At 39.1% G+C, this 72,089-nt stretch overlaps 1 protein-coding gene across 1 annotated transcript; it reads left to right on the top strand.

Moving 5' to 3' along the window:
* Positions 1–46,479: 46,479 nt before the first annotated feature.
* RTL3 (retrotransposon Gag like 3) lies at positions 46,480–48,858 on the top strand. Its single transcript, XM_055338048.1, is given in 4 exon segments — positions 46,480–46,519; positions 48,012–48,297; positions 48,299–48,367; positions 48,369–48,858. Coding segments are annotated over 4 exon segments (885 nt in total).
* The last annotated feature ends 23,231 nt before the right edge of the window (positions 48,859–72,089 follow it).

The raw sequence follows: 72,089 nt of genomic DNA, 5'->3' as shown, positions 1-72,089 counted from the left end.
TGACCACAGCTTTGTAGTACAACCTGAAATCTGGCATTGTGATGCCCCCAGCTATGGTTTTCTTTTTTAAAATTCCCCTGGCTATTCGGGGTCTTTTCTGATTCCACACAAATCTTAAAATAATTTGTTCTAAGTCTCTGAAAAAAGTCCATGGTATTTTGATAGGGATTGCATTGAACGTGTAAATTGCCCTGGGTAGCATTGACATTTTCACAATATTAATTCTGCCAATCCATGAGCATGGAATATTTTTCCATCTCTTTGTGTCTTCCTCAATTTCTTTCAGAAGTGTTCTATAGTTTTTAGGGTATAGATCCTTTACCTCTTTGGTTAGGTTTATTCCTAGGTATCTTATGCTTTTGGGTGCAATTGTAAATGGGATTGACTCCTTAATTTCTCTTTCTTCAGTCTCATTGTTAGTGTATAGGAATGCCATTGATTTCTGGGCATTGATTTTGTATCCTGCCACGCTACCAAATTGCTGTATGAGTTCTAGCAATCTTGGGGTGGAGGCTTTTGGGTTTTCTATGTAGAGTATCATGTCATCGGCGAAGAGGGAGAGTTTGACTTCTTCTTTGCCAATTTGAATGCCTTTAATGTCTTTTTGTTGTCTGATTGCTGAGGCTAGGACTTCCAATACTATGTTGAATAGCAGTGGTGAGAGTGGACATCCCTGTCTGGTTCCTGATCTTAGGGGAAAGGCTCCCAGTGCTTCCCCATTGAGAATGATATTTGCTGTGGGCTTTTCGTAGATGGCTTTTAAGATATCGAGGAAAGTTCCCTCTATCCCTACACTCTGAAGAGTTTTAATCAGGAATGGATGCTGTATTTTGTCAAATGCTTTCTCTGCATCTAATGAGAGGATCATATGGTTCTTGGTTTTTCTCTTGCTGATATGATGAATCACATTGATTGTTTTACGAGTGTTGAACCAGCCTTGCATCCCGGGGATAAATCCTACTTGGTCATGGTGAATAATTTTCTTAATGTGTTGTTGGATCCTATTGGCTAGTATCTTGTTGAGAATTTTTGCATCCATGTTCATCAGGGATATTGGTCTGTAATTCTCCTTTTTGGTGGGGTCTTTGTCTGGTTTTGGAATTAAGGTGATGCTGGCCTCATAGAATGAGTTTGGAAGTACTCCATCTCTTTCTATCTTTCCAAACAGCTTTAGTAGAATAGGTATGATTTCTTCTTTAAACGTTTGATAGAATTCCCCTGGGAAGCCATCTGGCCCTGGACTCTTGTGTCTTGGGAGGTTTTTGATGACTGCTTCAATTTCCTCCCTGGTTATTGGCCTGTTCAGGTTTTCTATTTCTTCCTGCTCCTTTTCATGATTTTCTTAATTTGAGGTTTTTCTCTCTCCTTTTTAATAAGGCTGGCTAATGGTTTATCTATCTTATTAATTCTCTCAAAGAACAAACTCCTGGTTTTGTTGATCTGTTCCACAGTTCTTCTGGTCTCTATTTCATTGAGTTCTGCTCAAATCTTTATTAATTCTCTTCTTCTACTGGGTGTAGGTTCTATTTGCTGTTTTTTCTCCAGCTCCTTTAGGTGCAAGGTTAGCTTTTGTATTTGAGTTCTTTCCAGTTTTTTGATGGATGCTTGTATTGCGATGTATTTCCCCCTCAGGATTGCTTTTGCTGTATCAAAGATTTTGAATGTTTGTGTCTTCATTTTCATTAGTTTCCATGAATGTTTTTAATTCTTCTCTAATTTCCTGGTTGTTCCTTTCATCTTTTAGCCAGATGGTCCTTAACTTCCACGTGTTTGAAATCCTTCCAAACTTCTTCTTGTGATTTAGTTCTAATTTCAAAGCATTATGGTCTGAAAATATACAGGGGACGATCCCAATCTTTTGGTATTTATTAAGACCTGATTTTTGACCCAGTATGTGGTCTATTCTAGAGAAATGTCCATGTGCGCTTGAGAAGAATGTATATTCAGTTGCATTTGGATGTAAAGTTCTGTAAATATCTGTGAAATCCATCTGGTCCAGTGTATCATTTAAAGCTCTGGTTTCGTTGGAGATGTTGTGCTTAGAATACCTGTCCATTGTGGAAAGCACTATATTCAAGTCACCAAGTGTAAGTGTATTATTATCTAAGTATGTCCTAACTTTGGTTATTAGTTAGTTGATATACTAGGCAGCTCCCACATTCGGGGCATAAACATTCATGATTGTTAGGTCCTCTTGTTGGATAGGTCCTTGAAGTATTATAAAGTGTCCCTCTTCATCTCTTACTCTAGTCTTCGAGATAAACTTTAATTTATCTGATATATGAATGTCTGCTTTCTTTTGAGGACCATTTGAATGGTAAATGGTTCTCCACATTTTTATTTTCAGGCTGTAGGTGTCCTTAGGTCTGAAATGAGTCTCTTGTAAACGGCAAATAGATGGGTCTTGCTTTTTTATCCCGTCTGAAACCCTGCGTCTATTGATGGGGGTCATTAAGCCTATTCACGTTCAGTTACTATTAATAGACATGAATTTAGTGTCATCATGATACCTATTCACTCCCTGTTTTTGTGGATTGCTTCCTTGGACTTCCTCTTTCTTTTACAGAGTCCCCCCTTAATATTTCTTGGAGAGCTGGTTTTGTGGTCACATCTTCTTTCAGTTTCTGCCTATCTTGGTATCTCTTTATCTCTCCTTCTATTCTGAATGAGAGCCTTGCTGGATAAAGTATTCGTGACTGCAGGTTCTTCTCATTTAGGACCTTGAATATATCCTTCCAGCCCTTTGTGGCTTGCCAGGTCTTTGTCGAGAGGTCTGCTATTACCCTAATATTTCTCCCCATAAAGTTTAGAGATTTCTTGTCCCTTGCTGCTTTAAGGATCTTCTCTTTATCTTTGAAATTTGCAAGTTTCACTATTAAATATAGAGGTGTTGAGTGGTTTTTATTGATTTTACGGGGGGATCTCTCTATCTCCTGGATCTGAATGCCTGTTTCTCTCCCCAAGTGAGGGATGTTCTCAGCTATGATTTGTTCAAATATACTTTCTGATCCTCTGTCTCTTTCGGCGCCTTCGGGAACCCCAATTAAATGTAGATTTTTTTCCTTCTGAGGCTGTCATTTCTTTCCCTTTACCTATCCTCATGATCTTTTAATTGTTTTTCTCTTTTTTCCTCGGCTTCCTTCTTTGCCATCAACTTGTCTTCTATGTCACTCACTTGTTCTTCCTCATTAACCCTCGTCCTTAGGACCTCCATTAGGTTTGCATCTCATTTAATTGATTTTTAATTTTGGCCTGATTAGATCTAAATTCTGCAGTCATGATGTCTCTTGAGTCCTTTATGCTTTTTTCTAGAGCCACCAGTAGCTTTATAATTGTGCTTCTGAATTGGCTTTTTGACATTGAATTGTAATCCATTTTGTAACTCTGTGGGAGAGAGTACTGTTTCCTATTCTTTCTTTTGTGGTGAGATTTTACTTCTAGTTATTTTGCTCAGTGCAGAGTGGCCAAAACCAAGTTGTACTGGAAAAAAGGAGAAAAAGGGAGAAAAGGAATTCGGGGTGGGAACAAACATAAAACAAAAAACAAGGAGGAGTATCCTCTGATTCTATATACTATAAATCCCTCAACTTCCCTGGGAACTTTCCAGCACTGCTTGGTTAATAACTTGCTTTTCCCCTGTCCTTCCAGCTGGTCTTCTGGGGGAGGGGTCTACTGTGCTGATTCTCAGGTGTGTGCACCTGGGGGAGCTGCTCAGCCCCCTGCCCGGTGCATGGTTCAGTGAGAGCTGTTTATCATGTGAGGCCCCTGCTCAGTCCCAGGTACAAGGTGACACCAGAAGTAACAACAACAGTGGTAGCAGCCAGCTCTCCAGCTCTGGCGTCAGCTCCTGCAGTAACTGCTGCAGCTCCCAGTCTGCAGGGACCTGGATGCTCCAGGGGCGAGGGGCGCTGATCTGCATAGCCCAGGTCCGCTGGGCGACAGGTGCGTCCTTGTTACCCTGTGTCTTCCCAGCCTCTGCCTGTCCCGGAGGGAGTATCAGATATTGGGCTGTGTCCCCCAGTGCCCTGGGCTCCCAGGCCTGCACCACTGGATTCGTGCTCCCGGGGCTGCGCAGCCCCCTCTCGTGGGGAGCTGCTGCCTGAGCTGCTGCCTGAGCTGCTCCCGGGCCTGCCTCGTGCACTCCAGCCCCTTAGGGAGCTTGGCCTGCTGTGTGTGGTGTGCTCTCCCCTGGGGGCACAGTTCCTCTGTTAGTGCCCTTGGGAGCCTGAGGGTATCCCTGCCCCTCCTGGGATCTTGCCCGAGCTCCCTGCGAGCGCCTTTCCATCTGGGAAGATTGGTAAAGTTTCTGCTTCTCCGGGCTTGGGCTTTCCTCTCCTGGGGGGCACTCGCCCACGTCCTTAGTCTGGCTCCTCGTGGAGGCTCCCCCCTCCCATGCTTTTTTATTTCTTTATTTTTTTCCATCTTCCTACCTTGATAGAAGCGGGAACTCTTCTCACTGTAGCATTCCAGATGTTCTCTCTTTAAATCTTAGGCCGAATTCTGTTTATCACTTGTACTTTGTCAACTCTACTATTTGAAAGTGGAGCAATGACCATGAATTAGATTTAGTTTTAACAAGGCACACAGACTATCATCAGAGTGGGAATACTTCAAAATATAGTCATTGCTCCTACCTCTAATTATGAAGTAATTTTTCAGAAATAACTACTTGATTTTCTCTGCCTGCCAAATACTGTCATTGCTTTAAACAAGTTATTTTCTCCCATATGTTGATGACTTTTTAAATATACCCATGTCTATATACTTGAAGAGAAATGGTGAAATTATTGCCAAAACAGCAGTTTATGTATTTAAAATCCTATGATGGAAATATTGACACCAATAAAATTAAAGTCATTATGATATAAAGGAAGCAATGGATAACATGAAGCAGGGAGAATTTTAAGAATACATTATATGAGAGAATTATGATAAAAAGGTCTTCACAGACAGAAAGGGGCTTTGAATAAATAATTCAACAGGATCTACCTAAAAAATGAGTGGGATCTTAGTCTGCATTGAGAAGAGTTTCCATAAGTGGAACTGTTCAATTCTGGAATCTAGTTTGACACACACATACAAAAAGGTGAGGGAACTTGAAAGCTCACTGTGATCTGGTTCTGCCTAGTTGTACAATGTTATCTTTTATTTATGTATCCTCATAACACATTACAACAAAGACCCTTCTTTCCAATAATGTTGACCAAGTAACAATTGCCCCAAATGTTCCTAGTTTCACACACTTCTAACTCTGATTTTGTTTCTCAGGTGAAACACATTGTCAGCTTTTGTAAACATTTTCTAACATTCCTCACCCCATCTTAGGTTGTGGCTTGTTTCCATCAGCACCCTATGTTTACCTTCATCACAGCACTTACTATACAGATATTCACTTTTTTCTTTGTCTCCCTACCTAGAGCTCTTTGAGGGAAAGTATTAAATCTTATTTATCTTAATATCCTTAGCATCCAGCACAGTGCCTGATACATAGCAATTGCTGAGCAAACTACTCTTTTAAAAATAAAAATTATAAATGTATATCTAAAGAAAATTTAATATTATGCCTGAGAAATAGAAGAGGTTGGACAAAGTAGTTATCTTTAAATATTTAAAGGTTGTCACGGGAAAAGGAACTGAACTTATCTTCTTCAGGCTTGGAGAGCAGAACGAGAACTAGTATGTAGAACCTAAAAAAAGATATGGAGCTGGGACACCTGGTCAGCAGTTAAGCATCTGCCTTCGACCCAGGACATGATCCTGGAGTCCTGGGATTGAGCCCCATGTCGGTCTCCCAGCATGGAGCCTGCTTCTCTTTCTGCCTGTGTCTCTGCCTCTGTGTGTCTCCCATGAATAAATAATATCTTTAAAAAAAAAAGATATGGAGCTTTCACTTCTACATAAGTATTTTCCAACAAAAATGGAGAGTTTCCTTTATTATACTGATCAAACAAAGATTAAACTATTCAAGGACAAGGGAGAGTGTGCTAAATAAAGCATATGTAGAGTTAAAAGTTTAAGTTTCTAGAACTCTAAGATCTTAGAGTTCTATAGTAACAATTGAATCAATTGGTGTCTAGTTCTGGCTCTGTGACTTACTAGCTGGACAATCTTGTTAAGCATCTTTTCATGTGTCTGTTGGCTATCTGCATGCTTCTGTGGAAAAATACCTATTCATGTCTTCTGTCCATTTCTTAATTAGTTTATTCATTTTGGGGGAATTGAGTTTTATGAATTTTTTATATATTTTGGATACTAACCCTTTATTAGATGTCATTTTCAAAAAACTTCTCCCATTCTGTAGGTTATCTATTAGTTTTATTATTTCCTGGGCTATGCTGTGCACAAGTTTTTATCTTCAAGAAGTCCCAATAGTTCATTTTTGCTTTGTTTTCCCTTGCCTCTGGTGACATATTTAGTAAGAGGTTGCTACAGAGAGGTTGCTGCCTGTGTTCTCCTCTAAGATTTTAATGGCTTCCCGTCCCACATTTAGGTCGTTAATGCATTTTGAATTTATTTTTGTGTAGGGTGTAAGAAAGTGGTCCAATTTCATTCTTTTGCATGTTACTGTCCAATTTTCCCAACACCATTTATTGAAGAGACTGTAATTTTTCCATTAGATATTCTTTTCTACTTCATGAAGATTAATTGATCAAATAATTGTGGGTTCATTTCTGGGTTTTCTATTCCATTGATATGTGTCCAATTTTGTGGCAGTACCATACTGTTCTGATCATTATAGCTTTATAATATAACTTGAAGTATGGAATTGTGATGCCTCCAGCTTTGTTCTTCTTGTTCTAAGTTACTTCGGCTAGTCAGAGTTTTTGGTAATTCCATACAAATTTTAGGATTGTTTGTTCTAGTGCTGTGGAAAATGCTGTTGGTATTTTGATATGGATTGCATTCAATGTATAGGTTGCTTTGCATAGTGTAGACATTTAATAATATTTGTTCTTTTTTCCCATTTCTTTGTGTCTTCAATTTCTTTCATCAGAGTCTTGCAGTTTTCAGAGTACAAGTCTTTTACCCCTTTGTTAAGGTTTATTCCTTATTATCTCACCTTTCCTGGTACAATTGTAATGGGATTGATTCCTTGATTTCTCTTTCTTCTGCTTTGTTATTGGTGTATAGAAATGCAACAGATTTCTGTACATTGACTTTTGTATCTGGTGACTTTACTCTATTTGAGTATCATTCTAGCAATTTTTGGTACAGTCTTACAGGATTTCTATGTAGTGTTATGCCATCTGCAAGTAATTCCTTACCTATTTGGGTAACTTTTATTTTGTCGTCTGGTTGTGTGGCTAGCACTTCCAGCAGTATGTTAAATAACAGTAGTGAGAGTGGACATCCCTGTCTTATTCCTGGCCATAAAGGAAAAGCTCTCAGGTTTTTTGCCATTGAAGATTATGTTAGCTATGGGTTTTTCATATATGGTCTTTATTATGTTGGAGTACGTTCCCTCTATCACTGCTTTGTTGATAGTTTTTATCATGAATGAATGTTGTACTTTGTAAACCTTTTTCTGCATGTATTGAGAGAGGATCATATGGTTTTTATCCTTTCTTTTATTAATGTGGTGTATCACATTGATTGATTTGAAAATATTTAATAACACTTGGACACTTGATCAAATCCCACTTGATCACAGTGAATGATTCTTTTAATGTACTACTGGACTTGGTTTGCTATTATTTTATTGAGAATTTTTTTGCATCCAGGTTTATCAGGAATATTGGCCCGTAATTCTCTTTTCTGTCTGGTTTTGGTATCAGTAATGCTGGCCTAATAGAGTTAATGTAGAAGTTCTCCTTTCTTTCCTTTTTTTTTTTTTTTTTGGAATAGATTGAGAAGAATAGGTATTTACTCTTTAAATATTTGGTAGAATTTCCCTGGAAAGCCCTCTGTCCCTGGACTTTTGTTTTTTTTTTTTGTTTTGTTTTGTTTTTTTTGTTTTTTTGGTAGACTTTTTTTTTTGTTATTGATCCAATTTTTTTGTTGGTGTGTTGAAATTTTCTGTCTCTCCCTGTGCCAGTTTTGGTAGTTTATATATTTCTAGCAATCTATCCACTTCATAGAAGCTGTCCAATTTGGTGGCACATAGTTTTTCATAATATTCTCTTATATTGTTTGTATTTTTGTGGTGTTGTTTGCTATTTCTTCTCTCTCATTTGTGATTTTATTTATTTATATCCTTTCTCTTTTCTTTTGGATAGGTCTGGCTATGGGTTTATCAATTTTATTAATTCTTCGAATAATCAGCTCCTGGTTTCATTAATCTGTTTTATTGTTGTTTTAGTTTCTATATCATTTATTTCTGCTCCAATCTTTATTATTTCTTTCCTTCTGCTGGTTTTAGGTCCTGTTCTTTTGTGCCTTTTTCAGCTCCTTTAATTGTAAAGTTAGGTTGTTTATTTGAGATTTTTCTTGTTTCCTAAGGGAGGCCTGTCCTGCTATCTACTTCCCTCTTAGATCCACTTTTGCTTCATCCCAGAGGTTTTGGACCTTTGTGTTTTCATTTTTGTTAGATTCCATTCATTTTTGTATTTATTCTTTGATTTCCTGGCTGACCCATTCATTGTTTAGTAGCATATTGTTTAACCTCCATGTATGTGTGGTCTTTCCAATTTTTTTCTTGTGGTTGACTTCAAGTTTCAGGGTGTTGTGTTTAAAAAAAATACATGGTATGATTTCAATCCTTTTGTACTTATTGAGGCATGATTTGTGATTAGCATGTGATCTATTCTGGAGAATGTCCCATGTGCACTTGAAAAGAATGTGTATTTTGCTGCTTTGAGGATAAAATGTTTTGAATATATCTGTGAAGTCCATCTGATCCAGTGTGTCATTTAAAAGCCACTGTTTCCTTGTTGATTTTCTGGATGATCTGTCCATTAGTGCAAGCTGAGTGTTGAAGTCCTCTACTATTATTGCATTATTATCAATTAGTTCCTTAATTAATTAATTGTTTTAAATATTTAGGTACTCCCATGTTGGGTTCATAAATATTTACAATTAGACCTTGTTAGATTGCCCCATTTATTATAATATTATACTGCTCTTCATATCTTGTTACAGTCTTTGGTTTTAAGTCTAGTTTGTCTATTCTAAGTATTGCCACTCCAGCTTTTATTTTAAGATTTTTAATTTATTTGTTAATGAGAGACACAGAGAGAGAGAGAGAGAGAGAAAGAGGGAGAGAGGCAGAGACACAGGCAGAGGGAGAAGCAGGCTCCATGCAGGGAGCCCGACATGGGACTCAATCCCGGGACTCCAGGATCATGCCCTGGGCCACAGGCGGTGCTAAACAGCTGAGCCACCCAGACTGCCCTCCAGCTTTTTTTAAAAAATATCCATTTGCATAATAATAAATGTTTCTCCATTTCCTCACTTTCAATTTGTAGGTATATTTAAGTCTAAAATGAGTCTTTTGTAGGCAGCATATAGATGGGTCTTGTTTTGTTATCTATTCTGGCACCTTATGCCTTTTGTTTGCAGTGTTTAGTCCATTTACATTCACAGTAATTTTTGATAAATATGTACTATTGCCATTTCATTAGTTGTTTTGTCATTTTCTTTGATCCTTTCTTGTCTTTGTCACTTTTGGTTTTTCTAACTCACGGAGTCCACTTTATTATTTCTTATAAGGCTCTTTTGGGGTCATGAACTCCTTTAGTTTTTTGTTTGTCTGTGAAACTCTTTATCTCTTCTTCTATTCTGAATGATAGCCTTGCTGGATAGAGTATTCTTGGCTGCACATTTTTCCCATTCAGCATGTTGAATATATCATGCCACTCCCTTCTGATTTAACAAATTCCTCTTGAGAAATATGTAGCCAAACTTAGGGGTTTTCTCTTGTAAGTATAGGAATTCTTTTGTCTTGCTGTCTTTCAGATTTTTTTCTTTATCATGATATTTTGCAAATTTAATTAAAATGTATCTTGGTGTTCATATGCTTTTGTTGATTTTGATGGGAGTTCTCTGTCTCTTGGATCTTGATGTTTGTTTCCTTCCCCCAGAATAGGGATGTTTTCTGCTATTATCTGTTGAAATAAATTCCCTCAACCTTTCCTTTCTCTTCTTCTGGGTCTCCTATAATACATATGTTATTACCTTTGATGAAGTCACTGAGTCCCTAAGTCTGTTCTTGTGTTCCATAATTCTTCTCACTTTTTTTCAGTTTCATTATTTTTCATTATCCTGTCTTCTATATCACTTGCTCACTCCTCTGCTACCCCCAGCCTTGTGTTCATTGCCTTAAGCCTGTTTCTAAACTCAGTTATCATATCCTTTATTTCTGATTCGTTTTTAACTCTTTTATCTCTATGGGAAGGGCCTCCCTAAAGTCTTCCATTCCTTGCTCAAGCTGTGTGTATCTTTATGATTTTTGCTTCAAATTTTTCATCAAGCATGTTACTTGTATCTGTTTTGATTACATCCCTGGCTGCGACCTTTTTTTCTTTCTTTCTTTTCTTCCATCTTGAAATTTAATCTAAGTCTCTGTCTTCTTCTCCATGTTAGAAAAGCCCATTATATTTCCTGCTCTTGAGAGTAGTGGCTTTATGAAGAAGTCCTGTAGTGTCCAGGGGCTGGCACTTCGGGAAATGTCTCTAATGTGTGCTGTGTGTATTTTGCTTTTGTATTTTAGCTGCTCTATCCTTTAGGCCAGTGGTTTGCAAAGGCTCTCCTTGCCTGCAGTGGGTAGTGTTTAGTCCTTGGCCAGAGTGTGGTGAGTTTTAACTAGGTGTGCTCTAGTGTGCCTATTAAATGAGACCTGATACTACTTCCACTAGAATTGAAGCCTGCTGAACTCTCCAGTCAGGAGATGTGGTGTGGACAAGGGCTTCTGCTGGTCATCTGGGGCAGGGGCCCAGCACGCTGAGATCGAGGCAAATTTGACAGAGAAGGGCAGTCCCACCAGAGCACAGGGGTGTGGGGCTTGGTGCAAGCAGTTATTCTTCAAGTGTCTAATCTCTGTTGCTTCCCAAAGTGCCTCTGTGTTTATGTTGAGGGTCTGTGGAGGAAAATAATGCCAGCCAGTTCTTTTGTTCCTGGAAATGTGTCTATGCACAGTGCCTCTCAGGAAGCACTCTGAGAAGAGCAAATAATCTCCCCACTGTATGTCCCAGGTATTTCTCAGATCAGCATTTCCATACTGTCTGCCTCTGAGTTGTTTGCCTGACTTGTCTTCATGAGCAGTGCAGTGCCCTGCAGGCTCTATCCCAACCAATCATACTGGCTTACAACTACAGGGTTTAGGGATGTGGTGTGGTCAGGGACTTGCGCTGATATTATGGAGGAGGAGCCCACCACATTGGGAATAAAACAAGCTTAACTGAGGAGGGAAGTCCTTTCAGAGCGCAGGGACATGGGACTTGGTGTAAGCAATTTAGGCAACCAGTTCAGTGCAATACTGCTTCCTGCATTTGGCTCTGTGTTTATGCTGAGGGGCAGGAGAGGGAAATGGTGCCAGCCAGTTCCTTTGTCCCCAAAGAGGCATCTCCCTGAACTCTGCCTGTCAGAGATGTGCTTCAAGAAGAGCAAATAATATCCCCCCTGTGTTCTTAGATCAAGCATTCTTTAGATCACTGTTTCCGTGCCATCTGCCCCAGGGCTGTTTGCCTGACTTCTCTCCAGGAGTAAGGCAATGCCCTCAGGGCTCTATCCCTGCCAAGCCTGCTGACCTTTAAAATTCCATGCTTTAAGCCAGCTGGTTGCAAAAACAAAAATCAGCCCCTCTAATTTTCCCAACCAATGGCTTTGGGGAAATGTTCTCCTTGTGTGTTTCTTTCTGTGTGCTCCTCTTTCTCTTGCCTTTCTCCCCTCCCCTTCATAACATCTACAGGCCTTCCTTCCTTCTTCAAAGCAGATTTTCTCCATTTAGTTGTGGTCTGTTCTCCTAGTTTTCAGGTTGATGTCCAGAGTATTTAGAATTATTCTATAGTTATCTAGTTGTGTTTGTGGGACAAGACAAACCTAGGGTCTTTCTATTTTGCTGCCATCTTCTCAAACTCGTAAATCCTACATATTTTTTAAATATTGTATTTATTTATTTATTTTTAAATATTTTATTTATTTATTCATAACAGACACACACAGAGAGAGAGAGAAGCAGAGACACAGGCAGAGGGAAAAGCAGGCTCCATCTCAGGTCTCCGGGATCAGGCCCTGGGCCAAAGGCGGCACTAAACTGCTGAGCCACCCGGGCTGCCCAATCCTACATATTTTGAAGAAAGTCCTCCAATTAATTCCCTACCTTATGTGTCAAAAATATTTTTATGTCAAAGCAGTTAGCTAGAGGGAGTGTTTTCAGTTTTGTAATTATAGTAACTTTTAACCAGGATGACAAATTAAAATATAATGAAATCCATAGGTATGGAAAATCCATTTGTTTTCATTATATAGAAAACTGAGGATATAGTGATATAGTGAGTACTGAGCAAAAAAAGCACTACCTTAAGTCATCCATTGTTCATTGAACAGCTGAATTTTTCTCCATAATCAGCAGAGCATTTCTGGTATCCCATAAATAATGAAAGCCATGGATGCCATCAAAACTCAGCTGATAGAAGGACATTCAGTTTCTCCAACTGTTTTATTTTCAAAGGAGTATTTAATGTGCTGCCAACTTTTCTTTTTGATTGTCAGGACAAATGTTTTCTTTTGCTTACTCTAAATATCAAAAAGTAAGTTCCAATTCTATGAAATTTTTCCTGAATCTATGTTGTTGTGACAGGGGTCTGGGCATTGTCTTCAGTGAAGCAATACATTTTCTAAAGAAAACAAAAATGAATATCTCCTTAAGGAAGTAATAGCATTTGGGGCATGTCATCAATTGATTATAACAACTCATCTCTGAAAATATTGTTAACATTCTGTTAAATCTTATGCAATTCTCAGGACTCTCAGCAGTTTCTGAATTTTCAGATAGTGTCTGTTTCTTATTTGGCAGAGTCAAATCAAAAGACAGCTGTAATCCACTTTTAAATCAAGTTCTGTCTCCTTAGTGAATTCTCTGTAACATCTCAGTTTTAGTTTACTCCTTCTTTGGAATTATCAGCCATGGGAAAGAGTTATTGCAAAAGAGAACAGATAAATTCACAAATCTGAATCACTCTGGCTCTGGAAATGTCTCAGATAATGAATCTCCCATCTTTGATATATATTAAATGTAATTAAATGGGCTCAAATATGAAGCCTCTTTGGTTAAATGATACTGTATTTTTTATAAATATTTTTGTTCTTTTTGATTATGTAAGAATAACAAAGATATAAATTCTAACTAACTTAGATTGGTAAATCTTTGAAGTTCTATAGTAAGAGCTATAGAAAGAGATGTGGTTTTAAAACTCCCATTTATTTCATTGTCAAACATAATCCAAAGGCTGCATCTGTATAAGCGATGAGGTCATTTCGTGCTGTATACAATCCCAGAGAAATCTGGGATTCACTTGAAAAACTTGAATATTATTGACTTTTTACAATCCCCACTAACATGATTCCATTTATGCTGATTGTTGTTTTTTATGTATTGTGTTTGTTAGTTTTGCATGTGATCCTTTTAAGGTTTTCTTAAGGTCACAAAGCAATTAGAAATAAAGAAATTTGAGTGAAGGATATTTTTCCAGATTAAGTAAAAAATTATTGTCATAAAGTAATAGTGCATACAAGCCAATTTACCTTGAGAACTTAAAATTCAAATTCTTCTAAGTATTAGTTGGTAAAAAAAACTCTGCATTTGGTTTTAATCATTTCTTAACTCTTGGTGTTTGAGTACTATTGAACTTGTTAGAATCTAGCTTTTTGTAATAATTTTTATTCACATTTCCATGAAATATAAATGATAGCTTTGCTATAATTACCATAGTCTTCAACTATGTTAATGAACAAGATATTTTTGCAATACTAACAAAAGATGTCTTTTTCATATACAAGTATCACTCCATACCACACAGGACAATTCCTCTGAATTCATTTTTTATGAGAGATAATTTGTTTGCCAGCAAAGATCTGCTATTTTTATTGCTGAAAAAGGGGGAATTTGGGGTATCATATAGCCTTAAAGAAAGCAAGAGACCTTAGAAATTATCTTGTCCAATCTCATTGCACATATGAAAAAAAACAAGGCCTAATGAAGGAAAAGCATAATAATGAGGGACTAAAACAATGCGAATGGTCAAGAAATATTTAACAAATGAGCAAACAGATAGACAAATTGATTGATGGATAGATGAATGAATTGTGGGGATGGGTACATGAATTCATGGAATAATAGATGAAATTAGTGGCAGAGTCAGAGCTGGAGCATGATTGTCCTGGCACTTCATTGCACTTTTATTAAATAATGTTGCCTCTCTGAGGAAAAAAAACATATTTATGTATATTTCAAAAACAACTGATTTGGCAATGTAATCTAGTAGAAAAAGTACAAACTTTGAAGCCATGTAGACCCTAGTTTGGTTCAGTTCTGCCAGCTAATAGCTATGTGATTTAGGGAAAGTTAATCAACCTTGCCAAGTTTCTTTTTAATCTGAAAAAATGGGGTTAATGAAGTCTAAATGAAATTGAACAAGATATCTGTGTAAAGCATCTAGCAGTGCATCACACACAGAAGATGCTCAATAAAGATTTGTTCTTCTTTTCTGTTACTTTTAAGTAATAGTAAATGCTGGTGTTATCTCTTCTAAAGATGATGGAACTTCTATAACATATGTGGCTCTAATCCAATGTGTAGTCCTTCAGACCAGCATCAACAGCATCATCACCTGGGAAACTTGTTAGATTTGCAAATTTTCAGTCTTCACCCAGACCTACAGAGTCAGAAGCTCTGGGGATGAGGCCTAGAAATTTCTGTTTTATTTTTTATTTTTTTATTAATTTTATTTTTTATTTATTTATGATAGTCACAGAGAGAGAGAGGCAGAGACACAGGCAGAGGGAGAAGCAGGCTCCATGCACCGGGAGCCTGACGTGGGATTCGATCCCGGGTCTCCAGGATCTCGCCCTGGGCCAAAGGCAGGCGCCAAACCGCTGCGCCACCCAGGGATCCCTAGAAATTTCTGTTTTAATAAACACTCCAGGTGATTCTAATACACTTTGAAGTTCAAGAACCAGTAATATGTACCATTTTTCCTTTAGATTTATTGTTCAATCCTAATGACAATTAAAGGTGTGAAGAACTTTGTGTTTTTTTCTAAGGTCTCCTCTGAAATAGGACATTATATCTACCTGTCATGTTAATGTCAATCCATGATCCAGGAAGTGACAATGAAACTCCTGTGATATTTGTTAATAAAACATAATAAATGTTAGCTGCTCAGTACATTGTGAAGATGTTCCTTGTTTGTAATGACCCTTTTAAACAGTCTCAACAGATTTATAAGGAAGCCACAATACATCTTTGGTAAAAATCAAAACTTTTGTATTCTTGAAATCTTACTTTAAATTATGAATTACTCCTTATTATAGTAATTCAAGGCTAGTCAATAATCATACTGGTAATTCAGTGAAGAGTGTTGGTTGTTTTGTTTTGCTAAATTTGGTTTGGTTTAGAAACAGCAGAATTGAGCATAGACACATATACTCTAGGTTATTTGGTCATGCTTAAGGTCACTCTAGGTCAGATGGACACGCTTAAAGAAAGCCTAATAAGTTGATCTATACAGACTTAGCCACATGACTCTTCACATTATGTACATATGCCTAAAAGGAAACAAACATTTCCTGGAGGTGGAACTGCCTTTGCAAATTTAAACCTCCATAGTGATGATAATGCCATACTTCCCTTTGCTAATTTTTGGTCCAGGAGCTGAAAGACCAGTTGTACAGTGATCATTGTAAGAAAGATAGAATAGAACTGAACAGATTTGAAGGATCAGCATAAAGTCCTTAGGCCAATTAAAATTTAATCATTTATACTATAGGAATGAGAGATTTTCAACTGCACTGAAGTTTAGGACTATTCCAACTATATCCTTAATATTATTATTTCAGTGCAATAGTAAGTCAAAAATGGCAGCCAAAGACCAAGTCAGCTGATCCAGAAAACTAAAACAACTGAAGTTTCATATCAGCTTTAAGAAGAAAACTCATTTCACTTTGTTATGCTATTTACATGTTTCCATGTTTCTACCATGCTAAAATCCAAGCTTTTCAAGAGCAAAATGTAAAATCCAGCAAAGGAAAAGAAGAAAAATTCTTCAAGGCTGAAGAATAAAGAAAATTAGAAAAATGGTATAGAAGTGGAGGGGCAGGGAGAAATATAATCAGGAATCACAAACTCCTTCGTCTTGTCTCATCATCAATTCTTTCATCTGTCTATCCCACCAATGGATATAATACAGGTTAGTGTTGATCTAATTCCTGGCACTTATTATAATGAACATTTGGATTTCTGAATAAAATAATAAAATAAATTAAAAAAAACTATAGTCTGTTGAGCCAAGACTATAGAAGCCATTTCAGAAGGTCGACTATTTAGTTAGATATGTACACTAATGGTGATTTGTAGATATTTTTTAATGGTACATGGACCAATATTTTGTTTGTTTTTAACATTATCTAGCACATCAAGTCCCTGATTCCAAAAAGACTAATGTTTAGGATCATAATAAAATTGATACTTAAATTTAAAACAAAGTCAATGTTTTAAATAGTAAGCAATTAATAATAAAAGTGTTAAGAATATATCAGATATTAGGGAAGTGGTATAAAAATGACCATAAGGTAAGCTTAACGAAAATTTTCAGTAAAAGTCAAGCTTATGAGAGCAGGATATGTATCTATAACCTGAATCAATGCACCTTTATAGTTAAATAATAAAATATTCATTAGGTTTAATCTATATTTAATCAGAGTTTTCAAACTGCAGAGATCCTATTAATCAAAGTGGTAAATGACCTAGAAGGTAAAGATTTTTATTTGGAGCAAACACTGGGACATGGTTTGAAAGAGAGAGGGAAGGAGAGGATAAGGGGAATGAGAATAAGAGTGAAGGAGAGAGAGAATGACCCAAATTTTTATATTTCTAAAAATCCCTGCTTTTGGTAAATTCAAACATTTTATTTACTTTAGTGAAGGTCTCTTTTTATTTTTTAGATCAGGACTAGATGTTTAATTAATCTATGTCAGATACAAAAAAATATTTTATTTTTGCTTGTCTCAGAAAGACAGAAATATCCAAAGTGAACTTATACAATGTGATTTTATTCACTCACGCAATCAAAAGAATGTAGTGTTACCTAGAACAATAGAAGTTGAGTGGCAGGAAGCAAGTACCCTGAGCACAGAAGGTCTTCCTCCAGATTTCTGCAGACTACATTCTCTTGTATATATGTTCTACTGGAGAAAAAAAAAAAGAAGAAAGAAAAAATGTCTTTAATAATTGCTGTTTTGAAAAGAGAAGTTCTAAATAAGACCAGATGTACTCTGTGCCTGTGTAGTGACATAGTAAAATAATAGACCAAGGACAGTTTGCATTTATCCAACTCATTACATTAAATCACTGATTTAGAAGTCTAATTATAATAATTTACTGTCACTCCTGACAGTCTTAACTATTTCCCCACTGACTCTTCTACCAGAAATACAGAAAACACATACACCACACACACACACACACACACACACAAACACACACATCACATTCTCTCTATCTACCTATCTAGAGATATTATATTATAATATAATTTAAAATTATACTTTTTTATCGGAGTTCAATTTGCCAACATATAACATAGCTCCCAGTGCTCGTCCTGCCAAGTGCCTCCCTCAGTGCTCGTCACCCAGTCACCCCCACCTCCCGCCCACCTCCCTTTCCACCACCTCTTGTTCATTTCCCAGAGTTAGGAGTCTCTCATGTTGTCTCCCTTTCTGATATTTCCCACTCATTTTATGCTGAGTGAAATAAGTCAATCGGAGAAGGACAACGTTATATGGTTTCATTCATTTGGGGAATATAAAAAATAGTGAAAGGGAATAAAGGGGAAAATTACACTTTTTAATGTAATAGTTTTTTATAGTTCATAATATCAAATTATAATAACATTTTGCAGTTTCAAGTGTTTTACATTTTTAAATTTTTCTAACATTTTTGCATCAGTCATATCAAATGGATATGATCATTCAAAAGGGAAGCATGAAGGAGAGTTAAGATGGCAGAGTAGGGAAGCCCTATGTTTGCCTCCTCCCTTGAACACAGCTAGATAAATATCAAATCATCCTGAACAATCAAGAAATCAATCTGAGGACTGGAAGAACAAACTGCACAGCTAGAGGGAGAAAAGAAGCTACATCATGCAAGGTAGGAGGTGCGGAGATGTGATTGGGGGGCAAAAGATTCACAGGTGCTGTGGAGAGGAGGGAACCCTAATCACGAAGAGAGAGGAGAGAAACGGAGACAGAGAGTGACACAGAGGGAGTAGCCTCTGTGTCAAGACTGTACAAGACTGTACAAGAAAAACATGTACCCAAAACTACTGACCGGGAAAACAGGAGGAGCTAATTATAACAAGTTTTTGTAAGCAGTGGAGCTCAAAGACTGAAATTTTATAAGTCTGCACCATGGCAGGTGTGCAACCTGGAAGGCAGAGCAGTGCTCCTGTAGAGGAGGGCAGAGGCCTGAGAATTGACAGTGTGGTCTGAGAATTCCCTGGGTCACACTAGGAGAGACAGTTCTGTTTCTTGGAGTGCATTTGGGAGAGGTGGCACTGATTCTTAGGTGACCAAAGAGCCTGTGAGCACCATTGTGCTGCCCTGTTTATTAGTGTAGGGGCAGAGACACCTGCTGAGGACAGGTAACATGAACATTGGCTTTTTGATGCACTTTACTATAAACTTCAAGCCCCTGCACATTTCTGTAACTGCCCTGTTGAGACACATCAGAACCAGCCACAGTGCAGTGAAACCTTTCCCCCAGAGGATCAGCAGAGGGTTATTTCATGCTGGGTCTCAAAAATTTGGAGTTTTGAAACTCAGCCATCATGCCTGAGATAAAACACAGGAGCACTGCACTGTTGGGTGGGCAGACAGCCCAGACTCAGGCAGGGTGAAGGCAGGGATCTGAAGGATGACTGGGACACATGAGGGAAGATTGCTCTTCTGTGAAGGCTTCCTGGAAAGCAGTGAGTGCGAAATCCCCTCTCCAGGGATGACAGTGTGGTGATGCCAATGTTATCCCCCACCCATCAGCACAGACAGACTTCAAGGAACAGCACAGCACCCACAGTGAAGGCTTGAATTGCTTACACAAAACCATATTACCCCTCATTCTTCAGGTGTTTTTTTTTTTTAATAAGACCTGCCCTACGACCCAGCAATTGCACTGTTAGGGATTTACCCCGAAGATTCAGATGCAATGAAACGCCGGGGCACCTGCACCCCGATGTTTCTAGCAGCCATGTCCACAATAGCCAAACTGTGGAAGGAGCCTCGGTGCCCATCGAAAGATGAATGGATAAAGAAGATGTGGTTTATGTATACAATGGAATATTACTCAGCCATTAGAAACAACAAATACCCACCATTTGCTTCAACGTGGATGGAACTGGAGGGTATTATGCTGAGTGAAGTAAGTCAATCGGAGAAGGACAAACAGTGTATGTTCTCACTCATTTGGGGAATATGAATAACAGTGAAGGGGAATATAAGGGAAGGGAGAAGAAATGTGTGGGAGATATCAGAAAGGGACACAGAACATAAAGACTCCTAACTCTGGGAAACGAACTAGGGGTGGTGGAAGGGGAGGAGGGCGGGGGGTGGGGGTGAATGGGTGACGGGCACGGAGGGGGACACTTGACGGGATGAGCACTGGGTGTTATTCTATATGTTGGTAAATTGAACACCAATAAAAATTAATTTATAAAAAAAAAAGAATACAAAAGAATGTTAGATTGCCTTAAACCAAAAAAAAAAAAAATAAGGCAAGTGTGCCTAAGAGCTAGAGCAGCAACAGACTACTCCAACCAGAAGACCAGTACAAACCTCCAGCATACATCAAGACCACTGAATTAAGGATACTGCAAAGCTTCATCCTTAATCCACTTTTAACAAACAAGCCAAAGCACACATAGTTAAAACTCACACACACAGGCCAAGGTCCAAACACTCCCCACTGTAGGCAAAGAGAAACTTTAGAGGACTGACCTGAAGGAAAGAGCAGCTAAAACACAACAGCAGAGTGTACACAGGATATACCAAAAACACTTCTTGAGGTGCCAGGCCTTCAAAAGTACATGAGTTCTTAATAAAGCCATTACTCTCAGGAACAGGAAACCTGACAGGCTTCCCCAACACACAGAAGAAAACAGAGATCTAGACAAAAGGCCAAGATAGAAGAATTCATCCAAAAATAAAGAACAAGTAAAGGTCATGGCCTTTACCATGGTCTATTCAAAACCTGTTCTGGGTTTTAAAACAACAACCATAAGAATACTATCTGGACTTGAGAAAAGCATAAAAGACACTAGGAATTCCCTTACTGCAGAGATAAAGGAACTAAAAACTAGTCAGCCCCAAATTTAAAAAATGCTATAACCAAGATGTGAAACAAACTTGATGCAATGACCACAAAGATGCAAGCAACAGAAGAACAAATAAGTAATACAGAAGATAAAATTATGTAAAATAATGATGTTGAAAAGAAGAGGGAAAGAAAAACATTGGATACTGGAAGGAGACTTTGGGAACTCAGTGACTCCATGAAGCATAATAACATTCGTATCGTAGGAGTCCCAGAAGAAGAAGAGAGGGGAAAGGGGCCAGGGTCCATTTGAGCAAATGGTAGGTGAAAATTTCCCTAAGCTGGGGAAGGAACTAGACATGCAAATCCAGGAGGCACAGAGAACTCTCACCAAAATCAAAAAAGCAGGCTAACATACTGTGGTAAAAATTTGCAAAATGCAGAGATAAGGAAAATATCCTAAAAGTAGCAAGGGGAAGAAATACCTAACATACAAGGGAAGACAAGGTTAGCAGCAGATCTATCCACAGGAAATTAGCAGGCCAAAAGAGAGAGGCATGATGTATACAACATGCTGAATGGGAAAAATATGGAGCCAAGAATACTTTATCCAGTAATGCTGTCATCCAGAATAGAAAGAGAGATAAAGAGTTTCCCAAAACTAAAATAAAGGAGTTCATGACCACTAAACAAGTGCTGCAAGAAATATTAAAGGGGATTCTTTGAATAGGAAAGAAAGACCAAAAGTGACAAGGACTAGAAAGGAAAAGAGAAAATTTCCAGGAACAATGACTTACAAGTAATACAAGTAATACAATAGCACTAAAATCATATCCATCAATAATCACTCTGATTGTAAATGGACTAAATATTCAAATCAAAAGACATAGGATATCAGAATAGATTTTTAAAAAAACAGGATTCATCTATATTCTGCCTACAAAAGACTCTTTTGAGACCTAAAGGGAACGTTAACACCGCATTTACAGCAAAAGCCAGAAGATAGGAGGAGGAGAGGAGCAAGATGGCAGAAGAGTAGGGTTCCCAAATCACCTGTCCCCAACAAATTACCTATATAACCTTCAAATGATCCTGAAAATCTACGAATTCGGCCTGAGATTTAAAGAGAGAACAGCTAGAATGCTACAGTGAGAAAAGTTCGCGCATCTATCAAGGTAGGAAGACAGAAAAAGATATAAAGAAACAAAAGGCAGCCAAGGGGGAGGGGCCTTGCGAGGAGCCTGGCTAAGGCCGGGGGGGGGGGGGATGCCCCCAGGAGGAAAGCTCCGTCACGGAGAAGCAGGAGCTGCACCAATCTTCCCGGGCGGAAAGGCACTTGCAGGGAGTTAGAGCAGGACCCCAGGAGCGGCGGGGATGCCCTCAGGCTCCCTGGGACACTAACAGACACCTGCGCCCCGGGGAGAGTGCGCCGAGCTCCCTAAAGGGCTGCAGCACGCACGGCTGCAGCACGCACGGCTGGACCCAGGAGCAGCTCAGAGGGGCTCCGGTGGCGGCTCCGCAGAGAGGCCGCTGCGCGGCCAGGAGCGCAAATCCAACACCGCAGGCCCTGGAGCACAGGGCGCCCGGGACACAGCCCAGGATCCAACCTCCCCCTGGGACAGGCAGCGGCCAGGAGGGTCCAGGACCCCAAGGACGATCTTGCCCCGAGCCCCGCCCCATAGCATCCAGGCCCCTGCAGGCTGAGAGTTCAATAGTTACTGCGGGAGCTGAATCCAGGGCTCTACAGCTGGCCCCGCCACTGTGGTTGTTCCTCCTGGGGCCTCATGGGGTAAACCACCCCCACTGAGCCCTGCACCAGGCAGGGGACAGAGCAGCTCCCCCAAGTGCTAACACCTGAAAATCAGCACAACAAGCCCCTCCCCCAGAAGACAGGCTAGACGGACGGGTTCCAGGGGAAGTCAAGGGACTGAAAGTATATAGAAACAGAAGATACTCCCCGTGTTTTTTTTTTTTTTTTTTGCTATTTCATTTCTGTTTGCTTCCCCCAGCTTTTTTCCTTTCTTTCTTTTTCTTTCTCTTTTTCTTCTTTTTTTCTTTTCTTCTTCCTTTTTTCTTTTTTCTTTTTCTCTTTTCTTTCCTTCTTTCTCTCTTCTCTTTTTCTCCTTTTCCCAATACAACTTGTTTTTGCCACTCTGCACTGAGAAAAATGACTAGAAGGAAAACCTCACCTCAAAAGAAAGAATCAGAAACACTCCTCTCTCCCACAGAGTTACAAAATCTGCATTACAATTCAATGTCAGAAAGCCAATTCAGAAGCACTATTATACAGCTACTGGTGGCTCTAGAAAAAAGCATAAAGGACTCAAGAGACTTCATGACTGCAGAATTTAGATTAATCAGGCAGAAATTAAAAATCAATTGAATGAGATGCAATCCAAACTAGAAGTCCTAATTACGAGGGTTAACGAGGTGGAAGAACCAGTGAGCGACATAGAAGACAAGTTGATGGCAAAGAGGGAAACTGAGGAAAAAAGAGACAAACAATTAAAAGACCATGAGGATAGATTAAGGGAAATAAACGACAGCCTGAGGAAGAAAACCTACGGTTATTTGGGGTTCCCGAGGGTGCCAAAAGGGAAAGAGGGCCAGAATATGTATTTGAACAAATCATAGCTGAAAACTTTCCAAAACTAGGAAGGGAAACAGGCATTCAGATGCAGGAAATAGAGAGATCCCCCCCCCTAAAATCAATAAAAATCAATAAAAATAAAAAAAAATAAAATAACCGTTCAACACCTCGACATTTAATAGTGAAGCTTGCAAATTCCAAAGATAAAGAGAAGATCCTTAAAGCAGCAAGAGACAAGAAATCCCTGACCTTTATGGGAAGGACTATTAGGGTAACAGCAGACCTCTCCACAGAGACCTGGCAGGCCAGAAAGGGCTGGCAGGATATATTCAGGGTCCTAAATGAAAAAAACATGCAACAAAGAATACTTTATCCAGCAAGGCTCTCATTCAAAATGGAAGGAGAGATAAAGAGCTTCCAAGAGAGGCAGGAACTGAAAGAATATGTGACCTCCAAACCAGCTCTGCAAGAAATTTTAAGGGGGACTCTTAAAATTCCCCTTTAAGTGGAAGTCCAAAGGAACAATCCACAAAAACAGGGACTGAATAGGTATCATGATGACACTAAACTCATATCTTTCAATAGTAACTCTGAACGTGAATGGGCTTAATGACCCCATCAAAAGGCGCAGGGTTTCAGACTGGATAAAAAAGCAGGACCCATCTATTTGCTGTCTACAAGAGACTCATTTTAGACAGAAGGACACCTACAGCCTGAAAAGAAAAGGTTGGAGAACCATTTACCACTCAAATGGTCCTCAAAAGAAAGCAGGGGTAGCCATCGTTATATCAGATAACCTAAAATTTACCCCGAAGACTGTAGTGAGAGATGAAGAGGGACACTATCTCATACATAAAGGATCTATCCAACAAGAGGACTTAACAATCCTCACTATATATGCCCCAAATGTGAGAGCTGCCAAATATATAAATCAATTAATAACCAAAGTGAAGAAATACTTGGATAATAATACACTTACACTTGGAGACTTCAATATAGCTCTTTCTATAATCGATAGGTCTTCTAAGCACAAGATCTCCAAAGAAACGAGATTTTAAATGATACACTGGACCAGATGGATTTCACAGATGTCTACAGAACTTTATATCCAAACTCAACTGAATACACATTCTTCTCCAGTTGCACATGGAACTTTCTCCAGAATAGACCACATACTGGGTCACAAATCGGGTCTGAACTGATACCAAAAGATTGGGATTGTCCCCTGCATATTCTCAGACCATAACGCCTTGAAATTAGAATTAAATCACAAAAAGAAGTTTGGAAGGACTTCAAACACGTGGAGGTTAAGGACCATCCTGCTAAAAGATGAAAGGGTCAACGAGGAAATTAAGGAAGAATTAAAAAGATTCTTGGAAACTAATGAGAATGAAGATACAACCGTTCAAAATCTTTGGGATGCAGCAAAAGCAGTCCTCAGGGGGAAATACATTGCAATACAAGCATCCATTCAAAAACTGGAAAGAAATCAAATAAAAAATCTAAACTTACACCTAAAGGAGCTAGAGAAGAAACAGCAATAGATCCTACACCCAGCAGAAGAAGAGAGTTAATAAAGATTCGAGCAGAACTCAACGAATTCGAGACCAGAAGAACTGTGGAACCGATCAACAAAACCAGGAGTTGGTTCTTTGAAAGAATTAATAAGATAGAAAAACCATTAGCCAGCCTTATTAAAAAGAAGAGAGGGAAGACTCAAATTAATAAAATCATGAATGAGGGATCCCTTGGTGGCGCAGCGGTTTGGCGCCTGCCTTTGGCCCAGGGTGCGATCCTGGAGACCCGGGATGGAATCCCACATCGGGCTCCCGGTGCATGGAACCTGCTTCTCCCTCTGCCTGTGTCTCTGCCTCTCTCTCATTCTCTCTCTCTCTCTCTCTCTCTCTCTCTCTCTCTGTATGACTATCGTAAATAAATAAATAAATAAATAAATAAATAAATAAATAAATACATAAAATAAAATCATGAATGAGAAAGGAGAGATCACTACCAACACCAAGGAAATACAAACGATTTTAAAAACATATTATAAACAGCTCTACGCCAATAAATTAGGCAATCTAGAAGAAATGGACGCATTCCTGGAAAGCCACAAACTACCAAAACAAGAACAGGAAGAAACAGAAAACCTGAACAGGCCAATAACCAGGGAGGAAATTGAAGCAGTCATCAAAAACCTCCCAAGACACAAGAGTCCAGGGCCAGATGGCTTCCCAGGGGAATTCTATCAAACGTTTAAAGAAGAAACCATACCTATACTACTAAAGCTGTTTGGAAAGATAGAAAGAGATGGAGTACTTCCAAATTCGTTCTAAGAGGCGAGCATCACCTTAATTCCCAAACCAGACAAAGTCCCCACCAAAAAGTCCCCACCAAAAAACAGACCAATATCCCTGATGAACATGGATGCAAAAATTCTCAACAAGATATGAGCCAATAGGATCCAACAATACATTAAGAAAATTATTCACCATGACCAAGTAGGATTTATCCCCGGGACACAAGGCTGGTTCAACACTTGTAAAACAATCAATGTGATTCATCATATCAGCAAGAGAAAAACCAAGAACCATAGGATCCTCTCATTATATGCAGAGAAAGCATTTGACAAAATACACCATCCATTCCTGATCAAAACTCTTCAGAGTGTAGGGATAGAGGGAACATTCCTCAACATCTTAAAAGCCATCTATGAAAAGCCCACAGCAAATATCATTCTCAATGGGGAAGCACTGGGATCCTTTCCCCTAAAATCAGGAACAAGACAGAGATGTCCACTCTCACCACTGCTATTCAACATAGTACTGGAAGTCTTAGCCTCAGCAATCAGACAACAAAAAGACATTAAAGGCATTCAAATTGGCAAAGAAGAAGTCAAACTCTCCCTCTTTGCCATTGACATTATACTCTACATAGAAAACCCAAAAGCCTCCACCCCAAGATTGCTAGAACTCATACAGCAATTTGGTAGCATGGCAGGATGCAAAATCAATGCCCAGAAATCAATCGCATTTCTATACACTAACAATGAGACTGAGAAATTAAGGAGTCAATCCCATTTACAATTGCACCCAAAAGCATAAGATACCTAGGAATAAACCTAACCAAAGAGGTAAAGGATCTATACCCTAAAAACTATAGAACACTTCTTTTTTTTAATTTTTTTTATGATAGTCACAGAGAGAGAGAGAGAGGCAGAGACACAGGCAGAGGGAAAAGCAGGCTCCATGCACCGGGAGCCCGACATGGGATTCGATCCTGGGTCTCCAGGATCGCACCCTGGGCCAAAGGCAGGCGCCAAACCACTGCGCCACCCAGGGATCCCCTATAGAACACCTCTGAAAGAAATTCAGGAGGACACAAAGAGATGGAGAAATATTCCATGCACATGGATTGGCAGAATTAATATTGTGAAAATGTCAGTGTTACCCAGGGCAATATACACGTTTAATGCAATCCCTATCAAAATACCCTGGAGTTTCTTCAGAGAGTTAGAACAAATTATTTTAAGATTTGTGTGGAATCAGAAAAGACCCCGAATAGCCAGGGAAATTTTAAAAGAGAAAACCATAGCTGGGGGCATCACAATGCCAGATTTCAGGTTGTACTACAAAGCTGTGTTCATTAAGAGAGTGTGGTACTGGCACAAAAACAGACACATAGATCATTGGAACAGAATAGAGAATCCAGAAGTGGACCCTGAACTTTATGGTCAACTAATATTCGATAAAGGAGGAAAGACTATCCATTGGAGGAAAGACAGTCTCTTCAATCAATGGTCCTGGGAAAAGTGGACATCCATATGCAGAAGAATGAAACTAGACCCCTCTTTTTCACCATACACAAAGATAAACTCAAAATGGATGAAAGATCAAAATGTGAGACAAGATTCCATCAAAATCCTAGAGAAGAACACAGGGAACACCCTTTTTGAACTCAGCCACAGTCACTTCTTGCAAGATACATCCACAAAGGCAAAAGAAACAAAAGCAAAAATGAACTATTGGGACTTCATCAAGATAAGAAGCTTTTGCACAGCAAAGGATACAGTCAACAAAACTCAAAGACAACCTCCAGAATGGGAGAAGATATTTGTAAATGGCGTATCAGATTAAGGGCTAGTTTCCAAGATCTATAAAGAACTTATTCAACTCAACACCAAAGAAACAAACAATCCAATCATGAAATGGGCAAAAGACATGAAGAGAAATTTCACAGAGGAAGACACAGACATGGCCAACATGCACATGAGAAAATGCTCTGCATCACTTGCCATCAAGGAAATACAAATCAAAACCACAATGAGATACCACCTCACACCAGTGAGAATAGGGAAAATTAACCAGGCAGGAAACCACAAATGTTTGAGAGGATGCGGAGAAAAGGAACACTCTTACACTGTTGGTGGGAATGTGAACTGGTGCAGCCACTCTGGAAAGCTGTGTGGAGGTTCTTCAAAGAGTTAAAAATAGACCTTCCCTAGGACCCAGCAATTGCACTGTTGGGGATTTAGCCCAAAGATTCAGATGCAATGAAACGCCGGGACACCTGCACCCTGATGTTTATAGCAGCAATGTCCACAATAGCCAAACTGTGGAAGGAGCCTCAGTGTCCATCGAAAGATGAATGGATAAAGAAAATGTGGTTTATGTATACAATGGAATATTACTCAGCCTTTAGAAACGACAAATACCCATCATTTGCTTCGACGCGGATGGACCTGTAGGGTATTATGCTGAGTGAAATAAGTCAATCGGAGAAGGACAAACAGTGTATGTTCTCATTCATTTGGGGAATATGAATAATAGTGAAAGGGAATATAAGGGAAGGGAGAAGAAACGTGCGGGATATATCAGAAAGGGAGACAGAACATGAAGACTCCTAACTCTGGGAAACGAACTATTGGTGGTGGAAGGGGAGGAGGGTGGGGGGTGGGTTTAATGGGAAACGGGCACTGAGGGGTCACTTGATGGGATGAGCACTGGGTGTTATTCTGTATGTTGGTAAATTGAACACCAGTAAAAAATAAATTTATTATTTTTTAAAAAGCCAGAAAATATCAGCATAAAGTCAACAAGGAAACAATGGCTTTGAATGATCCACTGGACCAGATGGACTTAACAGATATATTTAGAACATTTTATCATAAAGCAGCAGAATACACATTCTTTTCAAGGGCACATGGGACATTCTCCAGAATAGATCACAAACAGGGTCACAAATCAGCCCTCAACAAGTACAAAATGGACAGAGATCATATCATGCACACTTTCAGACCACAATGCTATGAAATTTAAATTCAACCACAAGAAAAAATTTGGAAAAACCATGAATACATGGAGGTTAAAGAACATCCTAGTAAAGAATGAATGGGTTAAAAAAGAAATAAAAATGCTTGGAAGCAAATGAAAATGAAAAGCAGTCCTAAGAGGACTAACAATACAGACCTACCTCAAGAAGGAAGAAAAGTATCATATACACAACTTAATCTTTAATCTAATGTAGCTAGAAAAGGAACAGTAAATAAAGACAATGCCAGCAGAAGATGGGAAATAAAGATTCGAGCAGAAATAAATGATACAGATACCACCAAATCAAAAAGAAAAAAATACAGTAAAACAGATCAATAAAAGTAGGAGGAAAGAATTAATAAAATTGATAAACCTCTAGTCAGACTTACCAGAAAGAAAGGAAAAGGGACCCAAGTAAATAAAATCATGAATGAAAGGGAGAGATCACAAACAACACCAGAGAAATACAAGCAATTATAAAAGAATATGATAAAAAATTGTCAATAAGCTAGGCAATATGGAAGAAATGGATAAATTGCTAAAAACATATAAATACAAAAAAATTAAACAGGAAGAAATAGAATATTTGATCATACCAATAACCAGCAATGAAATTGAATCATAATAAAAAATCTCCCAACAGATAAAAGACCAAGGCTAGAGGGCTTTCCAGGGGAAATCTACCAAATATTTAAAGAGGAGTTAACATCTATTTTTCTCAAGCTTTTCCAAGGAATAGAAATGGATGGATGGAAAACTTCCATTTTCATTCTATGAGGTTAGTATTACTTTGATTTCAAAACCAAACAAAACCTTGATGAAAAGGAGCATTACATACCAATATCTCTGAATAACATGAATGGAAAAATTCTCATCAAGATACTAGTAAATCAAATACAACAGTACATTAAATGAGTTAAAAGTGGAGTTTATTCCTGGCCTGTGGGGATGGTTCAATATTCACAAATCAATCGATGTGACACACCACATTAATAAAACAAAGAATAAGAACTATATGATCCTGTCAATAGATACAAAAAAAGCATTTGTCATAATACAGCATCAATTCTTGATAATACCCTCAACAAAGTTAGGGATAGAGGGAACACACCTCAACATCATAAAGGCCATACATGAAAGACCCACATCTAATATTATCCTCAATAGGGAAAAACTTAGAAATTTTCCTGTATGATCAGAAACAAGACAAAGATGTCCATTCTTACCATTGTTATTTATTAAGCATAGTATTGGAAGCCCTAGCCTCAGCAACTGGAAAACGAAAAGAAATAAAAGGCATCCAAATTGGTGAGAAAGCAGTCAAATTTTCCCTTGTTGTAGGTGATATTATACTCTTTGTAGAAAACCTGAAAGCCTCCAACAAAAAATTGTGAGACATCATCCATGAATTCAGTAAAGTCACAGAATAAATATCAATGTACAGAAATCTATTACATTTCTTCACAGCAATAATGAAGCAACAGAAGGAGAAAGCAAGGAATCAATCTCATGTACGATTGCACCAAAAACCATAGGAGACCTAGGAATAAACCTAGCCAAAGAGGTAGCAGATCAGTACTCCTAAACTATAGAACGGTTATGAAAGAAATGGAGGAGGACATAAAAAAATGGAAAATTTTTCCATGTTCACGATTGGAAGAACAAATATTAAAATAAACTTATCTAATAAAAACTTATCAAACTCAACACACAAAAACAAAAAGCCCAGTTCAGAAATGGGAAGAAGACATGAATATTTGCAAAAAAAAAAGACATACAGATGTCTAATAGACACATGAAAAGATGCGGAATACTAGTCATCATCAGGGAAATACAAATCAAAACCATAATGAGATACCACCTCACATCTGTCAGAATAGCTAAAATTAACAACACAGGAAACAGCAGATGTTGGAGAGGATGCATAAAAAGAGGAACATTTTTAAACTGTTGATGGTAATGCAAACTGGTGTAGTCATTTTGGAAAACAGTATGGAGATTACTCAAAAAGTTAAAATTGAACTACCCTACAATCCAGCAATTGCACTACTAGATATTTATCCAAGGTATACAAAAATACTAATTTAAAGGAAAACATGAACCGCATTGTTTATAGCAGCATTATCAACAATAGCCAAACTATGGAAAGAGCTCACATGTCCTTTGGCTGGTGAATTCATAAACAAGATGTGATATATAGTGACATCTTGCCATTTGCAATGATGTGGATGGAGTTAGAGTGTATTATGCTAAGTGAAATAAATCAGTCAGAGAAAGACTAATCCCATATTATTTCACTCATGTGGAATTTAAGAAATTAAACAGATGTACATAGATGAGGGATAAAAAGAGAGAGAGGGAAGCAAACCATAAGAGACTCTTATCTATAGGGAACAAACTCAGGGTTGATGGAGGAGTGGTGGGGGGGGGATGAACTAAATGGGTGATGAGTATTAAGAAGGGCACTTGTTATGATGAGCACTGGGTCTTATATGTATGTGATGAGTCACTAAATTCTACTCCTGAAACCAATATTACATCATATGTTAACTAACTACAATTAATAAAAACCTGAAACAATAAAAAGGGAAGCTTGAATAGCTATTGTTGCTATACTAAGCAAATGAACCTCGTTTCAGTTTTATATATATGGTTGCTATACTAGCAGATTAGTGGAAAGGTAGAGACCTAATATATCTTGACTTGTGCAAGTCATTTTACAAAATCTTTCATGATTTCCTTGTGTCAAAAATAACGAAACGTGGGATAAATTCTAAGACAGTTAAATATAGAATATGTTGAACACATATACCCATGAAATGTTAATGGATGTATTTCTATGTAACAACAGAAGCTAGTTGTATAACATTGAGCACCAGCCAGGCTATATATAGTATTGAAGCAGAAATAAGTAATCACAAAAGAGTACCAGGATGATGAGGGATTGTCAAGAGCATACCATATGAGAAATAGTTCAAGGAATTGAAGCTGTTTCACTTGTAGATTTGTGAATACTATTGGTTTTCACAAACCTGAAGAACCATTGTATTGAAAACTTAGAGTTTATTCAGTGTGGCTGCAAAAGGCAGGATAAAGAAAAAGTGGTAAAATTTTCGGTGAGATAGATTTGAACTCAATATAGGGAAGAACTCTCTGGCAATAGTAAAATAAGCTTTCTGGAAAGAGGGTGAGTTCCCTCTCCTGGAGAAGCTTAAGAAGGGACTGAATGAGTTTTGTCAAAGATATTGGAGAGGATGTTATGGAGTAAGAGACTGGGTTAGATGGCCTTTAAAGATTCCCTAACTCTAAGAGAATATGAGTCATTAACTTACTCATTCACACATTCCATAAATATTTATTGAGCTCCTACTGAGTGTCAGGCACCATTGTGGGAACTAGAGAGACAGTGGAGAATAAGAGAAATTTTCTATCCTAATAAGGTTACATTCTATTGGAAGAAACAGTCACTAAATAAGAAAACAAATAAATATTTAAGATAAAGTCAGACAGTGACAATGTTAAAAAGAAAATAACATCTTTGAATTATTTGCTCCTAATAACAACTGGAACTTGGATATTTTGATTTCAAGACCAGTACTATACTCATTAAAGTTACTTCTTTAAAGTTAGCCTGGGATTTGTCAGACCATAATGAGAGAGAAAAACTAACATTGGTGATTTCCTCTAAAATGTATTACAAGATTCTCATAAAAAGGGGAATTAACAGTGTGAAATTCACAGTCAATGAAAAATCATGCTTCTTGACTCCTCAACCCAATTAATTCCAGAAAAAAAACCCATAACTTTAGGATTCATAATCCAAATAAGGAGAGCAATGTATATTAAATCATGCTCTTCAATCATAGTATAAATGATCACTTCAAAAAAATAAAAATAAATGATCACTTCATAGAAAAAAGTGATAAGACCTAATTTAGCATGCAAATTAGTGCTGCTTTCAGGTCAATCACAGGCAAAATCTTTAAGTAAGTGTTGTGCCCAAGATTACATATCCGAGAAACCACCAAGGAGCTGACACCGATGCAAACACACGAGGGTTTATTTACAAGCTTGAGCTTGGGTTCAAGTACACCCGACACAGCAGAGCAGGGACTTGGACCCCGAGGTGGGTTCCAGCTTAGTTTTTATGGGCTGGTCTAGGGGACCTCCAGAAGGGGTGGAGGAATTTCTCAAGTTCTGTTTACATTCTGATATGGGGCTTTCAAGGGCATTAAGCTCTGTTCTCATTCTGATATGGGGCTTAACTGAAGTAGGATAAAGTTCAGGTCTTATTCACAGGGGCCTGAGATGGCTGTACTTGTGCTAACGCTGAACTTATGGTGGAATGGCCTTAACTTTCTTGGCCTCCACAGTAAGCAGGGTGTTTGTTTGTAGAGATAGGAAAGGGCATCTTTGCCAGACCCTTCAAATCATACTATGAATACCTCTATGTTACAAATCTCTACATTTTTTATATATCTGCCTCAGAAGCCATGCTCCAGGTCGACAAAGGTCTACACTGATGACAGGGGTAGCAAAATTACAACCTAAAATATTGAATGTAATCATCAGATACATGTCTCTACTTGTTACAGCTACCCACCTATGTTGAAGCTCAGACAAGATTGAGGCATTTGAGATGGGAAAAGACAAACAAATGGAAGGTCTTTCTCAGGAAGGCAAATTAGACCAAAATAAACTCTAATATGAATTGGAAACAGCCACCTTGCTCTTGCCCACTCAGAAAAATATGAAGCATAGTCTAAGCCCCCTGGTCACTCCCACTCCCCTGGGTGGTGAGTCAAAATAATACATCACCTGCTGCAGAAAACAAAGCCACGTTTATTTAAGCCTATATGGCCTTGCCAGAAAAGAGAGAAGTAAAACAAATAGCTAGATGAATTTTCAAAAAGGTAAACAACGAAAACAAATAAACAAATACAAAAGAATATTTTAAAGGATAAAAGCAAATTTCCCACTTCTGGTTGAGACTAAAGGCCACCACATAGGGTACATTGTCCTGTTTGTCAGCATCTTTATTACTCATGTAAAGTATCCTGAGGCAAGGCCACTCACAAGTGATGATTTCTGGGGAGGAAGAAGTTTGGGCAGAGCTCATGTCTCTAGGGTGTGAAAGCTGTTTTCAACTCCTAGTTCTTTAACACTTAACTAGGGCAACAACTGCTTATCATTGACTTCATACAGGTATAAGATAGAAAGCTGGCCTCAGTAGGGACATTTGAATGAGGCTTTGGAGATTACTTTTCACAAGACTGGTCTTTGATTATGTAATATGCAAAATATGGCCATCTTTCTTCTCCTCTTCCCGCTTCCAAAGGCTTTTTACAAAACCTTTCTAGTGGCTCCTACCCCTCAACCCAGTGCTCTCCACTGAAGTATCAATGACTTTACAAAATGACTCACTCTTCCAAGACTTAGTATAAGAGGTTGTATTGGTTTCCTAGGGCTGCCATAACATAAATAAAATAAATTGAGAAACTTATTTTCTCAAAGTTCTACAGGCCAGAAATCCAAACTTAAGGTGTTAGGACATGTGCCCTCTGAAGTTTCTAGGGAGTAATCTTTCCTTGTGTCTTCCAGCTTCTGCTGGCTCTTGGCACTCCTTGATTTGTTGATGTATCATCCCAAACCCTGTCTCCATCATTACATAGACTTCTTTCCTGCGTGTATCTCCATATCTTCACATAGTATTCTTATAAGGACACCAGTCATTGGATTTAGGGTCCCCCTTAATCCAGTGTGACCTCATCTTAAATAATCATATCTGCAAAAATTTTATTTCCAAAGAAGTTCACATTTTGAGGTTCCAGGTACATGGGGAAAATTTATGAACACAAAACTAAAGAGTGTTTAATGCATAATAATGTATTTTTCTTAGTGGATGAATGATGATAAGTAAAAAATGGCAAATTTTAAGACAGTGGAACTAAAGTAAAAGAGACAGTTTGGGAGACAGAATAGATATTCAAAGGCCCATAAACTCCTTATTAAACAGGTAAATATACAACTTGTGTTGATTTATTTTTGGCAACACACACAGAGCAGACTGAAGCTTCAGTTACTCTGTAAATGTTAGAATTCTAGAAATATCAAAATTGCATTATACATCTTCATATCTACCTTAGTGGATACCAAGGGTTCTAGGACAACACATGGCAGTTCCTACTCACTAGCATGTTGGTATCATGTATACACAATTACATCAAAGCTTGGGCATTTGGATTCCCAAATTTGGCATTCACTAGTCATGTGTCCTGGAGCAACGTTTCAGGACACAACAACTTGTTTTACAGATGAAGAAGCTGAGGTCCATTCTGAATACAAGTAAGCTCAAAGTGTAAAATCTTGACTGTTTCAACAAGGAGAATTTATTTTATGCTAAAATCTCTCTTCTGCTGGCCTACAGCTGCTATCTTGAAGCACCATCATCCAGAATTCACTTTGGGATTAAACCCTGAAAATATTCAGTGTTTCTGACTATTCATTTTAAATGTTAATTCTCCCATGAAGAGAAGCAGGAAAGGTCAGTGACCTATCCTAGTGAGGGTGAGTTTATGTTGGGGCAGAATAGGAGTTAAGGCTACTACCTAGGGAAAAAATAATCTAAAAGTAGGCAAGCAGAGTAGAGACACTTAAACATTGTGCTGAGGGCAGATCCTGTCACCAATTTTCAGAACCTAGAATGAGTGAAATATTTTGACCACACTCCCTGCTAGTCTCCAAATACTCTAGCTAATTTCATGGCATTTGTCCTAACACTTTTGAACACCTTTGGAAAAGCATTAAAATTAATCTTTCTTTAAAACTAGCATTATCACACCAGCCAATCTTCTACTCCTATTCCTCATACACACATATCTCCCCACCAACTACAAGCATAAACAGGCCAGAAATTAAAATCTTTTCTTAGAATAGTTTTGTTGGATTTGAGTTCCTTCTGCTCTCCTTATCCCAACTGCACACCAATAAATTAACTTATTCAGAGCTGAATTTAAAAATGACAGATGGAGAAACGGAACAAGAATTGCCATATCTGACTCCTTCCTGAAGTTCCTAGTACTTGTTAAAATATAGATTGCAAGGCTCTATTTCTAGAGATTTTGGAAAAGTAGGTCTTTGTTGGGTCCTGGAAATCCGCTTTTTTCTTTTTTAAAGATTTTATTTATTTATTCATGAGAGACACAGACTGAGAGAGAGAGAGAGAGAGAGAGAGAGCAAGAGCGAGAGAGAGAGAGAGAGAGAGGCCGAGACACAGGCAGAGGGAGAAGCAGGCTCCATGCAGGGAGCCCGATGTGGGATTTGATCCCAGGTCTCCAGGATCACGCCCTGGGCTGAAGGCGGCGCCAAACCGCTGAGCCACCAGGGCTGCCCTAGAAATCTGCTTTTAAGGAAAAAATCTCAGATTATTCTGAGGCCACCTTTTGAGGACTAGCATTTGAGAGCTACTGAACACCATTGTTTTATAAGTATCTTGTTTAAAATGCAATATACAATTCATATGACATGCAATGCATAAATCTCCAGTGACATTTTACATATGCATACACCCATGTGACCACCACTCTGTTCAATACATAGAAAGTTCCTTTGTACATCTTTCCATTAAATACCTCTTATCCCCAGTGGTAACTACTCTTCAGACTGGTACCACTACCTATTAAATTTGCCTGCTCTTGAACTTTAAAAAATAGTATCATTTACTCTTGTTTTTAGCTTCTTTTTTTAATATTTTATTTATTTATTCATGAGAGACACAGAGAGAGGCAGAGACACAGGCAGAGGGAGAAGCAGGCTCCGTGCAGGGAGCCCGATGTGGGATTTGATCCCAGGTCTCCAGGATCACGCCCTGGGCTGAAGGCGGCGCCAAACCGCTGAGCCACCAGGGCTGCCCCTGTTTTTAGCTTCTTTCACTCAACATGTCTTTGAGATCCATTCTATTCTTGTGTGCAACAATAGCAACTTCAGTACTTTTTTTTACATCACATAGAATTATTGAATGTCAAAGCTTGAATTGACTTTAAAGATCATGCATCAGGGATTAGAGGTGTAGCTTAAATGTCTATGAGAAACAAGGCAGAAAAAGTTTAAGAGTAAAGCAGGTATGTGTCATGCAATAGGGAGTGGTAGAGACTGCAGAAAACTAGAGTGTGTTCTCCATCTAAAGGAAGCAGCCAGTATTTACTCAGGTCCTGTTGGTGATTGCTACGTGGGAATGTGGACTTAGCATAGGTTTCATAATTTCCCAGGAGAAGTCAGAAATCTGTAATTTTGTAGAATCTTCTCATTTTTAATCAACTTTCAAATAAGTACAAACTAATCAAAGCAAATCTGCAGGCTATCTCTAGCCCAGAGATAGTCAGTTTGCAATCTCTGACTAATCTAGCCTTCTTAACTTTCAAATAAGGAAATAAGGCTCAGAAATGAGGGAACTTATTCATGGACATACAGAAAGTTGGGGGCAGAGATGAAGCAGCCCAGGATACTAGTTTAAATCATTTAGAGCACAGAGTATAAAGACAGATGCCTTGAAATGAAGTCCCATCTCTGCCAGTTATCAACAATATGGCCCCTTGATACATTATTTAACCATTCTGAGCCTCAGTCTGCAAATCTGTAAAATGGATAGGGGAAATGCCTTTCTTATAGAGTTGTTGTGGGAACAGAATGAGTTAATGTAAAGCTAATGTAAGCAGAGATAGTATAGTGCCTAATGCATAGTATGTACCATATAAATGTTTGTTGTTATTGTTCCCGTAGATAATGTATGAGAACATTAGTATTATCTACCAGTTTTGAGACGTTAGTTTCTCCAGGACAAACTATTAAATTATGACCCCAGGACATTTATAAATTTTCAAACTTCATGAAATCAAGCACCTAATGGGTTATGAATGTGAAATGGACGTTTAATCAAAATATATTCGAGTGATTTTTAGCTCAAGAATGAAAAGCATAAGGGCACCTGGGTGGACCAGTCAGTTAAGCATCCAGCTTTTGGTTTTGACTCAGGTCATAATCTCAGGGTCCTGAGATCAAGCCCTCTATTGGGCTCCATGCTCAGCCCGAAGTCTGCCTGTCTCTCTATCTCTGCTCCTCCTTCCTACCCTCTCTCTCATCAATCAATCAATCTTAAAAAATTAATGAAAGGTATAGCTGCCAATAGAAGAACAATGTTTAAATCAGTTTCCCTAATGTGAAGAATAGGCTTTCTGATGTTTTTGAAAGTTGGACTTTCACTGTTACTTAACTCTTAATTCTTATTCAACTCTTAGGCCTTTGTTAACCAAAGAAGTGGAATTTTTATTAAATTTTAAGATGATTTATACAAGCAATTTTTCAGAAATACAGCTATTTTATCTGGTAAATGTAAAAGCTGTGGGGAATTTTTAAAAAGTGTAATCCTAATACCATTCTCTATTATATAGTGCTTTAGAGTTTTTGAAAGCTTCTTTCACAAATATTAGAATCCTAGATTGTTAAAAATAGAAGGCACTTAGGAAATAATCTAATATCCTTCATTTTCTAGTTGAGGAAGCAGACCCAGAGAGCTTGCTATCCACCCAAAATCATTCAGCTAGGCTGTGACAGAACAAGAATCTTGATTCTCTAATCAAAGAAAACTAAGATAAAATATAATTAGATTCCAACTGAGAACTGCAATCAGTGTTGGCTGCATTTGTAACACTGGCACAGAGCAGAGAGAGGATGTATGGGCTGGGGAAATCAGCTAAAGCATTTTGGAGGAGGCAGCTTCTGAGCTGGGCCTAGAAAAAGGCTCAGATTTCTAGATGTAGAGAGCTAGTCAGAGGTCATAGACATGTAAACAAAGATAGAGTGAGTGTGCCAGGTGAGCGACACCATGTAGAGACTAACAAGGCTAGTAGGGTATAATGAAGGAAAAAGGAAGCACTGCTGGAGAAGTTGGGTAAAACTGCATCCTACAGGGTTTTGATACCAAATCAATAAACTTGGACAGAAGGCCACAGATAGGCAGTAAGTCTCTTTTTTTGTCATAAAAGGATTATCTGTTCTCACATTAAGTGTTCTTGCCACACAGACACACATACACACATATGTACAAAGGGACACAAGAAACTCTGAGAGGTGTTGGATATGTCTATTATCTTCATTGTGGTAATGGTGTCACGGGTGTTTGGATATGTCTAAACTCATCAAATTGTACACAAAAAATGCGTGCAATTTTAAAAATATGAATTATAACTCAATAAAGCTGTTTTAATAAAAATGATTCAAGAGAAATGTATACTCATATTTCAAAAATAACCCAAATTCTACAGAAAATGTAAAATGAAAACTAAAAATCCCCTCCATCTTCACTACCCAGAGTCACTTATAATTAACAGTTTCTTATGAAACTTACCAGGAATGCCCCAGTGGGGTTCTTTTTAAGTAACAGTCCTTACTTTTCAAACACTGTCTACTGCAGTTATCCTGATTGAGCACAGTGATTAGAGTGGGATACACAAATGTTGAAAGCAAAAAGTGGCCCTTAGTACCACCTAGATAGCCTGAAGACAGCTGGAAAAAGAAATCTCTAAATCTTCTTTAAAAATTAAGAAAACCAAAATGCCTTTTCAACCCTCTACAAATAATTCATCAGTGTAATCTTTCCCATTTGCACATGCTGGTAGACTCTGGCCTACGGGCATGTGGAGAAAATACATGTGTCCCAGGAATCTGATGTGACTCATCAGTAATAATATGTTCTGTTTTAGTATTTCAGCCAGGAGATAATCATACAATAAGATGGGGCCTAATTTTATGTCAGAAATATACACAAATAATTCAATTTTAGATAACCCAGCTGTGCTAGAAAAATCAAATACTGTAGTGACAAGAACAAAAGCATGGCAGAAATGAAATGGAAGGAAATGGGGAAATAGAATTTGATTATGTAAATATGATCCAAGAGGAAATAATTGAGATAAAATAGCTAAACCAAGAGGTCCATGCTGGGGTTAAGATGAGATAGTCCTGCTTGTTTAATATCCAGTTTAGAGGAGGAGGGGAATTTATCCTAAGCATGGAGTAAATCACAGGCAGGATTACAGAGTGTTAAGAAAACACATATTAAAAAGTTCTTGAAAATGTTACGAGAACTTGAAATATTAAAATCAGCTGATAGAGCCTATTCAAGACCTATCAGATATTTTTGAAGGGGGGAGCTAATGTAAGCCTATAGTTTAGTAAATTAAGAAAATACATAAGGCAGGGACACCTGGTTGGTTCAGTCAGTTACACATATAATTCTTGATTTCTGTTCAGATCATGATCTTGGGTCATGGGATTGAGCCCCACATCTGGATCTATGCTCAGCATGGAGTCTGCTTGTCCCTCTCCCTCTGCTCCTTGCTCTTTCTCTTTCTCTTTCTTTCTTTCTCTTTCTCTCTCTCTCAAGTAAATAAATAAAATATTTTTTAAAAAGCAGAAAATATATAGGAAAGTTACAAATTGCCAGGATCACATATTTCTTGACCATGTATATGTGATCGATACATGCTTTTTACTGTCATCTCTGTGCTAAATATCAACTTTCTCTTTGAATATCTATGTATCACATTATGCATCTGTGAATTATACACTTCTTTATATACCCTAGGCTTCGTTCAATTTATTTATTTATTTATAGGCTGCAATTCCTAAACTCTGTGCTTTTGTTTTTGCTGTTTACTCCACTGGGAATGTCTTTTTTTTTCATTCATTCTAATTTTGCTCTCACATTAGGATGATAAAATCGATAAAATCTTACCTTCCTTTCAAAGTCCAACCCAAAAACTCAGCTCAAAGGTTACCACTTTTTTTAAACCATCTCAGATTCTACCCTTCACTCTTTCTCTTCCTGCCTCACCACATTCACAAGCTCTCTCTTTTTTCCACTTTTCATAGGACTTTATCTGATTTTCTTATATGGCATTTAGCACTGGGAAATTTCTTAATTATTTATTCTAAAGTACCTATGTTGCCTGCTTTACTGGCCTGAACACTCTTCGAGAAAAATTCCATGTAGGTTACATCATACACACCCCCAAACACACACACACACACACACACACACACACACAGAGCACAGTGCCTTTAACTGCCTGGATGCTCAATAAATATTTGTGGTATAATTTTATTACTAATGGTGGGTTTATATACAAAAAGCTGAGAGGAATTTTGTTTGGATGCACTAGATAAGCTGATACATTAAATTTAGTGGTAATCTCTTTTACCATCAATATAATTTTATTATCAGCTACAACTCAGCAAATGCCTATTTTTAGGTATGAACGTTATTTTTAATCCTCACAACAACTAAGTAATTACCTATTATTACCCTCTACTTTCCAGATGAGGAAAATGAGTCTCAGAGAATTTAAGTAATTTGGCCAGGATCACACAGCTAGTAAAGACCAGAGCTAAGAATTGAACTTTAGGCTTGCCCTACTTCAAAGCCCGCTTTCTGGGACACCTGGGTAGCTCAGCAGTTGAGTGTCTGCCTTTAGCTCAGACATGATCCTGGATCCAGGGATGTAGTCCCACATCAGGCTCCCTATGAGAAACCTGCTTCTCACTCTGTGTCTCTGCCTTTTGTGTGTCTCTCATGAATAAATAAATAAAACTTAAAAAAATCACAAAGTCTGCTTTCTTTTTTTTAAGATTTTTATTTATTTATTCATGAGAGACAGACAGAGAGAGAGAGAGAGAGAGAGAGAGAGGCAGAGACACAGGCAGAGGGAAAACAGGCTCCATGCAGGGAGCCTGATGTGGGACTCGATCCCCGGTCTCCAGGATCAGGCCCTAGACTGAAGGCGGTGCTAAACCGCTGAGCCACGTGGGCTGCCCCTGCTTTCTTTCCACTAGCATATTTTTTTAAAAACATTTTTACAACTATTATCTCATTTGTACCACACAAAAATGTAAAGTTGGCAGGCTTGGGTATTTGCCCTCCTCAATGTCCCATTCACTGCTGCATCTCTCATCAGTACACTCTAATCTTCCTCTCTAGTCTTACTGAGGATCTATCACCATCCCTTTAGCAGTCTCTGACTCTATATAGACCATACTACTCCCATTCCCTGATTAAGACCTTTACAGGTAAGCCTAAGCACTAAAAAGTAGTCTCCTCCATGTGATATTTAGTATGCTAAACCATAAAATTGTTTTATTTAAGTTCAACTTAATTAACATATAGTGTATCATTAGTTTCAGAGGTAGAATTTAGAGATTCTCAGTTGCATATAACACCCAGTGCTCATTCCATCAAGTGCCTTCCTTAATGCTCATCACCCAGTTACCCCATCCCCCATCCACCTCCTCTCCAGCAACCCTCAGTTTGTTTCCTATATTTAAGAGTCTTTTATGGCTTGCCTCCCTCTGTTTTCATATTATTTTATTTTTCCTTCCTTTCCCTTATGTTCATCTGTTTTGTTTCCTAAATACCACATATGAGTGAAATCATGTTATTTGTCTTTCTCTGACTGTCTTATTTCACTTAGTATAATACCCTCTAGCTCCATCCACTTTGCTGCAAATGGCAAGATTTCATTCTGTTTGATGGCTGAGTAGTATTCCATGTGAGATATATATGTCTCACATCTTCTTTACCCATTCACCTGTTAATGGACATCTGGGCTCTTTCCATAGTTTGGCTATTGTGGACATTGCTTCTATAAACACATAAAATTAAATTTTATCTTTAAATGACCAAAATGTAGGGGCACCTGAATAGCTCATTCAGATAAATGGCCAACTCTTGATTTTGGCTCAGGTCATGATCTCAGTGTCATGAGACCAACCCCCACATCAGGCTCCATGCTCAGTGGGGAGTCTGCTTCTCTCCCTATCCCTCTGTCCCTCCTCCCACTTGTGCTTTCTCTCTATAATTAATTAATTAATTTAAAAAGACTAAATGACCAAAATGTACACATGCTCAGTTTTAAAGCTTCTTCCTAGATCTTCTGATATCTTTCCTTCTCCCTAACCCCACCTTCCTTATTCTACCCTCCTCTCCCCACTCCTCTCTCTTCTGCCTTGCTGATGACATCTGTTCTGACAGTGTGCTTTATGGATGAACCAGCATTGGCAAACCTAAAACACCAGGGATCCAGGAAGTAGATGAGAGAGCCAGATAACTACAAAAAAGATATCCTCACAAGTTGTATTATAGCAAAGTCCCTTAAGTCCCTTGTTATGCTGTGGTGGTGGTTCCTTCAGCCCTCAGCTAGAGTGGCCTGTTTAGCACATCAACAGGGTTCAGTGAAGCCAAAGTATTGAAATCATTAGGCAAATCTGCTAACACTAGAAGGCATACAGTCTTATAAGAAAATGAAATACAGAGGCAGTGAGTGGTATAATCTGAAAGATGTTAAAATGGTATCTCTGTCCCAGAGCATCTTTTCAAACAGAAAGGTTTCGAAGGGGTTGCAGCCTTTCAGAATATCCTATGAAAATGAAAATGCCCCAAGAAAATGTCTTTAGAAACCTAAGAGGTAATATCTCAGGAGGGATTCATTTCCCAAAATGACAGTACATCAAAGGGAAAAGGCCCCCTAAGTATGCATAGGAAAAGAAATAGAATGAGAAGATGGTACATGTCACAAAGGAAGATAAAAGGGTGACAAATTTCAACTCCTTCAGAGTTTTACTAAGATAGACCTTGTTCATACTACTTTACCAGGTTCTCTGGATCCCAGTCATATGTGTAAGAATTCTTGGAAAGATTTGGGAAGGAGCTGGGAACTCCAGCTGTCCTAGTGCTATAAAATGTTAATGACAATGAAAAGTTTCAATCTGTACTAAGCACATTATGGATCAAAATTACGAAAGTGCTGCAAGCTCTAATGCAAGCATAGAAATAACATATTGAACAAAATAGACAACATAGTAGGTCTGTCCCCAAGTGTAGCTGGGCATTGGGCTAGAGATCTGTCAAGTAACCTGTCCTATTGACTATTTCCAGGGTAGAAAGAAGGAGGGCAAAAGATTGATTGCTTGAAGATGCAGTTCAGCCAGCATTAGTAAGGAAGATTCTGACACACATGTGAAATGTTTTAGATTGTACATTTGCCTCCCCAAATTATGATCCTTAGTGCAGTGTACACAGTAGAATTTCAAATTATTCAATCTTTCTTTTATCCCTAAGCTAACAATCAGCATGTGTAATTTATTAACATAACTGAGCATAACTGTGCAGCTTTTTTATATCTGTTTAATGAACACATTTATCTTATGCTTCCCTAAAAATTAATTTGCCCAGTTAACAAAACCTCATTTATTTAAAATGTGTTTATAAGCATTTAAAGTCTCCACAAATCTCACAATGTGAGTGTAAGAAGGATTAAAGTGTAGGTGACACATGAGAATTTCAATGTGATTACTTTCCTATTCTTACTTTTACAAATTCAGGATATTAAAATTACTTTAGTCATTCTGATAAAAGTCAGTGTAGCTCTTTTTTTTTCTACTGAAAAGAAAATAATTCTATAAGTTTAGGCAGTTTGGAATTTGTACTTAAAGATGTTGCATTTGGTCTTTGGTCTTTAGCAGGAGGGTAGGGGTAAGGAGAAATGTCCCTATGCTTCCCATTGGGTAAAAATGCCTGTAGGCAAGGCACTGTTCACTGCTTTAGTTTATGGACTTTTAAAAGTCTGTCTTGGTTACTCCACAATCCCCTTGTTAATCAACTCATCTTCCTGCCTAAGTGCCTCCAGTTCTGATTCTAAAGAATTATTTGGTAAATCAATTAATTCATTCATAACTCAGCCAGGAAGGAAAAAAAAAAGCAAGCTTCTGAGTGGTGAAAAACCATGCCATAAAAGCCTTGCACTGTAGATTTCTTCATATGAGAGCTCCTACTCAGTCCCTACACAATTCCAGTAAGTTCACCTATCCAGTTTACAAATTCACAATTAAAAGTAATGGATTAAAATGAGGTTACTGCTGCTACAGCTTATTATTATTATTATTATTATTAACCTTTATTATATGTCACTAGCTAATATACACTGTGCTAAACATTTTAATAATAAACATCATTATTTCACTAAACCTTTGTAACTCTGTAGAGTTAAATATAATCAATAGCTACATTTTACAGTTTCATAGACTGAGTTTTAGATTAAATTTTAGAATTAATTTTTAAATTTGTCTATACTTAGTATAAACAAGCATATAGGTAACCATGTGAAGGGCTTTGAGACAGCCTGATAGCAAAAGATTAGAAAAAATACAAAGGAAAAATTATATGTAGTTGGAAACCATAGCAATTTAGAGGTTTTTAATTTGGAGACAGACCACTTTATACCTTAGCAGCTTTCAGGAGGTAATATAGTGTTACAACACAGTAAAGGAGCTTGTTTGTGTACTTATGACCCTCAAACCATTAAAAATAAATTATGTTCAGAATCGTTTACTTAAGAATGGAGAAAGAAGTGTAATGCATGCTATAATTATTTAAATTTTTTAATTAATAAGGTAAACTTCAATTGTGTGTTTTGGATTCTCAAAGGGAAAGCTTTAGTTATCTGAAAAATTCACATTAATAGAACACATCATTCCCAGATGATGTATTTTTTTATGTATGGTATGTTTCTAAAGACTAAAGCATTAAAAGGGAGGGAAAGAATATAACTTGATTTGCTAAAGATTTTACTTTCCTTTTTTTATAATCAATGTGAAGCTTTATTTTTATTTTTTAATATTTTATTGGACTTTGATGCCAATATATAGTATAACACCTAGTGCTCATCCCGTCAAGTGCCCCCTCAGTGCCCATCACCCAGTCACTCCAACCACCTGTCCACCTCCCCTTCCACTGCCCCTTGTTCATTTCCCAGAGTTAGGAGTCTCTCATGTTCTGTCACCCTCTCTGGTGTTTCCCGCTCATTTTCTCTCCTTTCCCCTATAATCCCTTTCACTATTTTTTAAATTCCCTGTATGAGTGAAAGAATATAATGTTTGTCCTTCTCTGATTGACTTACTTCATTCAGCATAATACCTTCGAGTTCCATCCACATTGAAGCAAATGGTGGGTATTCGTCCTTTCTAATGGCTAATATTCCAGTGTGTGTGTGTGTGTGTGTGTGTGTGTGTGTGTGTGTGTGTGTGATCTTTTCTTTTCAAAGCCTCTGGATTCTGATTCAGTTAGTCAAGTCAATTTGCTGTAGTTTGAGCATATTCCATCACCAGGGTTTATCCATTATGCTGACTAAGGTAGAGCTGAATGTTTTTAAAGGAGACTTGAGAACATCACTAACTAGATGTGTGATCTGAAGTTGCAAAAGACAATTCCCAGTCCCACTCTAGTAAAGAGACAAAAACAGCTCTCCCTTAGCCCTACCTAATTTGTGATTATAATTTGTCATGAGAAGAGAAGGTGAGATCTTGAGTGAGGTCACTTCTCAAGAGGCCAGCTCTTAGGGGGGTACCTGGAATTTGCTTATTGCACCTGAGTGGCTTAAGGAAGAATGAGAACCCTGGGCAAAGGCATTCAAAATAAGCCAGGGTCCCTGCAAGACTGCTACAAGTACCCTTCAACAAAATTCGCCTCACCCACGGTCTTACCATATTATACCTTGTCTAGATGTATTCATGATAATGATCCCAAGAAAACATTACCCGGAGGGACCCTAGGGACTGAGTAGGTGGGATGGGGAAGGGCCTGAGGGACTGCAGGCTGCACTCTCAGTGAGAATTAAACAAACACCCTAGTGTGGATGGAGTAAGGGGAGGTTACATGAGACAGACATAAAAAATAAAGTCCCAAACCACTGTGGTCGTTCAGAAATGTTTGCCAACTTTTTTTACAAGGGCAGTGGTATTATTTCTAATTTCCTAGCCAAATATTTATTAAATTAATCAAGGACTGAGTATATGAGCCTGCCTCACATCAGTGCATCATCTCACTTTCCCTGCAGTTTTAAACTATAAGGTACTGTCAACCCCCCCCAAAAAAAAACCCTCTTCCACACTCTAAATAGCTATGTTACAGAGGAAAGTTGGAATGTGTTCTGGGAGTGGGTGTGTTTGTTTGAGTTCAGTGTGTGCTGAAAAGGCAAGCCTCCACAGCCATTTACACATCTTCCTCCTCAACGATGGGTACACAGCTGACCTCCTGGACTAAGTCTCTGAATGGTAATGTACATTTATAAAGATTATTTTCTTAACTATTTTGAGGCATTTTATAAATAATACACATGTGTCTGCTGAGCACACATATATATTTAGTCAACTTTTGCTTATTTTCTTCTGAGGTTGGTCTTGTGTGGTTACTTTTGTGGTATGATTTCTGAGGTGTCAGAAAGAGTTTATACCTCAGTCACCCAAAAATATCTCTTGGGTTGACCCACCACAGAGCCTAAAATCTCCATATTGCTCAAACATTTTATTTAGTCATTGAAAGCATCTGTTAAAACCCAAATGTTACATTGGGATATTAAGCAGACATAAGCTATTAAAGACTATATAAACTAGAAAAAATAGGGATAAGTTGCTTCTAATGTTAAGTTTCAACAGAAAAAAGCAAAATGGCATACACAGTCTGGATCAGATGTTGTTTTTAAAATGAAATGGGGTCAGAACCAGCATATATGACTCATCTCATGAATGAGCCTATGGTAATAGAAACCCAGCATTGTTAGGCAGGATTTGTTCTAATTTATTTTAAACGAGTGATTTTCCACAGTTTCTGATCCTCAAATCCCACTCTCCTTACAGCGTATCTCATACCTCCCTTGCTGAGCTCCAGAAGCAACCAGTGACCTGGTAATCAACCTTGGTGGGACCCAAATCCCTATCTCTTGAAAAATTCACAGAGCCTGACATCTTTTTGAAAGGTGCTTTTTCTAAATGGAGCTTTTAGAAAAACCACCCAATCTCTCTATGTAGCTAACTGCCAAAGATGGTGGAGGACTTAGTAGCTTCCTATATTGTTCTGAAATTGGAGAATAAAATTTTGCAAGCCCAAGTGTAGTGGCTGATGGAAGAAACTGTTGCCCCACAGGCCCAGATACAGAGCTCCAGATGCCCCAAACAGCCAAAGAAGTTGAACCACTTCAGTAACCCTCAGAGTCCCAGGAGCCACAGAAATCCCTAGAAAACCTAGATTTCCCAAAATCCTGAAAGTGCCAAAAATTCCCAGAATTTGAGAATCTCCAAAATCTCAGAGAGCCCCAGGAGCTCCCAGCCTGGAAGCCCCCAGCAGCCCAAGAGCACCAGAAAACACCAATGGTCTAGGAAACCCAGAGGCCCTTGGAACCTCCAGCAGCCCCAGAGTCTCTGAAACTTCCAACAACCCATGAGCCCCAGCAACCTTCACTGGTCTGTAAGCTCTCAGAAGCCTGGAAATCCCCAAATCTCCCAGAAGTCAAGGAACTCCAGAGGCCCCCAGTGGCCCAGGAGGCCAACAAGCCTCCAGAAATTAAGCCCCAAAAGCCCCCAGATATCCAGGATGCCCTGGTGGCCCAGAAATCCTAGAATTTAGAGCACCAGGATCTCGCAAGTGCCCAGGAAACCCACAAGGCAGCAGATTGCCAGAATACCCCAACATACCTGGAACCCTTTAAGCTTCCAACTCTCCAGGAGTCCCTGGAACCTACAGTGCCCCACTAGACCCTGGATCCTTTAGATACCCAGGAGTTCCTATAGCCCTCAGCACCCCAGAAGTCCCTGGAAGGCCTAATAGCTTCTTTGACATCAGCAGCTTCAGAGTCCCAGTCCCCCAGTGGGTTAGAAGGGGAAGCTTTTTCCCTGGAATACTGTTTAGACTTCAGTGGAGATGCTCATAAACTTTCTGAGTTCTTGATTCAATTGAATAGTTACATAGGAGTCAGAGGGCACCTGCATCACACTGAAGCAGCTGTAGTGAGCTTTGTTGGCAACTGCTTCTCAGGTGAGGCAGGAATGTTTTTAGCCCTTACTAGATATCCAAAGTGCCCTGCTGGAGCAATTTGAAAGTTTCATAGAAGTGCTCCAGGATACTTTGACAGTCTGGAAAACATGTCAGTCACTGCATCAGTCAGCTGTGCCAACAGGAGGATCCTGCCCATCAGTATATGACCCACTTCCATCTCATTGCTCAAGAGCAAAACTGTGATGAAAGCACTCTCTGCATCCAGTTTCAGGAAGGGCTTTCCAGTTCTATCCCAGACTATCTGTCTCACAATAACCCATCAGCCACCAACCTATCTAATCTGATCACTCAGTGCCTAGAAGAGAAACTAAGTAGTAAGACTGATCCAAACCCACAAGAAGCAAGTCCTTCTGAGGAGGGAGGTGGGCCTGAGAATTCAATAGCTAAAAACCAGCCTGTGCAGGCTGAAAGAAATAGCCCACATCTCAGTGAAGCTGAACGGGCCGACTGTTGTGAAAGTCACTTGTGCCTCTCTTGTGGTTATCCTGGTCATTTTGCCAGAGATTGTTCTGTCAAGCCTCATCATGCACAGCAGGAAGGAAACATCAAGACCTGGTGGTAAGGGGGAATCCAGTCAGGCCAATCTACAAATATGTGCCCCCTTCACTTCCAATATCTATGTCTCATACCCTATGGCTTACTGTTGAAATCTGACTGGGAAGACAACAGTTCTTTTAGCGAGCAATGGTGGATTTGGGCTCCTACAGAAACAGCATTGACCATTCTGTGGTTCTTCAAGAGAATCTGTGCATCTGCAATAATATCTTACTTCTGAAGCTTGAGGTGATAGATGGTCATCCATTGATTAATGGATCCATAAATCAAGGAAACAACTCCTGTGGAAGTTAAAATTGGAAACCATGTTGCATAGTTCCAATGTGGGATTATTCATGTGCCACAAAGTACCCTCTGATTCTTGGAATTCACCGGTTTGAAGCACATGATCTAAACCTGGAGTGGAGTACACTCACTGTGTCCTTTCCATCCCGTTATTGTCACTACAATTGCTTCAAGGCACAGGTAGAATAGGAGATGTCATAATGAAATAATTGCTGAATAATGACTGTGCCTAAAAACCTGTTTTCTGTTACCTCAGCTGTCATCAACATTTGCTGCTCTCTGAATCTCCCACGAATGGGGCACCTGGGTGGCACAGTCAGCTGAACTTCCAATTCTTGGTTTCAGCTTAGGTCATGATCTCAGAGTCCTGAAATAGAGCCCATGTTGGGCTCCAGGCACAGTGCAAGTCTGCTTAAGGTTGTCTCTCCTGCCTCTCTCAGCTCCCCACATGAGTATATGCACTGGCAAGGAACGACAAGTACTTGTACAATGACCCTGCCTCTCAGATCATGCAATGATCTCTGATCAGGCAACGAACCTGATGACTTTTGAGTTGCTTTTTTTCACCACCTCTGTATGCCCCCACCTTGAACCCTGCATTAATGTGGAGCTGTCTTGATTACAATTTATACTAACAAGATCTATGAGTATACACATTAGAAACTAACATTGAAAAAGTGTAGTTGTTAGACTGACTTGACTTTTTATCAAGATTTTCGTTATCGCAACAAGTGCAACATTTTCTCAATAAAGAAGACAATTTTGCAAGTGATATTTTTAAAAAGTCAAACACTGGCAATTTCTAAAAGTGTTTGAATTATTTCATGGCTTAGATGAGAGAAGAGGAAAGGGACAAGTACATTGGAAGGAAGTTAATTGGGAGGAAGGGAATTGGAAAAGGCTTAAAGTTTGTGTGAGATCTTGAATATTCCGGGAGTTGTCAAGTCAGTGGGTGATGGAGGGAATGGTTGTGCTGGAGGGAAATTGGGTAAGGTATGAAGGGATGGGGGAAGGTAGAGTGAAGATTGAAAAGAGGGTTTGGGGAAGATTGGGAAGAAAGTTTGGGAAGGGTTTAGGCCAGGGCTAGGGGGTGCTGAGGGCAGGGATGAGAGAATGATAAATTCTTACAAAAATAAAGGGAGCAGCAACACAGATATTGGGCAGATTTAGAAGCAAACTTTTTGGACTTCATAAGTCTACCAAACAAAAGCATTGAAGAAGGTAATGAGACCCTTCAGTGACCCAACTTTCCCAGCAAAGTGACAAGGTCATATTTCCTGCACCAAGGATATTTGTCCTAAGGCTCATGCCTATTAATCTGATCTTGCTTGTGTATAGGAATGGGGTAACAGGAATCAACTTTTAATACATGCAGATTATTAGTAGCCAATTATACCTCTCCCACATATAGAGATTCCCATGTCCTGCTAGCCATGCTGCTTGCATGACATACAGAGTCAAGTCAATAAAAGGAACTTACAAAAAAAAATAAAATAAAAAAATAAAAGGAACTTACTTATGGACCTAAGAGGAGGTAGTGACTTGACTTAAATCACACATTCCCACTGGGGGGATGGAAGGGTAGGATCTTCAGGTAAGATATGATAAATGATCAAAATAAACTAATGCTTTTCCTCTCTTTTTTCAACACTCCTTTTGGAGTCTCCTTCTGAAGCCACTTGAAGGAGATTCTGCCTCTTAGACAAATAATCAAATATATAATCATAACCCTAGAAAGAGATAAGTGAGGAACCAATCATTCATTGAGCATCTAATATGTTCCAGCTCTAAAATCAGGCATGTTATATACATTAACTTATGCCTCAGAACAACCCAATGTAGTGGGTATGTTTGCTCCTATTTTATCAATGAGCAAATAGAGTCCCCGTGAGGTCAGTTCACTTGCCCAAAGTGACAGAATTAGTAAGTAGTGAAGTGTTTGGTCTTCACAGCCTGTGTCCTTTCTCCCTAAAGCAGTGGTAAGGGCCAAATGACATTGTGGTGGCAGAGAGCTAAGTGAGATAACCCTGAAAAGGGATGAGGGGACTCAAAATAAAAATTGCAGGGACCATTTGGGTGGTAGTTCTTTCTTGGGAGTTAGTAGTTCTGTTTCTCCAGTTTCCTTGATCTCACCTCTAACCCCCTCACCACCCCATTAACCTTCAAACTTTATTTCATCTCTTGGAAGATTTCCTTTTGTTAAACAATGGCACAGCCCCCTTTCACATAGTTGCATAAATAATAAAATGTGTGATGGTAACAAATATACCAAACTGACACATTATATGAGATGACAAAATTAACAGTAATAACTACCATTTAATGAGCACCTGGGTTTTGCCAGACATTGGGCTAAGTGATTCAGGTATTATTAGACCCTTTGTATAAATCAAAGAAGTGAAACCCCGCTGAGGTGAAGTCAATTGTCAAAGGTCATACTGCTAGGAATTGGTAGATGCTAAAAAACAAACCCTGATCTGTCTCATTTCAGAGCTGTAATTTTAGCCAATACACCACCCTGCTTCTAAGGCTGAATAAACATTATCTTTATTAACTGCTTTAACAGTATTTATTCACTAGACATGATTTATATTACTTTAGAAAAAATATTAATTTGTTAGTGCATTTATTTATTCTTTCATTTAAGAAGCATTTACTGAATGTCTTCAATGTGTCAGGCAAAGCATGGAGAAAGAGGAAGAGAGGTACAAAGATGTATAATATATGCCTCGTGGTTCTTGCTCTGATCACACTGAACAGGGGAAGCTGTTGTGCAACACAGCACTCCTGGTACACAGAGGAGGGGGCTAATTTTGCTATGGACCAAAAAAGTATGTTTTGAGCTGGGTCTTGAAGGAATCTCATTGGAAACAAAAGGGAGGGTGTGGTTTTCTAGATTGAATAGAGTGCCCAGAAAAAAAAAAAAGCAAGTTGGACGGGAAAATAACGGTGTCATTAGGAAAGATAGTTCTATTTCAATGGGGAGTAGTGATGTGTGTACACATGTGTAGGGTGAGTGGTGGGTGTTGGTGGGGAGATAAAACTTAACAATTTAAAGTTTCAGGATAAAGACCTATCTACCTGAATAAAGCATTTAAAATTTATCCTATGGGCAATTTGGATCTTTGTTTTTCTCCTGTGTTAGATTTGAGTGTGGTTTTTTTTTCTCTTTTGTTGCAAAATAATGCACACACACTGTAAAAAATTCATATATATCAGAAATTTATAGCAAAAAAGTAATATGCCACTTATCTCACAAAGTAGTTTTTTAAGTTGGAAGGAAAGATGATTCATTTATATTTTAGAAATTTGATAGCAATGTAGAAAATAAGAAACTGATAAAGGAACTCCATTATTTTTTACCTTCGTAGATTTTTATGAAGATAGGCTCAAATTATCAAAAGCAAAGATTAAAAGTAAAGTAAGCCCAATTTTCCTTAAACACTGTCTTTGAGTTCCTAATATGAGCAAGACATTAAAAGTATGCACACACATACACAGGATGTCCCAACCACCAAAAAATTTAAAACCTAATAATGGGTGAAAGCTCATGAATTATAAGAAACTGTCGTTCCATTTGGAGTTTTTTAGTTTCAAATGTTAAAGATTCTAACTGGAGGGGATTTTCTGAAATTATATATTCTGTAATACTGGCACAGGTACAAAGAAAACAGTTTCCTCTTTAGCTAACTTTTCTAAGTTTAAACTTTAATAGGAAAAGTATTCTATATATTTTGGTAGCCTCCCTTCCTGGTTTGTTTCCTTAAAAAATATTTCATATTTCAGAGGAGGGGCAAGATGGTGGAAGAGTAGGGTCCCCAAGTCACCTGTTCCCACCAAATTACCTAGATAACCTTCAAATCATCCTGAAAATCTACGAATTAGGCCTGAGATTTAAAGAGAGATCAGCTGGAATGCTACAATGAGAAGAGCTCACGCTTCTATCAAGGTAGGAAGACGGGGAAAAAAGAAATAAAGAAACAAAAGGCATCCAAGGGGGAGGGGACCCGCGAAGAGCCAGGATAAGGCCGGGGCGAGTGCCCCCAGGACAGGAAAGCCCATTCCCAGAGAAGCAGGAGCTTCACCAACCTTCCCGGCGGAAAGGTGTTCGCAGGGAGTTAGAGCAGGACCGAGGAGGGCGGGGATGCCCTCAGGCTCCCTGGGACACTAACAGACACCTGCGCCCCAGAGAGAGTGCCACACCCCGTGGCCAAGCTCCCTAAAGGGCTGCGGCCCACGCGCGGCTGGACCCGGGAGCAGCTAGGAGGGGCTCCGGTGGCGGCTCCGCCGAGGGGGCTGCGTGGCCGGGAGCACGAATCCAACAGCGCAGGCCTGGGAGCACAGGGCGCCGGGGAAACAGCCCAAGAACCGGCCTCCCCCCGGGACAGGCAGAGGCCGGGAGGGCCCAGGACAGCAAGGACGCTTCTGCCCCGAGCTGAGCAGATCAGCGGCCCCGCCACCAGAGCATCCAGGCCTCTGCAGGCTGAGAGCTCCATAGCTACTGCAGGAGCTGAATCCAGGGCTCCAGAGCTGGCCGCCACCACTGTGGTTGGTCCTCCTGAGGCCTCACAGGGTAAACAACCCCCACTAAGTCTCACAGTGGCCTCACAGGATAAACAGGATAAACATTACACACTGAGCCCTGCACCAGGCAGGGGGCTGAGCAGGTCCCCCAAGTGCTAACACTTCAAAAGCAGCACAACAGGCCCCTTCCCCAGAACACCAGCTAGACGGATAAATTCTAGGGGAAGTCAAGGGACTTAAAGTATACAGAATCAGAAGATACTCCACCTTTTTTTTTATTTGTTTGCTTCCCACACCCTTTTGTTCTTTCTCTTTTTCTTCTCCTTTTTTCTTTTTTCTTCCTTTTTTCCTTTTTCTTTTTCTCTTTTCCTTCCTTCTTTCTCTCCTTTTCCCAATACAACGTGTTTTTGGTCACTCTGCACTGAGCAAAATGACTACAAGGAAAACCTCACCTCAAAAGAAAGAATCAGAAACAGTCCTCTCTCCCACAGAGTTACAAAATCTGGATTACAATTCAATGTCAGAAAACCAATTCATAAGGACTATTATACAGCTACTGGTGGCTCTAGAAAAAAGCATAAAGGACTCAAGAGACTTCATGATTGCAGAATTTGGTCTAATCAGGCAGAAATTAAAAATCAATTGAATGAGATGCAATCCAAAAGAGAAGTTCTAATGACCAGGGTTAACCAGGTGGAAGAACGAGTGAATGACATAGAAAACAAGTTGATGACAAAGAGGGAAACAGGAAAAAAGAGACAATTAAAAGAACATGAGGATAGATTAAGGGAAATAAATGACAGCCTGAGGAAGAAAAACCTACGTTTAATTGGGGTTCCCGAGGGTGCTGAAAGGGACAGAATATGTATTTGAACAAACGAAGCTGAAAACTTTCCTAATCTGGGAAGAGAAACAGGCATTCAGATGCAGGAAATAGAGAGATCCCCCCCCCCTAAAATCAATAAAAACCGTTCAACACCTCGACATTTAATAGTTAAGCTTGCAAATTCCAAAGATAAAGAGAAGATCCTTAACAGCAAGAGACAAGAAATCCCTGACTTTTATGGGGAGGAGTATTAGGGTAACAGCAGACCTCTCCACAGAGACCTGGCAGGCCAGAAAGGGCTTGCAGGATATATTCAGGGTCCTAAATGAAAAAAACATGCAACCAAGAATACTTTCTCCACCAAGGCTCTCATTCAGAATGGAAGGAGAGATAAAGAGCTCCCAAGACAGGCAGGAACTGAAAGAATATGTGACCTCCAAACCAGCACTGAAAGAAACTTAAGGGGACTCTTAAAATTCCCCTTTAAGAAGAAGTCCAGTGGAACAATCCACAAAAACAAGGACTGAATAGATATCATGATGACACTGAACTCATATCTTTCAATAGTAACTCTGAACGTGAATGGGCTTAATGACCGCATCAAAGGCGCAGGGTTTCAGACTGGATAAAAAAGCAGGACCCATCTATTTGCTGTCTACAAGACACTCATTTTAGACAGAAGGACACCCACAGCCTGAAAATAAAAGGTTGGAGAACCACTTACCATTCAAATGATCCTCAAAAAAAGCAGGGGTAGCCGTCCTTATATCAGATAAACTAAAATTTACCCCAAGACTGTAGTGAAAGATGAAGAGGGACACTATATCATACTTAAAGGATTTATCTAACAAAAGGACTTAACAATCCTCAATATATATGCCCAGAATGTGGGAGCTGCCAAATATATCAATCAATTAATAACCAAAGTTAAGACATACTTAGATAATAATACACTTATACTTGGTGACTTCAATCTAGTGCTTTCTACACTCGATAAGTCTTCTAAACACATCTCCAAAGAAACAGGAGATTTAAATAATACACTGCACCAGATGGATTTCACAGATATCTACAGAACTTTACATCCAAACTCAACTGAATACACATTCTTCTCAAGTGCACATGGAACTTTCTCCAGAATAGACCATATACTGGGTCACAAACCGGGTCTGAACCGATACCAAAAGATTGGAATCGTCCCCTGCATATTCTCAGACAATAATGCCTTGAAATTAGAACTAAATCACAACAAGAAGTTTGGAAGGACCTCAAACACGTGGAGGTTAAGGCCCATCCTGCTAAAAGATGAAAGGAACAACCAGGAAATTAGAGAAGAATTAAAAAGATTCATGGAAACTAATGAGAATGAAGGTACAACCGTTCAAAATCTTTGGGATGCAGCAAAAGCAGTCCTCAGGGGGAAATACATCGCAATACAACCATCCATTCAAAAACTGGAAAGAACTCAAATACAAAAGCTAACCTTACACATAAAGGAGCTAGAGAAGAAACAGCAAATAGATCCTACACCCAGCAGAAGAAGAGAGTTAATAAAGATTCAAGCAGAACTCAACGAATTCGAGACCAGAAGAACTGTGGAACGGATCAACAAAACCAGGAGTTGGTTCTTTGAAAGAATTAATAAGAGAGAAAAACCATTAGCCAGCCTTATTAAAACAAAGAGAGGGAAGACCCAAATTAATAAAATCATGAATGAGAAAGGAGAGATCACTACCAACACCAAGGAAATACAAATGATTTTAAAAACATATTATGAACAGCTCTATGCCAATAAATTAGGCAATCTAGAAGAAATGGACGCATTCCTGGAAAGCCACAAACTACCAAAACTGGAACAGGAAGAAATAGAAAACCTGAACAGGCCAATAACCAGGGAGGAAATTGAGGCAGTCATCAAAAACCTCCCAAGACACAAGAGTCCAGGGCCAGATGGCTTCCCTGGGGAATTCTATCAAACGTTTAAAGAAGAAACCATACGTATTCTACTAAAGCTGTTTGGAAAGATAGAAAGAGATGGAGTACTTCCAAATTCGTTCTAAGAGGCGAGCATCACCTTAATTCCCAAACCAGACAAAGTCCCCACCAAAAAGGAGAATTATAGACCAATATCCCTGATGAACATGGATGCAAAAATTCTCCACAGGATACTGGCCAATAGGATTCAACAGTATATTAAGAAAAATTATTCACCATGACGAAGTAGGATTTATTCCCGGGACACAAGGCTGGTTCAACACTCGTAAAACAATCAATGTGATTCATCATATCAGCAAGAGAAAAACCAAGAACCATATGATCCTCTCATTAGATGCAGAGAAAGCATTTGACAAAATACAGCATCCATTCCTGATCAAAACTCTTCAGAGTGTAGGAATAGAGGGAACGTTCCTCAACATCTTAATAGCCATCTAAAAAAGCCCACAGCAAATATAATTCTCAATGGGGAAGCACTGGGAGCGTTTTCCCTAAGATCAGGAACAAGACAGGGATTTCCACTCTCACCACTGCTATTCAACATAGTACTGGTCGTCCTAGCCTCAACAATCAGACAACAAAAAGACATTAAAGACATTCGAATTGGCAAAGAAGAAGTCAAACTCTCCCTCTTTGCCGATGACATGATACTCTACATAGAAAACCCAAAAGCCTCCACCCCAAGATTGCTAGAACTCATACAGCAATTTGGAAGTGTGGCAGGATACAAAATCAATGCCCAGAAATCAATGGCATTTCTATACACTAACAATGACACTGAAGAAAGAGAAATTAAGGAGTCAATGCCATTTACAATTGTACCCAAAAGCATAAGATACCTAGGAATAAACCTAACCAAAGAGGTAAAGAATCTATACCCTAAAAACTATAGAACACTTCTGAAATTAATTGAGGAAGATGCAAAGAGATGGAAAAATATTCCATGCTCATGAATTGGCAGAATTAATATTGTGAAAATGTCGATGTTACCCAGGGCTATTTACACGTTTAATGCCATCCCTATCAAAATACCATGGACTTTCTTCAGAGAGTTAGAACAAATTATTTTAAGATTTGTGTGGAATCAGAAAAGACCCCAAATAGCCAGGGGAATTTTAAAAGAGAAAACCATATCTGGGGCATCAGAATGCCAGATTTCAGGTTGTACTACAAAGCTGTGGTCATCAAGACATTGTGGTACGGCACAAAATCAGATATATAGATCGATGAAACAGAATAGAGAATCCAGAAGTGGACCCTGAACTTTATGGTCAACTAATATTCGATAAAGGAGGAAAGAGTATCCATTGGAAGAAAGACAGCCTCTTCAATCAATGGTGCAGGGAAATTTGTACATCCACATGCAGAAGAATGAAACTAGACCACTCTCTTGCACCATACACAAAGATAAACTCAAAATGAATGAAAGATCTAAATGTGAGACAAGATTCCATCAAAATCCTAGGGGAGAACACAGGCAACACCCTTTTTGAACTTGGCCACAGTAACTTCTTGCAAGATACATCCACAAAAGCAAAAGAAACAAAAGCAAAAATGTACTATTGGGACTTCATCAAGATATGAAGCTTTTGTACAGCAAAGGATGCAGTCACCAAACTAAAGGACAACCTACAGAATGGGAGAAGATATTTGCAAATGACCTATCAGATAAAGGGCTAGTTTCCAAGATCTATAAAGAAGTTATCAAACTCACCCGCAAAGAAACAAACAATCCAATCATGAAATGGGCAAAAGACATGAACAGTAATCTCACAGAGGAAGACATAGACATGGCCAACACGCATATGAGAAAATGCTCTGCATCAGTTGCCATCAGGGAAATACAAATCAAAACCACAATGAGATACCACCTCACACCAGTGAGAATGGGGAAAATTAACAAGGCAGGTAACCACAAATGTTGGAGAGGATGCGGAGAAAAGGGAACCCTCTTACACTGTTGGTGGGAATGTGAACTGGTACAGCCACTCTGGAAAACTGTGTGGAGTTTCCTCAAAGAGGTAAAAATAGACCTTCCCTATGACCCAGCAATTGCACTGTTGGGGATTTACCCCATAGATACAGATGCAATGAAACGCTGGGACACCTTCACCCCGATGTTTATAGCAGCAATGTCCACAATAGCCAAACTGTGGTAGGAGCCTCGGTGTCCATCGAAAGATGAATGGAGGGGATCCCTGGGTGGTGCAGCGGTTTAGCGCCTGCCTTTCACCCAGGGCGCGATCCTGGAGACCCGGGATCGAATCCCACATCGGGATCCCGGTGCATGGAGCCTGCTTCTCCCTCTGCCTGTGTCTCTGCCTCTCTCTCTCTCATTCTATGTGACTATCATAAATAAATAAAAATTTAAAAAAAAGAAAAATGAATGGATAAATAACATGTGGTTTATGTATACAATGGAATATCACTCAGCCATTAGAAATGACAAATACCCACCATTTGCTTCAACGTGGATGGAACTGGAGGGTATTATGCTGAGTGAAATAAGTCAGTCTGGAAGGACAAATATTATATGGTCTCATTCATTTGGGGAATATAAATATTAGTGAAAGGGAATAGAAGGGAAGGGAGAAGAAATGGGTAGGAAATATCAGAAAGGGAGACAGAACATAAAGACTCCTAACTCTGGGAAAGGAACTAGGGGTGGTGGAAGGGGAAGATGCCTGGGGAATGGGGGTGAATGGGTGATGGTCACTGAGGGGGGGACTTGATGGGATGAGCACTGGGTTTTATTCTGTATGTTGGCAAATTGAACACCAGTAAAAAATAAATTTATTATTAAAAATATATTTAATATTTCATACTATCAAAGTACACCTGAAGTAGTCATTGTCATTTCACAGAAGGATTTATGTCTTTAAAATATCTTTATATTTCTCAAAGTATGTTTTTATATATTTCTAAGAGTATGTATATTTATTTCTAAAAACATGTCTTAAAGAATCTGTATATTTCTAAAAGTATGATTTTAAAAGATTTTGTAGGAATAGATGATTTTTAAAATTCCTAGTGTATAATCTTTGATATTTAGCATATTACTGTATATCAAATATTAAGTGACAAGAGTAATATAGGGGTCAGAAAAATTAGGGGTGAGGACATTAGGATTAAATTCCTGAGTTTGTTGCTGCTTACTGGCTGTATGACTTCTTTCATTTATGAAATGAGGATAATAATACTTTAACTACCCAATTAAGTTAGAGCAAGTACCAAATGCAAAATCTCATGCTAAAAAAGCATCATGAAAGTAGAAAATGCTGTTTAAATAAAAAATATTAAAAGTTGTGTTTGCAATAATGACACCAAGGACCTCCACGGTAGTAAAATGCCTGTTTCAGGCTTTCAGTTATGGGATGAATAAGTAATGGGAATAAAAGGTATGGCACAGGGCATCCCTGGGTGGCGCAGTGGTTTGGCGCCTGCCTTTGGCCCAGGGCGCGATCCTGGAGACCCGGGATTGAGTCCCACGTCGGGCTCCCGGTGCATGGAGCCTGCTTATCCCTCTGCCTGTGTCTCTGCCTCTCTCTCTCTGTGTGACTATCATAAATAATAAAAAAATAAGGAAAAAAAAGGTACGGCACAACGAATATAGTCAATGATAATGTAATAGCATTGAATGTTGACAGACAGTAGCTATCCTTGCTGTGACCATAGCCTAAAGTATAAAGAAGTTGAATCATTATGTTGTACACCTGAAACTAATGTAACATTGTGTATCAACTGTACTCAAACGAAAAAAATTAAATAAAGCAATCAACAGAATAATAATTTTAGTAAATATGACAAAAGTTTAATATTTAAATTATATAGAGTACATAATATTGTTAAGACAAACATTAAGACCTACCTCAATAAATGGATGTACAAAAGATCACTTACCATAGAAAGTGCTATTAGCAAATAAATATCATAAGATGCATTTGGTTCATAGTAATAAAAACATATATAATAATGACAAAAAATAAAATGCCTACTTAATTAATTTGAATTTTACAGACCTCTAGTATTTGTTATCTATAATTGTACTCTATATTGTCAATCAAAGCAAGATTCAATTAAGTTTGATATAATTGTTGTATTAAGTAGATTTTGGTATTATTATAATCAAATTACTTGAATATAGAAATAACACCTTTGTCATATATATATTATATACATATATATAATATTATATACATATATAATATTTTATATATATATGTATATCAGCACTCTATTTGACAGAATATTATATTATTTAAAATACTACTTCTTGGGCAGTCCGGGTGGCTCAGTGGTTTAGTGCCGCCTTCAGCCCAGGGCCTGATCCTGGAGACCCGGGATCGAGTCCCACCTCGGGCTTCCTGCATGGAGCCTGCTTCTTCCTCTACCTGTGTCTCTGCCTCTGTGTGTGTGTGTGTGTGTGTGTCTCTCATGAATAAATAAATAAAATCTTTAAAAAAATACTACTTCTTTCCTGAAGTATGTTACCTAAAAGATAACTTACTATAATTGGTCTGAACTTATTTCTTCATCTATTTAACCTAGAGAAAACACATTAGAAGAAATTAATCATGTTCTCACAAAAGAAAATTAAATTAAAAAGAGATTTATAAGACTGTCACATTTTCCATTTTGAATTTATTTATATGATTTCTATGTAAAAACAATTGAAAGTTAAAATGTCAAACTGTACTGGCCTCTGAGTAAGTCATAATGTCTACAGGAAACAACTGCCATCATTATTTAATATAACTTACAAAGTCCTCACTTTGGTTAGTATTCTGCCTCAAAATAATTCAAATACATGAGAAAGTGAAGAGTTTTAGTTTGGGTGTGACATATTCCAACCAGGTTGGTGGGGGGTGGGGAGCAAATGCCAAGAGTAGTCAAATGTGCCTGACTTGGCTCAAATGGGACAGCCATTATGTATTCTGATACATATGAAAATGGGATATGGCATAGAAACACAAAATAGTCATATGTACACAGGACATCTGACAACCTAAAATTTGCATAAGAAAAAGAAAGCATGAAATTTTACAACCACTACTGTAAATTCAGAACAGAATGTGTGAAACTCTATACCTGATCTCACTGTTTTTTCTTAGCCTTTCACATTGCTTTTTCTTGTCAGTTATACCACAAATACCACATAATAAGCAACAAATGAACCAGTTATATTGCCAGTGAAGCTCTTCTGATTATTAGAAGAAGAAGCAGCTGAACACCAATATTATTAAAGGCATTCCAAAAAAAAAGGCATTCCCCAAAAGGTAAATACCAAAGGGAATTTCTGTATTTCCATTTTTATATTTCTAACACTGACTTTTGTTGTAAAATTGGACACGTGTCTGAAGTAAAGGGAGAAAGACCAATTAGGGAGTAGGTAAAATAAAATCACACTTAAGAATTAACAATATTCACAGGACACCTGGGTGGCTCAGTGGTTGAGTGTCTGCCTTTGGCTCAGGTCATGATCAGGTCCTGGGATCAAGTCCTGCATCAGGCTCCCTCTGCCTATGTTTCTGCCTCTCTCTATGTATCTCTCATGAATAAATAAATAAAATCTAGAAAAAGAAGAAATAACAATATTCAATGGAAAATATTAATGTGTTCCAAAACATTTTATTTTTTTATTACTAAGTTTTTATTTATCCATTGTATTTTCCCAGGGTAAAGAGAGAAGTGAAAAGGGTCAGCATGTATGGTAAAAAAAAACAAAAGCAAGTGAAAAAGGAAGTATCCAGCACAGCAAAATCAACTGTCAAACAAACAATCCCCAGTAATGGAGTCACTAAAGCCCAAGGGGGCTGTCTCCTACAGTTCAGAAATGACAGGAGGAATGAGGGGAAGAAAAGATGATACAAGCTTTCATGTTCTCTCCTCTTCCCAACAAATTTCAAGATTCCACGTAAAATTTTGGTTTCTATCAGTTAACAAGGAGTTACATTCATCTCTCTCCTATTACACAATCTTGTGGCCACTTTGACATAAATTTCTTGCACCCACATAAAAGTTCTTGAGTGATTTGGATATACATTCATCTTCCCTTTCTTGGTTTATTGGCTCTAGTTTCTACATCGAAACCTTCCCTCATTGCTTCTGCTTCTCTCTACTCCAAGATTAGAAATTAAATTAAGTTTGATCCATCCAAATACAAGTATATTCATATGAATCACGTCAAGGAATGATCTTGAAAATGAAATTGAGAACAACGGTTGGAGTATTCTTAGCTTCTTCAGGATTTTTGCACAAATCACTTAAAAGTCAGGGAGACATCCCACAAATTAAATATAAATGTATGGGGGTGCTTTTTTTGAGAGGGGGGTGGAAGAGTGGATAGGGTAGGAGTCAAGTTTTTAGGACAGAATATCTGGCCCAAAATAGGAAATAGGGGAATGGGAACAAAAAATAAAGAATGGTTCAAGACAAGCACACCTCAAGAGAGGTCACCAAGCTGTGTTTCAGATACTTTTCCTTGTGTAGAACTTTACATTAAAAATGTTCTGGCTATTTCCCTCAACACAAAAAGAAGATTGTAAACAATAAAACCCCTGAAGAACATGGAGAAAACCAACACATTATACTTACACAAGCCTAACCTCATACCAATCACTCAATCAATTATTTGTGAAGTTCTACAAAGCCCAGACAAATGTGATAAGTAGACAGGGGCAGTGATTCCAGGAGACAAGAACCCAGGATCTGACACACATCACCCAACGCACTCTATTGCATTTGGCTTTTCAACACAGTGAGGTAGGTTTGTGGTGCTCTCACAGCATGTAAACAAAACCTTCTTTTCTCCTTTAGCTACCATGACACTAATCACTGCTGCAGCAAGACAGGACGCTGGCTCTGGGCACCACAAAAAAGTCATAGTGTATGGTCTATCTTGAGGCCTAGAAGAAAAGCCCAGAATTTATAAAGGCCAAGAAATTTAGTCTTTGCTTCATGCACCCACCCCTGGGCAGCTCAAGATGGGTTCACAGGTATTGTTCTTAAACCAATTCTTGCCAATTCATTCTACACACACACACACACACACACACACACTAATGTGCATGGTAGGCCAAGCCAATCCAGTGAATGAGGGATCTGGTATATAAAGTGAGTCCTGTACCCTGGGATTAGAGGTCCAGGACAGGAATCCTTTATTACACCTATAGACAACACTTACCTAATCTTAGCTTCTTCTCTGTACCTTTCACCTGGTCCAACCTCTTGTATTTGATGGAGTCTTGTCTCACATTTAGATCTTTCATCCATTTTGAGTTTATCTTTGTGTATAGTGTAAGGGAATGGTTTAGTTTCATTCTTCTGCATGTGGATGTCCAATTTTCCCAACACCATTTATTGAAGAGGCTGTCCTTTTTCCAGTGGATAGTATTTCCTGCTTTTTCAAATATTAGTTGACCATAGAATTCAGGGCCTATTTCGAGATTCTCTATTCTGTTCCATTGATCTATGTGTCTGTTTTCTGCCAGTACCACGCTGTCTTGGTGATCACAGCTTTGTAGTACAATCTGAAATCTGGCATTGTGATGCCCCCAGCTATGGTTTTCTTTTTTAAAATTCCCCTGGCTATTCGGGGTCTTTTCTGATTCCACACAAATATTAAGATGATTTGTTCCAACTCTCTGAAGAAAGTCCATGCTATTTTGATAGGGATTGCATTAAATGTGTAAATTGCCCTGGGTAGCATCGACATTTTCACAATATTAATTCTTCCACTCCATGAGCATGGAATATTTTTCCATCTCTTTGTGTCTTCCTCAATTTCTTTCAGAAGTGTTCTATAGCTTTTAGGGTATAGATCCTTTACCTCTTTGGTTAGGTTTATTCCTAGGTATCTTATGCTTTTGGGTGCAATTGTGAAAGGGATTGACTCCTTAATTTCTCTTTCTTCAGTCTCATTGTTAGTGCATAGAAAGGCCACTGACTTCTGGGCATTGATTTTGTATCCTGCCACACTGCCGAATTGCTGTATGAGTTCTAGCAATCTTGGGGTGGAGTCTTGTGGATTTTCTATGTAGAATATCATGTCATCGGCGAAGAGGGAGAGTTTGACTTCTTCTTTGCCAATTTGAATGCCTTTTATTTCTTTTTGTTGGCTGATTGCTGAGGCTAGGACTTCTAGTCCTACCTTGAATAATAGTGGTGAGAGTGGGGATCCCTGTCATGTTCCGTATCTTAGGGGAAAGGATCTTAGTGATTCCCCATTGAGAATGATATTTGCTGAGGGCTATTTGTAGATGTTTTTAAGATGTTGAGGAATGTTCGCTCTATCCCTACACTCTGAAGAGTTTTGATCAGGAATGGATGCTGTGTTTTGTCAAATGCTTTCTCTGCATCTATTGAGAGGATCATAGGGTTCTTCTTTTTTCTCTTGTTGATATCACGTTGATTGCTTTACGAGTATTGAACCAGCCTTGCATCCAGGGGATAAATCCCACTTGGTCATGGTGAATAACCTTCTTCATGTACTGTTGGATCCTACTGGCTAGTATCTTGTTGAGAAGTTTTGCATCTGTGTTCATCAGGCATATTGGTTTATAATTCTCCTTTTTGGAGGAGTCTTTGTGTGGTTTGGAATTAAGGTGACGCTGGACTCATAGCACGAGTTTGGAAGTATTCCGTCTCTTTCTATCTTTCTGAACAGCTTTAGTAGAATAGGTATGGTTTCTTCTTTAAAGCTTTGATAGAATTCCCCTGGAAGCCATCTGGCCCCGGACTTTTATGTCTTGGGAGGTTTTTGATTACTGCTTCAATTTCCTCCCTGGTTATCGGAGTGTTTGGATTTTCTATTTCTTCCTGTTCCAGTGTTGGTAGTATGTGGTGTTCCATAAATGCGTCCATTTCATCTAGACAGACTTATTTATTGGCATATAGATGCTCATACTATGATTTTTAAATTGTTTGTATTTCCTTGGTATTGGTGGTGATCTCTCCTTTCTCATTCATGGTTTTATTAATTTGAGTCTTTTATCTTTCATTTTAATAAGGCTGGCTAATGGTTTATCTATCTTATTAATTCTTCCAAAGAACCAACTCCTGGTTTTGTTGATCTGCTCTACAGTTCTTTTTGTCTCTATTTCATTGAGTTCTGCTCAAATATTTATTAACTCTCTTCTTCTGCTTGGTGTACATTTTATTTGCTGTTCCTTCTTCAGCCCCTTTAGGTGCAAGGTTAGCTTTTGTATTTGAGTTTTTTCCATGTTTTTGAAGGATGCTTGTATTGCCATGTATTTCCCCCTCAGGATTGCTTTTGCTGTATTCCAAAGATTTTGAACAGTTTTATCTTCATTCTCGTTATTTTCCATGGATGTTTTTAATTCTTCCTTAATTTCCTGGTTGACCCTTTCATCTTTTAGCAGGATCGTCTTTAACCTTCACTTGTTTAAATTTCTTCTTGTGATTAAGTTCAAGTTTCAAAGCATTATGGTCTGAAAATGTGTGGCAGACAATCCCAATTTTTTGCTATCATTTAAGACCTGATTTGTGACCCAGTATGTGGTCTATTCTGGAGATAGTTCCATGTGCACTTGAGAAGAATGTGAATTCAGTTGTGTTTCAATGTAAAGTTCTGTAATGTCTGTGAAACCCATCTGGTCCAGTGTATCATTTCAAGCTCTTCTTTCTTTGGAGATGTTGTGCTTAGAAGATCTGTGGTTTACAGAAAGTGCCGTGTTCAGGTCTCCCAGTATAAGTGTATCATTTTCTAAGTATGTCTTTTTTTATATAATAAATTTATTTTTTATTGGTGTTCAATTTGCCAACATACAGAATAGCACCCAGTGCTCATCCTGTCAAGTGCCCCCCTCAGTGCCCGTCACCCATTCACCTCCACCCCCACCCGCCTCCCCTTCCACCACCCCTAATTCATTTCCCAGAGTTAGGAGTCTTTATGTTCTGTCTCCCTTTCTGATATTTCCCACACATTTCTTCTCCCTTCCCTTATATTCCCTTTCACTATTATTTATATTCCCCAAATGAATGAGAACATATAATGTTTGTCCTTCTCCAATTGACTACTTCACTCAGCATAATACCCTCCAGTTCCATCCACGTTGAAGCAAATGGTGGGTATTTTTCATTTCTAACGGCTGAGTAATATTCCATTGTATACATAAACCACATCTTAACTTTGGTTATTAATTGATTGATCTACTTGGCAGCTCCCACATTAGGGGCATAAATATTCATGATTGTTAGGTCCTCTTGTTGGATAGATCCTTTAAGTATGGTGCCCCTCTTCATCTCTTAGTACAGTCTTTGGGAAAAACTCTATGGGATAATCTGATATGAGGATTGCTACCCCTGCTTTCTTTTGAGGACCATTTGAATGGTAAATGATTCTCCAAACTTTTCTTTTCAGGCTGTAGGTATCCTCAGGTCTAAAATGAGTCTCTTGTAGACAACAAATAGATGGGTCTTGCTTTTTTACCTAGTCTGAAACCCTTTGCCTTTTGATGGAATCATTAAGCCCATTCACGTTCAGGGTTACTATTGAACGATATGAATTTAGTGTCATCATGATACCTATTCAGTCCCTGTTTTTTTGGATTGTTTCCTTGGACTCCTATGTCTTTTACAGAGTCCCCCTTAATATTTCTTGCAGAACTGGTTTGATGGTCCCATATTCTTTCAGTTTCTGCCTATCTTGCAAGCTCTTTATCTCTCCTATTCTGAATGAGAGTGTTGCTGGATAAAGCATTCTTGGCTGCAGGTTCTTCTCATTTATGACCCTGAATATATCCTGCCATTCCTTTCTAGCCTGCCAGGTCTCTGTGGGGAGGTCTCCTGTTAACCTAATACTTCTCCCCATAAAGGTTAAGGATTTCTTGTCTCTTTATCTTTGGAATTTTCAAGTTTCACTATTAAATGTCAAGGTGTTGAACCATTTTTATTGATTTTGGGGGGGATTATCTCTCTCTCTCCTGGATCTGATGCCTGTTTCCCTCCCCCAGTTAGGGAAGTTCTCAGCTATGATTTGTTCAAATACACTTTCTGGTCCTCTGTCCCTTTCAGGACCCTCTGGAACCTCAATTACAGGTAGATTTTTCCTTCTGAGGCTGTCGTTTATTTCCCTTAACCTTTCCTCATGATCTTTTAATTGTTTTTCTCGTTTTTCCTCAGATTCCTTCCTTGCCTCACCGTGTCTTCTATGTCACTCACTCCATTCCTCTACCTCGTTAACCCTCGTCATTAGGTCCTCCAGTTTGGATTGCATCTCATTTAATTGATTTTTTTTCATTTAATTGATTTTTTAATTTTTATTTATTTATGAGAGTCAGAGAGAGAGAGAGAGAGAGAGAGAGAGAGAGAGGCAGAGACACAGGCAGAGGGAGTAGCAGGCTCCATTCACCGGGAGCCTGACATGGGATTCGATCCCGGTTCTCCAGGATCATGCCCTGGGCCAAAGGCAGGCGCTAAACTGCTGCGCCACCCAGGGATCCCCATTTAATTGATTTTTAATTTCGGCCTGATTAGATCTGAATTCTGCAGTCATGAAATCTCTTGAATCTTTTATGCTTTTCTCCAGAGCCACCAGCTTTACAATTGTGCTTCTGAATTGGCTTTACAATTGTGCTTTTGAATTGGCTCTCTGACACTGAATAGTAGTTCAAATTCTGTAACTCTGTGGTAGAGAGTAGTGTTTCTGGTTCTTTCTTTTGTGTTGAGTTCTCCGTTCTAGTCATTTTGCTCAGTGCAGAGTGGCTAAAAACAAGTTGTACTGGAAAAAGGAAGGGGGAAAAAAAGCAAAAAAAGCAAAAAAAAAAAAAAAAAGAAAGAAAGAAAGAAAGAAAATACCAAAGAACAAAAAAGAAAAAAAATAAAATAAAAACAAGGAGGGGTATCCTCCGGTTCTATATACTGTAAATCCCTCGAATTCCCCTGGAGCTCTCCAGCCCTGCTAGGTCACAAACTTGCTCTTCCCCTGTCCTTCCATATGGTCTTCTGGGGGAGGGTACTGCTGTGCTGATTCTCAGGTGTGTGCACCAGGAGGAGCTGCCCCGCCCCCTGCCAGGTGCACTGCTCAGTGGGAACTGTTTATCCTGTGAGGCCCCTCCTCCCTGGCGGCCCGGCTCTGTCCCAGGCACAAGGTGACACAGGGAGGAACAACCACACTGGTGGCGGCCAGCTCTCCAGGCCTGGAGTCCACTCCGACAGTAACTACCACAGTCTCCCAGTCCTCACTGGCCTGGATGTTCCGGGGGTGGGGGGCACTGATCTGCACAGCTGGGCAGCACCTGGCGGCAAGAGCATCCTCACTGTCCTGTGCCCTCCCCGCCTCCACCTGTCCCAGGGGGAATGCAGGATCCTGGGCTGTGTTCCCCGGCACCCTCGGTTCTGGGGCCTGTACTGCTGGAATCGTGCTCCTTCGGTCGCGCAGGCACATACTCCAGCCCTTTCTTGCCCTCGGGCCATGGTGTGTGGCATGCTCTCCCCTGGGGCACACTTCCTCTGTGAGGGACCCCGGGAACCTGGGGGCTCCACTGCCCCTCCTGGGATCCTGCCCGAGTTCCCTGCGGGCACCTTTTCCTCCGGAAAGATTTTCAAAATTTCTGCTTCTCTGGGACTGGGCTTTCCTCTCTGGGAGGCTCTCGCTGTCCTGCCTTAGCCCAGCTCCTCCCGGGGGCCCCTCCCCCACTGGATTCCTTTTTGTTTATTTATTTTTCCATCTTCCTACCTTGTTAGGAGCACAAACTCTTCTCTCTGTAGCATTCCAGCTGTTTTGTCTTTAAATCTCAGGCCAAATTCATCCGGTTTTAGGACGATTTGAAAATTATCTAGGTAAGTTGGTGGGCAGAGGTGATTTGGGGACCCTACTCTTCTGCCATACTGTCCGTATTGGGAGATTTTGATTACTAATCCATCTTCTTGGTGGTGTTCATTCTGTTCAAATTTTCTGTTTCTTCCTGTTTCAGTTTTGGTAGTTTATATATTTGTAGAAATATATCCATTTCTTCAAGATTGTCCAATTTGTTGCCATACATTTTTCAATAATGTTATCTTATAATCATGTTTCCGTGGCATTGGTTATTATTTCTCCTCTTTCCTTCATGATTTCATTTATTTGAGCACTTTTTAAATTTTTTTTAATAAGTATGGCTAGAGATTTCTCAATTTTATTCATTTTTTCAAAGAACCACCTCCTGGTTTCATTGATCTGTTCTGTTTGTTTGTTTGATTTTTAGGTTCTATATCATTTATTTCTGTTTTAATCTTTATTATTTCCTTCCTTCTGCTTGTTTTAAGTTTTGTTTGTTGTTCTTTCCCTAGTTCCTTTGAGTATAAGGTTATGTCTTTTGAGATTTTTCTTCTTTAAGTAGGCTTGTATTGCTACAGACTTTCTCTTAGAACAGCTCTTGTAGGGCACCTGGGTGCCCCAGTGGTTGAGTGTCTGCCTTTGGCTCAGGTCGTGATCCCGGGGTCCTGGAATTGAGGCCTGCATCAGGCTCCCCACTGGGAGCCTGCTTCTCCCTCTGCCTATGTCTCTGCCTCTCTCTCTGTGTCTCTTATGAATAAATAAAATATTTTTAAGTAGAACAGCTTTTGCTGCATCCCAGAGATTTTGTAACCTTGTGTTTTCATTTTTCTCCATGTAATTTTTTATTTATTCTTTAATTTCTTTATTGATCCATTCATTGCTTATTTACTACCATCTTATTTAATCTCCAGGCATTTTTTGTCCTTTAAGATTTTTCTTGTGGTTGATTTCTAGTTTCATAGTGTTGTGGTCAGAAAAGATGCATGGAATGGCTTCAATCGTTTTGAATATCTGAGACTGGGATCCCTGGGTGGCGCAGCGGTTTGGCGCCTGCCTTTGGCCCAGGGCGCGATCCTGGAGACCCGAGATCGAATCCCACGTCGGTCTCCCGGTGCATGGAGCCTGCTTCTCCCTCTGCCTGTGTCTCTGCCTCTCTCTCTCTCTCTGTATGACTATCATAAATAAAAAAAATTGAATATCTGAGACTTATTTTGTGGCCTATATGTGATATATTCTGGAGAATGTCCCACGTGCACTTGAAAAGAATGCGTATTCTGCTCTTTTTAGGACTGACCTGAATATATCTGTTAAATCCATCTGGTCTAGTGCATCATTCAAAGTCACTGTTTCCTTATTGATTTTATGTTTGGAGGATCTATTATTAATTGATGTAAGTGGGGTGTTAAAGTCCCTTACTACTATTGTATTATTATCAATTAATTATGTATTTCTGTGCTCCTATGTACTTGGGTGCTCCTATGTGGGTGCATAAGTATTTACAATTGTTTTATCTTCTTTTGGATTGTCTCCTTTATTATTATATACTGTCTGTCTCTTATTACAGTCTTTGCTTAAAGTCTATCTTGTCTGGGAATCCCTGGGTGGCTCAGCGGTTTAGCACCTGCCTTCGACCCAGGGCGTGATCCTGGAATCCCAGGACTGAATCGCACATCAGGCTCCCTGCATGGAGCCTGTTTCTTCCTCTGCCTGTCTCTGCCTCTCTCTTTCTCTCTCTGTGTCTCTCATGAATAAATAAATAAAATATTTTTTAAAGTCTATTTTATCTAATATAAGTACTGCTACCCTGGTTTTATTTTGACATTCATTTACATAATTAATGTTTCTCCATTACCTCACTTTCGGTCTATAGGTGTCTTACTTTTAAAGTTATTATTCATAAGTATGTATTTATTGATATTTTATTACTTGTCTGTGGTTGTTCTTGAAGTCCTTCTCTGATCCTTTCTTCTCTTGTTCTCTTTCATGGTTTGTGATATACTTGGATTCCTTTCTTTTTATTTATTTAATTTATTATTTTTATTTTTTCCTTTGTGGTTAACATTAGGTTTGTGTATAACATCTTCTGCACAAGGGAGGGGCAAGATGGCGGAAGAGTAGGGTCCCCAAATCACCTGTCCCCAAAAAATTACCTAGATAACCTTCACATCATCCTGAAAATCTACGAATTCTGCCTGAGATTTAAAGAGAGAACAGCTGGAATGCTACAGGGAGAAGAGTTCGCGCTTCTATCAAGGTAGGAAGACGGGGAAACAGAAATAAAGAAGCAAAAGGCCTCCGAGGGGGAGGGGCCCCGCGAGGAGCCGGGCTGAGGCCGGGGCGAGTGTCCCCAGGACAGGACAGCCCCGTCCCGGAGAAGCAGGAGCTGACCCAACCTTCCCGGGGGAAAGGGGCTCGCAGGGAGTTGGAGCAGGACCCAGGAGGGCGGGGATGCCCTCGGACTCCCTGGGACGCTAACAGGCACCTGCTCGCACAGGAGAGTGCGCCGAGCTCCCTAAGGGCTGCAGCGCGCACGGTGGGGCCGGAGCAGCTCGGAGAGACTCGGGAGCGGCTCCACGGAGGGAGCTGCGGGGCGGGAGCGCGAATCCAACAGCGCAGGCCGGGAGCACAGGGCGCCAGGACACAGCCCAGGATCCGGCCTCCCCCGGGACAGGCAGAGGCCGGGAGGGCCCAGGACAGCAAGGACACTCCTGCCCCGAGCTGAGAAGATCAGCGGCCCCGCCCCGGAGCCTCCAGGCCCTGCAGACGGAGACGGGGCTCTCGTAGTTCCTGCGGAGCTGATCCAGGCTTCCAGAGTTGCCATAGCAACTGC

Source organism: Nyctereutes procyonoides, unplaced genomic scaffold (genome assembly GCF_905146905.1).
Source record: "Nyctereutes procyonoides isolate TBG_1078 unplaced genomic scaffold, NYPRO_anot_genome, whole genome shotgun sequence".
NCBI lineage: Eukaryota > Metazoa > Chordata > Mammalia > Carnivora > Canidae > Nyctereutes > Nyctereutes procyonoides.
The sequence above is the reverse complement of the archived record's forward strand: the minus strand, read 5'-3'. Positions and strand labels throughout refer to the sequence as shown.